The 53,094-nt window shown below is 33.6% G+C and overlaps 2 protein-coding genes and 1 pseudogene across 2 annotated transcripts; all 3 read left to right on the top strand.

Annotated features, from left to right (window-relative positions):
* The first annotated feature begins 704 nt into the window (after window positions 1-704).
* LOC148584078 (TMV resistance protein N-like) lies at window positions 705-36,889 on the top strand (annotated as a pseudogene).
* A 25-nt stretch (window positions 36,890-36,914) lies between these two features.
* On the top strand, window positions 36,915-39,837 carry LOC148584077 (receptor-like protein 54). The gene is made up of 4 exons (XM_088518732.1): window positions 36,915-37,016; window positions 37,629-37,687; window positions 37,857-39,055; window positions 39,119-39,837. Exons 1-4 carry the CDS (start codon window positions 36,915-36,917, stop codon window positions 39,835-39,837), a joined length of 2,079 nt encoding a protein of 692 aa, XP_088374858.1.
* A 3,013-nt stretch (window positions 39,838-42,850) lies between these two features.
* Window positions 42,851-45,162, top strand: LOC132187469 (receptor-like protein 6). The gene is given in 4 exon segments (XM_088519230.1): window positions 42,851-43,410; window positions 43,413-44,491; window positions 44,493-44,913; window positions 44,916-45,162. Coding segments are annotated over 4 exon segments (2,250 nt in total). The 5' UTR covers window positions 42,851-42,882; the 3' UTR covers window positions 45,138-45,162.
* Window positions 45,163-53,094: the final 7,932 nt, after the last annotated feature.

The raw sequence follows: 53,094 nt of genomic DNA, 5'->3' as shown, positions 1-53,094 counted from the left end.
GCTTTTCTATTACTGTAGCATTGTTTACCCTCAATTATTTTTTTTGTATTTTTAGTGTTTTCTTATGCCCAATTGCTATAAAAAGAGCCCATATTGAAAAATAAAAAATATTTGACCCCAAATTTACATTTACTTGTACTTAAAAAAAAAAATTCCTTAAATATAAAATCAGTTAACTTAAAAAAAAAAAATCAACCCAACACAAAAAAAAGTTCAACACAACTGTCACAACATATAAAAAAATATATATAAAAAAATTTCAACACAACAAATAAAAAGGTTCAAATAAAACATATGATATATATGATTATATGTCATATTATATATGATTATATGTATTATTTGTTATTATAAAATCATATGATTTAATGATCAATTCATCATGTGATATAATTATATCAATTATTCCATATATTTAATTGATCTATTTGTGATATCTTTATCTAATTTTCAAAAAAAAAAAACTGTGGAAAAGGGAATACAAAAAGCATACCAATAATCAAAGATAAAATTAGGCACACTTAACCATTGAACTTTTTATAGTCTAGTGAAAAGCACAAGGCTTTTTATTAGACCATACGAGGAACCAAGCTAATCAAACCTTAATTGTGGTGCTACATCATAAATTAAGATTTTTTTTTTTTTCATTTCTTTGCTGAATGAAGCTCAACACTGTACAATATTATTAAGCGTGTTGACTCTCCATGGCTATACTGGCCTATCTTTTCTACATGCACGAATCAATAGTTGTCAATGAAATTAGTAGAAGGATACTTAATGGATTGACTCGTAACTTCTCAAATTTTTCCAAGGGTTTTGTTGGAATAGAATCTCGTGTGGAGGAAATGATGACCTTACTTAGTATGAGATTGGATGATGTTCGCCTTTTAGGGATTTATGGAATGGGTGGAATTGGGAAGACAACTCTGTCAAAAGCCATTTATGAAAGAGTTTCTCATCAATTTGAAGCTAGTTGTTATAATGCTAATATCAGAGAAGAAACCAGAACTTATGGTTTACTTTATTTACAAAACAACTTATTTATGATATTCTCATGGAAAGAGAAATAAATATATGGAATGATTACGGGACAAGCAAAGTGATAACGAGCAGACTACAAAGTAAAAATGTTTTTATTGTTCTTGACGATGTGGATGGAGTAAAACAACTAGAAGCATTAGCAGGGAGCCATGATTGGTTTGGTCCAGGGAGTAAAATCATTATAACAAGCAGAGATTGTCATTTGCTAAATAGAGTTGTGAATAATTCATATGAGGTTAAGATGTTGAATAATGCTAATGCTTTACAACTCTTTAGTTGGAAAGCCTTCAAGAAACCCCATCCCGAAGAAAATTATGTGCAATTGTCTATGGATATTGTGAATTATGCTCAAGGCCTTCCTTTAGCTCTTGAAGTTTTTGGTTCCTTCTTATTTGGTAGAAGAATGGATGCATGAAAAAGTGCCAAAGATTTACTAAAAGAAAATCCTAACGCAGAAATTTTGGATATACTTGAAATAAGTTTTAATGGATTGGAGGAATTGCATAAACAATTGTTTTTAGATATTGCATGTTTTTTCAATGGAGCATACATACATGAGACCATACACAAACTATAAAGTTTTGGTTACCATCCGAACATCAATATTGAAGTTCTTGTGGACAAATCTCTTATCACCATCGCAGGGAATATTTTCAGGATGCATGATTTGTTACAAAAAATGGGTCAAGAAATAGTTTCTTGCAAGTCTACTAAGAAAATGTGAATCTGGTAAGCATTGCAAATTAGCGGTTGACTCATGCAACAAAGGGCCAAGACAATAAAAAAGACTACTAGTCCAGAATTACTCATTTTCTCTACGATTTCCAATGCTTTTGATTTCCTCCTACTTATTGTCCCTTTAAATAGGATAGGATCCCCTGCAATTTATTTCGAATTACAAAATTTTAGGAGCTTATAAGGTTGCAGTTTTGGAAACCAGTTATTTTTATTTATTTATTTTTTATTTCCAAAACAACAAAACCTATTTCTATCATGTAACTATGCATTTGCAATCAGTATTAAAAACAAAAAAGCTAAAAATGGAAATATGGAAACAACTCTAAGTTGTCTTCGAAAACAGCTTTGTCTTTTCAGAAAAATAGCGCTCAAACCACGCGTGGAACCTATTTCTAACTTAAGTGCACAGTGCCGCACAATACCCATGATCTGTGGTTCTCATCCTCACATAGCCATCTTCCTCAACCTTGTTTATCCGACACAACGTGCTCGCATTCACTCCCCACTTGTATGCTCAGACCAAAATCACTCGCCCAAGTACATCGCAATGCTATTACACTCCCTCTATTTGTCTTCATCTACCCTATGAACTCAATAATTTTCAAGTGATTCATAGAGTTCTTTCTTTTATTGTGCTAAAATATTAGGGCAAAGTTTACAAATATCCTTTAGTTCAAGCTTGAAATATTGAAATATGCAAAAGTTCCACGTAAACGTTTTAGCTGTTCGAAAAGCTTTTTGCCCCTATTTTTTCTTGTGTTTTAAATAATCGGAATGAATGTTCTGGGGGTAACATTGATTGTCATATATAATGTAACAAAGCTCCTTGAACTACGAACCTTTTTTAAAAGTCCCAATAAGTTTAAAGTGTTGTAAAATGGCACATCAAAGTACCAAAGTGTGCCGAAAGAGAACCTTTTTATTATATTCCAATAATACCATTATTCTCGTATGAACATAAATACAAAAATAAACTATAAAATTTTATAAAATAAAAAATAAAAAATAAAAACAACCAATGGGTTGGTTAAACAAAAAAATAGAAAAACTAATTTTTTTTGGATAAATAAAAAATTATTTACTGTATTTTGAATAAACTAGAAATCGCTCATGCGGTGTAAAAGATAGGCATAAATACTTAGCCTCCACCTCTGGGGGTAAATCGCAAACCACCACTTTCCTTTTTCTTTTTCTTTTTTTTCTTTTTTTTTTTTTAATTTTTTTTTTAATTTTTTAATTTTAGAAAGAAATAATTTTTAATTTGATGATTTATTATTTTAGTTACTGAGAATAAGGGTATTATAGGAATACAATAAAAAAACAATGGCTTTTCTGACACATTTTGGAAGTTTAATGTACCATTCTAAAACACTTTAAACCACATGGTGCTATTTCATAGATGGCTATTAGTTGAAGCGCTTTTTTTTCTTCCCATTTTTTTGTAAGAATTTATATGTCAAACAATTTGTCCGTTTTGGTCTCAATTTTAAAAATTAGTAAATAACATCAGAAAGAGTAAAAAAAAAAAAAAAAAAAAAAAAAACCAAAGAAAAAGGAAGATGACTAGTGCACAACTATTTTTGGGTACCTGTCAATATGATGTCTTTAAATCCAAAATCCTCTAGCGGAGACAAGGTATTGAGTTCACTCCTTGTCCTTTTCATTCCACCGCCATTTCAATTCAAAATTCCGTGTATTGGGCCACACCGGTTGAGAAGGAGTTTGAGCTTACACTTGAGGGAGAGTATTATAATATAATTTATATGATTAAAAGTCTACCATTTTCCATTTCCTATTGGCTCAAACATTGTGGATAATTGGTGATGTAAAAGAAACATAATACATACTTGGTGCAAATTTGATCCCCTTCCTTTTCTGAGATTCATGAGATGATTAAACCCTATATTGACCTGTTGCGCCCCACCAACAAATTCGTTCGCACTTAACAGTTTAACCATATTTTAACAGAGGCTTGCGAACGACTCATTTCCTAGTTTTGGAGGAAAGTATTAACCAAGACCTCGCATGACAAATTTTTGATCCAATAGATACCATACCCATGTAACCAAACAAAGTAGAAGGACTTTTAAGTTTTAAATTTGTACATGGCAGAGGCTGCTTCCTGGTGGGACATTTTCCATGTACAGGAAATGATGAGCAAGTAAAATGACCAATTAATTTTAGGGAAAAATACAAAATTGGTCATTATGATTTTCGTGTGGATCAAATTAGTCCTTTAATTTTCAAAAGTGATAAATTTGGCATTGTACTTTCAAATACTGTAAAATAAATCTTTCCATCGATTTTCCATGAGTACAAAATTGAGAAGGACTTGTTTCCACTTTTATTTTCCTTCTCATAGTAATATATATATACATATTCACCTGGCGATTGAAGTACTTGTAGTAGTGTAAAACTAATGACCTCTACTTCATAATGTGTGGTCCCCAACCGATTGAAGTAATGCAGAGGAAGAGAAATGACCAATTAATTTTAAGAGGGGGATTTAAAGTGACAAGTAAAATTTCTTGCACAGTATAGGTGAACTGTTTGAAGTTTTACTCGCACAATAATCCCTTCGAAACTACTTGAAGGTTGTGTATGAGACGGGATGAAGATTGCGATCGGTCGAGGTGAGACCTTGGATTGGAGTCAGTTCGATAATGATACAGTGGCATTCCTACTCCCAGTTATTTATTGGAGAATTCATTTATTTATTTTAAGAAAGAAAGAAAAAAAGAAAGACAATTTGAGATGGAGCTGTAAAGAGATAGAATAAATCACTTATCGGATAATTCATGATTTAAAAGGACATATTTTCAGCGAGTGGATTGGGACGAACGAAGAATAACAGAAAATAAACGAAGGCCAGCAGAAAATAAAGCTAGACGCATGTTGAAAAGCGACTCACTGACAAACAATGGATTTTTGGGTAGAGTCTCACCGCTAAAAGAAAGATGAGTCGCACCTCACAAAGAGAAGTTGCATCTTGAACAAAAGCATCACACCCACACACATAATTTCAAATTTTAAAATCTTTAGTCATCTATTAAAATAATTACACTTGCATCACCTTATATAACCAATTTATTGAATAATACAAACATAACACAGAAAGGACTGTACTACGTAGAAGCAAAAGATGAATAGAACATATAGAAATGGAAACAAAAGTAAGATAAGAAACAAAACACGATTACACTAGAAAATAAAATGACATAACATTAGTAAAGGCTCGAGGCTTCTTTAACGCAACGAATTCCCTAAGGAATGCTGACGTTTGGGAGCTTCTCAACGACCCATGTTGATAAGTGTGGGAATAAAAAAAATGGTTAATTGGTGATGTAGCTTGACTCAGCATCAGTGAGGCTTCAACTTCAAGTATGGTTCGGTTGCCACTTAAACATTAAATCGTAGTTTTGAGACCGAAAATTGTATGCGTAAATCCCATCCTCGTGAACCCTCCAGCGGCACTCTGAATTAGGATGGGGGCAATACTTTTTGAGAAAACCGTCATCGTACTTCAAGATAGTGAAGCTCTGATGTCCTCCTTCCCAAGTCAAGTTGCAGAAGTAGAGTGTGGTGCGAAAAAAGTTTCCTGAAAAAACCCAAGAGAACTCAGAATGGGCAGGGATCAAGTGGAGGCCAAGATCATTGTCTTTGGACTGACAACGAGCTCCTAGAAGTGCTCTTTGGAACTGGTTTTCAATTTGAATCTGGTATGCGTTGCAAATTAGCGGTTGATTCATGCAACAAAGGGCCAAGACAATGAAAATGACTACTAGTCCAGAATTACTCATTTTCTCTACGATTTCCAATGCTTTTGATTTCCTCCTACTTCTTGCCCCTTTAAATAGGATTAGGATCCCCAACATTTTATTTCGAATTACAGAATTTTAGGAGCTTATTCCGTTGTAGTTTTGGAAACAGGTTTTTTTTTTTTTTTTTTTTTTTTTTTTTGTTTCCAAAACAACAAAACCTATGTCTAGCACTTAACCATGCGTTTGCAACTAGTTCTAAAAACAAAAACGCTAGAAACTGAATTATGGAAACAACTCTAAGTTGTCTCTGAAAACAGCTTTGTCTTTTCAGAAAAATAGCGTCTAAAACACGTGTGGAACCTATTTCTAACTTAAGTGCACTGTGCCGCATAGTACCCATGATCTGTGGTTCTCATCCTCACATAGCCATCTTCCTCAACCTTCTTCTTCCGACACAACGTGCTTGCATTCACTACTCACTTGTATGCTCAAACCAAAATCACTCACCCAAGTGTATCGCAATGCGATTACACTCCCTCTATTTGTCTTCATCTACCCAATGAAGTCGATAATTTTCATGTGATTCATAGAGTTCTTTCTTTTATTGTGCTAAAATATTAGGGCAAAGTTTACAAATATCCTATAGTTCAAGCTTGAAATATTGACAGATGCAAAAGTTCTACGTAAACGTTTTAGCTATTCGAAAAACTCTTTGCCCCTATTTTTTCTGGTGCTTTAAATAATCGGAATGAATGTTCTGGAAGTAAATGTTTTGTCTTTTAAACATTGATTGTCATATATATTGTAAAGAAGCCCCTTGAACTACCAACCTTTTTTAAAGTCCCAATAAGTTTAAAGTGTTGTAAAATGGTACATCAAAGTACCAAAGTGTGCCGAAAGGGAAACTTTTTATTATATTCCGATAATACTCTTATTCTCGTAAGACCATAACTACAAAACTAAACTATACAATTTTATAAAATAAAAAATAAAAACAACCAATGGGTTGGTTAAATAGAAAAACTAAATTTTTTTGGATAAATAAAAAATTATTTACTGTATTTGGAACAAACTAGAATTCGCTCCTACGGTGTAAAAGCTAGGCATAAGTACTAGCCCTCCACCTCTGGGGGTAAATTGCTGACCACTGATTTTCTTTTTCTTTTTTCTTTATTGGTTTTTTTTTTTTTTTTTTTTAAGTAAGAAATAATTTTTAATTTTTTTATTTATTATTTTAGTTTTTGAAAATAAGGGTATGATAGGAATATAATAAAAAAAGTGGCTTTTCTGACACATTTTGGTAGTTTAATGTACCACTCTAAAACACTTTCAACGTCATGATGCTATTTCAAAGACGACTGTTGGTTGAAGGGCTTTTTTTTTCTTCCCATTTTTTTTGTAAGAATTTATATGCCAAACAATTCGTCCGTTTCGGTCTCAATTTTAGAAATTGGTGAATAAGATCAGAAAGTGTTAAAAAAAAAAAAAGAAAAAAAAAGAAAAAGAGAAAGGAGATGACTAGTGCACAACTATTTTTTGGCACTAGTCAATATGATGTCTTTAAATCCAACATCCTCTCGCGGAGACAAGGTATTGAGTTCGCTCCTAGCCTTTTTCATTCCACCGCCATTTCAATTCAAAATTCCGTGTATTGGGCTTCACCGGTTGAGAAGGAGTTTGAGCTTACACATGAGGGAGAGTATTATAATAAAATTTATATGATTAAAACTCTACCATTTTCTATTTCCTATCGGCTTAAACATTGTGGATAATTGGTGATGTAAAACTTGTCGGGCATTTAAAAAGATTGCAAGCAACTGCACTGAACCAATATCAATAGAATGGAAAACAAACATACATACAGGTAAAATAATATAAGATTCCAAAATTTAAGCTCTTCCACGGAGTAAAAGAAACATAATACATCCTTGGTGCAAATTTGATCCCCTTCCTTTTCTGAGATTCATGAGATAATTAAACCCTGTATTGACCTCTTGCGCCCTACCAATAAATTTGTTCACACTTAACAATTTAACCATGTTTTAACGGAGGCCTGCTAACGACTCATTTTCTAGTTTTGAAGGAGAGTATTAACCAAGACCTCACACAACAAATTTTTGATCCAATAGATACCATACCCATGTAAGCAAACAAAGTAGAAGGACTTTTAAGTTTTAAATTTGTACATGGCAGAGGCTGCTTCCTGGTGGGACGTTTTCCATATACAGGAAATGATGAGCAAGTAAAATGACCAATTAATTTTAGGGTAAAATACAAAATTGGTCATTATGATTTTCGTGTGTATCAAATTAGTCCTTTAATTTTCAAAAGTGATAAATTTGTCATTGCACTTTCTAATACTGTAAAATAAATCTTTCCATCGATTTTCCATGAGTACAAAATTGAGATGGACTTGTTTCCACTTTTATTTTCCTTCTCATAGTAATATATATACATATTCACTTGGCAATTGAAGTACTAGTAGTCATGTAAAACTAATGACCCCTACTTCACAAAGTGTGGTCCCCAACCGATTGAAGTAAATGCAAAGGAAGTGAAATGACCAATTAATTTTAAGAAGGGGATTTAAAGTGACAAGTAAAATTTCTTCCAGAGTATAGGTGAACAGTTTGAAGTTTCACTCGCTCAATTATCCTTCAAAACTACCTGAAGATTGTGTATGAGACGGGATGAAGATCGCGATCGGTTGAGGTGAGACCTTGAATTGGAGTCAGTTCGATAACGATAGAGTGGCATTCCTTCTACCAGTTATTTGTTGGAGAATTCATTTATTTATTTTATGAAAGAAAGAAAGACAATTTGAGATGGAGCTGTGAAGAGATAGAATAAATCACTTATCGGATAATTCAAGATTTAAAAGGACATATTTTCAGCTAGTGAATCGAGATGAACGAAGAATAATAGAAAAGAAATGAAGGCCAGTAGAAAATAAAGCTAGACCCATGTTGAAAAGCGACTCACTGACCAACAATGGATTTTTGGGTAGGGTCTCACCGCTAAATGAAAGATGAGTCGCACCTCACAAAGAGAAGCTGCATCTCGAACAAAAGCATCACACTCACACACATAATTTCAAATTTAAAAACCTTTAGTCATCTATTAAAATAATTACACTTGCATCACCTTATATAACAAATTTATTGAATAATAAAAACCTAACACGGAAAGGACTCTACTACATAGAAACAAAAGATGAATAGAACATATAGAAATGGAAACAGAAATAAGATAAGAAACAAAACACGATTACACTAGAAAATAAAATGACATAACATTAGTAAAGGCTCCAGGCTTCTTTAACGCAATGAATTCCCTAACGAATGCTGATGTTTGGGAGCTTCTCAACGTCCCATGTTGATTAGCTTGAGAATTAAAAAAATGGTTAATTGGTGATGTAGCTTGACTCAGCATCAGTGAGGCTTCAACTTCAAGTATGGTTCGGTTGCCACTTAAACATTAAATCGTAGTTTCGAGGTCCAAAATTGTATGCATAAATCCCATCCTCGTGAACCCTCCAGCGGCACTTTGAATTAGGATGGGGGCAATACTTTTTAAGAAAACCATCATCCTACTTGAAGATAGTGAAGCTCTGATGTCCTCCTTCCCAAGTCAAGTTGCAGAAGTAGAGTGTGGTGCGAAAAAAGTTTCCTGTAAAAACCCAAGAGAACTCAGAATGGGCAGGAATCAAGTGGAGGCCAAGATCATTGTCTCTTGACTGACAACGAGCTCCTAGAAGTGCTCTTTGGAACTGGTTTTCAATGTGAATCTGGTAAGCATCGCAAATTAGCAGTTGACTCAAGCAACAAAGGGCCAAGACAATGAAAAAGACTACTAGTCCAGAATTACTCATTTTCTCTATGATTTCCAATGCTTTTGATTTCCTCCTACTTCTTGCCCCTTTAAATAGGATTAGGATCCCTAACAATTTATTTCGAATTACGGAATCTTAGGAGCTTATTCCGTTGTAGTTTTGGAAACAGTTTTTTTTTTTTTTTTTTTTTTTTTTTTTTTTTTTTTTTTTTTTTTTTTTTCGGTTTCCAAAACAACAAAACCTATGTCTAGCACGTAACCACGTGTTTGCAATCAGTTTTAAAAACAAAAAAGCTAGAAACGGAATTATGGAAACAACTCTAAGTTGTCTTCGAAAACAGCTTTGTCTTTTAAGAAAAATAGCGTTCAAAACACGTGTGGAACCTATTTCTAACTTAAGTGCACTGTGCCGCACAGTACCCATGATCTGTGGTTCTCATCCTCACATAGCCATCTTCCTCAACCTTCTTCTTCCGACTCAACGTGCTCGCATTCACTCCTCACTTGTTTGCTGACACCAAAATCACTCACGCAAGTGCATCGCAATGCCATTACACTCCCTCTATCTGTCTTCATCTACCCTATGCAGTCGATAATTTTCATGTGATTCATTGAGTTCTTTCTTTTATTATGCTAAAATATTAGGGCAAAGTTTACAAATATCCTATAGTTCAAGCTTGAAATATTGACAAATGCAAAAGTTCTACGTAAACGTTTTAGCTGTTCGAAAAACTCTTTGCCCCTATTTTTTCTGGTGCTTTAAATAATTGGAATGAATGTTCTAGAAGTAAATGTTTTGTCTTTTAAACATTGATTGTTATATATAACATAAAGAAGCCCCTTGAACTACCAACCTTTTTTAAAAGTCCCAATAAGTTGAAAGTGTTGTAAAATCGTACATCAAAGTACCATAGTGTGCCGAAAGGGAACTTTTTTATTATATTTCGATAATACCCTTATTCTCGTAAGAACATAAATACTAAATTAAACAATACAATTTTATAAAATAAAAAATAAAAAATAAAAACAACCAATTGGTTGGATAAATAGAAAAATAGAAAAACTAAATTTTTTTGGATAAATAAAAGATTATTTACTGTATTTGGAATAAACTAGAAATCGCTCGTGCGGTGCAAAAGCTAGGCATAAGTACCACCCCTCCACCTCTAGGGGTAAATTGCTGACCACCGATTTTCTTTTTCGTTTTCTTTTTTTTTTGCCTTTTTTTTTTTTTTAGTAAGAAATAATTTTTAATATTTTTATTTATTATTTTAGCTTTTGAGAATAAGGGTATTATAGGAATATAATTAAAAAACAGTGGCTTTTCTAACACATTTTGGTAGTTTAATGTATCGTTATAAAACACTTTAAACGTCATGGTGCTATTTCAAAGACGGCTGTTGGTTGAAGGGCTTTTTTTTCTTCCCATTTTTTTTGTTTTTATACTAGATTTTATATGTCAAACAATTCATCCATTTTGGTCTCAATTTTAGAAATTAGAAAATAAGATAAGAAAGAGTAAAAAAAAAAAAAAAAAAAAGAAATCAAAGAAAAAGGAAGATGACTAGTGCACAACTATTTTTGTGTACTTGTCAATATGATGTCTTTAAGTCCAACATCCTCTCGCAGAGACAAGGTATTGAGTTCTCTCATTGTCTTTTTCATTCCACCGCCATTTCAATTCAAAATTCCGTGTATTGGGCCTCACCGGTTGAGAAGGAGTTTGAGCCTACACTTGAGGGAGAGTATTATAATATAATTTATATGATTAAAAGTCTACCATTTTCCATTTCTTATCAGCTTAAACATTGTGGATAATTGGTTATGTAACATTTGTTGGGCATTTAAAGAGAATACAAGCAAGTGCACTAAACCAATATCAATAGAATGGAAAACAAACAGATATATAGGTAAAATAATATAAGATTCCAGAATTTTAGCTCTTCCACGGAGTAAAAGAAACATAATACATCCTTGGTGTAAACTTGATCCCCTTCCTTTTCTGAGATTCAAGAGATGATTAAACCCTATATTAACCTCTTGCGCCCCACCTATAAATTTGTTCGCACTTAACAATTTAACCATGTTTTAACGGAGGCCTGCTAACGACTCATTTTCTAGTTTTGAAGGAGAGTATTAACCAAGACCTCGCATGACAAATTTTTGATCCAATAGATACCATACCCATATAACCAAACAAAGTAGAAGGACTTTTAAGTTTTAAATTTGTACATGGCAGAAGTTGCTTCTTGGTTGAATGTTTTGCATGTACAGGATATGATTAGCAAGTAAAATGACTAATTAATTTTAGGGTAAAATACAAAATCAGTCATTATGATTTTTGTGTGTGTTAAATTAGTCCTTTAACTTTCAAAAGTGATAAATTAGTTGTTGTACTTTCTAATACTGTAAAATCAATCTTTCCATCGATTTTCCATGACTACAAAATTGAGACAGACTTTTTTCCACTTTTATTTTCCTTCTCATAGTAATATATGTTAGCGTTTTGGTTGGCTTAATTCGGTTCCAAAATGCAAAGGCTATTGACAACGTGTCATGAACATGCTTGCAAAGTTTTAGCTCAATCGGACCACAAACACTCATCAATTGGAGTTGTTGCTCAAGGCCCGACAGGTGTTCCAGAATGCGATGTTCACTCTCTATAGGTCTTGTTTGCACTTGCCTTCCCCCTGTCCGAACAAGAGTTCCAGAAACTCAATTTTTGCTCCGCAAGGCCCTGTTCGGATAGCCCATTAACCTGTCCAAACACCCCGTAAGATTTACGCCCAAAAACATGATTTTAAGTGTGCCAGGTCTAGGGTTTTGTTAGAGGTATATATACATCTTTATAGAGAAAGTGATGTACAAAATTCCACCTCAGGTTTCGTGAATGGATGTGCTTAGAGAGAAAATCTCGGTGGCCTAATTATTTCTCTTAGAGGATTATTGTTAGTTTCATTGAGCTTCATTGAGAAGTCTATCGGAAGGATCTGGTATAGGAGAATCATGTTGAAAAAGATTGTGAGCAAGTAAATGAGTTTGAGGCTTGTCGTTCTTACAGAGTCAAGGTCTTGCAAATGGTTGTAAGTGTTCCTAGTGTCTGTAATCTCTGGATAATCTTTTGATAGTGATTTCCTGGGTTTGGTTGCCCCGGAGAGGATTTACTTTTAGAGCGTTTTCTAAAAGGCTTCCTCTTCATCATCAAAATCCTTGTATGTGATTGTTCATATTTTTGTTATTGTTTGCTTGGTTTTAAATATCCGTTAATTCCACATAAATTGTGATATTTAAACTTGTTAAGCGTTTTTCAACTGGTATCAGAGCGGGTTCACTCCATGAAGGATTAAACTCCTGAGTGTATATCATTGACTTCCTTTTGCCATGAATACCTCTAAGTTTAGATTCATTAATTCTGATGATGAGTTGATGTTCAAGAGTTGTATAATAATTTTAAAGTAATGTTCAAAGCCTATAACAAGGTTTCCAATAAACTTAAAGATGCTATGCATGATAAAGAGTCCTTGGTTAATGAATTGTCTGAATCACTTGTCTTAATTGACTCATTGAAATTTAAGAAAGAATCTTGGGCGAATGATTTGTCTAAATCGCATATCTTGATTGATTCTTTGAAATCTGAGATTTCTGTGCTTGTTGAAAAGTCTTTATCACTTGAGAATGAATTAAATGTTTCTAAGGAACTCTTACGAAATTTCTCTAGTGATAATTTGAAAAGTTTTCTTTGTATTGAAGAATTTATTTCTAACAAGCCTAGTATGACTGTTGATAATGCTGGTGCATCTACTTCACATGCTTCTAATGAGTCCTTGAATGGTGAGCCTATGAATGTTAAAGAAGCCAAGGCTAATTTTTCTAAGACTCCTTCAGTTAAACAAACTCAAGGTAAGTTTGTTCCTACATGCCACCATTGTGGGAAATTTGGTCCCATTAGACCAAACTGTTGGCAATTCAAAGCTGCTCCTAAGAAAGAAAATCATGCAGCTACTCCGATTCTCCATGTTAAGAAAGGTAAGAAAATTTATGTTGAGCATCATGCATCTTACCCTAAGCCTAAAGTCATGCATCCTCCTAGAACATTACCTTCTAAAAGGTTTGTGCCCACTTGTCATTATTGTGGAAAGGTTGGTCATATTCGACCAAAGTGTTTTGATTTGAAATCCCATAAGCATAAAAGTGAAAAGTCCTATTCTAGGAAAGAAAGTGAGGGTTTGGTCATAATGATGAGAGAAGTGCTATCTAGGCTAGATAAGTTTGAGCAAAGTCGTAAGTCTAGACCTAAGATTTCTCAAGTGTGGGTTAGGAAGGTTGATACCATTCAACCCTTGAGGGGGAGTGGTGGTGGTCTCAACTTATGTTAGGTGAGTCACCCATATGCCTAGGATTGATTTTCTAGCATATCTTTGCATATCATAGAGCATGCTGTTTTTCTTTTTGCATTGCATTTTTATTTTATTTGTTTTGCAATTGTTTTTTGTTTGTGTGCAATTTTTTTTTTTAAAAAAAAAAATCAAAAAGACAAAAATATATATTTTTTTGGTTATTTTGTTTCTTTTGTCTTATGCATCTAGATCGTCCATTAATTTCTCATGTTGCTTTCATGGATTTAATTCCTTGCGTCTTGGAATATTCTTAATATGCATGAGACGAAAATTTGATCAATAGACTTGTTTTTGTGGTTACCTAAAGCATGAGGTTATGTGGTACATTTTGCCTATGCTTACTCTCTTGTGCACATTTAAGCTTAATTTGAGATTATTGCTTAACTTTTAATGTGAGGTATGTTAGGTAACTATATGAGGTTTTTGACTAGTCCTATTTCTCTTCAAATTGACCATACACTAGTTGAACCTAGGGCTTGAAATTCCAGCATTTCTCTTTAGTGATAAGTATCAATTGTTTAAGGACACTTTTTTCAAAGTGAAAAAGAAAAATATAGTGAAACAAAAATCAAAAGATAATGCTCCATATGGAATTTATTTCACTGTGTCAAATTTATGCACAAAATACTTTTTAAGAGGAACGTATTGGATGAGAGTGGCTATGCCCTAGTATGATAAGGTTTGACTTTTGATTTGATTTTCTTGTCAAAACCTTCTTTGGTTAAACTTTCTTGTCATATTGAAAGTTATAAATTTTTCTCATTAGATGGCATACACACACAACACGCAAGCATGGGTTGAATGGAACATTTTACTTTGCTTAGGTTAAGCAATATTAGTTTATTGCCATTTCAAGTCTCATGTATATTTTGTATATTTGGAGCATGTTTGGGATATTCATTGCTGAAATACATGAGTTGTTGATGTGTGTATCATGTGTGTTCATTTGACTTTTGAAAGGAATTTTTTTAGTTTCTTGTTGATAAATGATTCATACATTAAGGGCGGGATTTTGTTGATGTTTCTTCATGATCTTGCATTACTTTATGCATGTTATGTTATCTGTGATCATGAGTTGTATTTATGTATTCTTGTTCTACATGTGCCTCAATGTATTTTGTGAAGTGTTTCAGGAAACATGAAGACCTTTTGTCATTCTGTGACAAAAAGGGGGAGTAAATATGGGGAGATGATAAGATGACTCGGCATATTGGTTTTGTCACCGAATTGCCAAAGGGGGAGTTTGTTAGTATTTTGTTGGCTTAATTCGGTTCTAAAATGCAAAAGCTACTGTCCATGGGCTCAAACACTGATATAGAATTCTCAGAATCAAATCTCCACCATTCAAAACGAGGATTCACGTGTCATGAACATGCCTGCAAAGTTTCAACTCAATCGGACCTCAAACGTTGATCGATCGGAGCTGTTGATCAAGGCCCAACAGAAGTTCAAGAATGCGATTTTCACTCTCAACAGGGGCTGTCCGGACATGCCTTCCCCCTGTCCGGACATGCCTTCCCCCTGTCCAAACAACAGTTTCAGAAACTCAATTTCTGCTATGCGAGGCCCTGTTCGGACACCCCATTAACCTGTCCAAATACCCCATAAGTTTTACACCCAAAAAGGTGATTTTATTTGTGCCAAGTTTTGTTAGGGGTATATATACATCTTTATAGAGAAAGAGTTGTACAAAATTCTACCCCAGGTTTCGTGAGAGGCTGTGCTTAGAGAGAAAATCTTTGTGAGCCTGATTATTCATCTTAGAGGATTATTGTTAGTTTCATTGAGCTTCATTAAGAAGTCTATCGGAAGGATCTAGTAAAGTAGAATCACATTGAAGAAGATTGTGAGTAAGGAGACGAGTTGGAGGCTTGTCGATCTTATAGAGCCAAGGTCTTGCAAACGATTGTAAGTGTTCCTAATGTCTGTAATCTCTAGATAATCTTTTGATAGTGATTTTCTGGGTTTGGCTGCCCTAGAGAGGTTTTATTTTTAAAGCGTTTTCTAAATGGTTTCCTCTTTGTCACCAAAATCTGTGTATGTGATTGTTCATATTTTGGGGATTGTTTTGTTAGTTTTAAATATCCGTTAATTCCGCATAAATTGTGATATTTAAACCTATTAAGCGTTTTTCAATATATATACATATTCACCTGGTGATTGAAGTACTAGTAGTAGTATAAAACTAATGACCTCTACTTCATAAGACGTGGTCCCCAATTGATTGAAGTAAATGTAGAGGAAGAGAAATGACCAATTAATTTTAAGAAGGGGACTTAAAGTGACAAGAAAAATTTCTTGCAGAGAATAGGTCAACAGTTTGAAGTTTCATTTGCACAATAATCCCTTCGAAACTACCTGAAGGTTGTGTGTGAGATGTGATGATGATCGCGATCGGTCAAGGTGAGACCTTGGATTGGAGTCAGTTTTATAATGATAGAATAAATCACTTATCGGATAATTCATAATTTAAAAGGATATATTTTCAGGGAGTGAAGCGGGACGAACGAAGAATAACTAAAAATAAATGAAGGCAGCAAAAAATAAAGCTAGACTCATGTTGAAAAGGGACTCACTGGCCAACAATGGATTTTTGGGTAGAGTCTCACTGCTAAAAGAAAGATGAGTCACACCTCAGAAAGAGAAGTTGCATCTTGAACAAAAGCATCACATTCAAAAACATAATTTCAAATTTAAAAATCTTTAGTCATCTATTAAAATAATTACACTTGCATCACCTTATATAACCAACTTATTGAATAGTAAAAACATAACACAAAACGAACTCTACTACAGAGAAATAAAAGATGAATACAACATATAGAAATAGAAACAGAAATAGGATAAGAAACAAAACACGATTACACTAGAAAGTAAAATGACAAAACATTACTAAAGGCTCGAGGACTCTTCAAGACAATTAATTCCCTAAGGAATGCTGACGTTTGGGAGCTTCTCAACGACCCCCATTGATAAGCTTGAGAATAAAAAAATGGTTAATTGGTGAAGTAGTTTGGCTCGACATTAGTGCGGCTTCAACTTCAAGTACGGTTCAATTGCCACTTAAACATTAAATCGTAGTTTTGAGACCCAAAATTGAATGTGTAAATCCCATTCTCGTGAACCCTCCAACGGCACTCTGAATTCGGATGGGGATTACATTTTTAAAAACCATTATCGTACTTGAGGATAGTGAAGGTTTGATGTCCACCTTCCCACGTCAAGTTGCAAAAGTAGAGTATGGTGCGAAGAAAGTTTCCTATAAAAACTGAAGAGAACTCGGAATGGGCAGGGATCAAGTGGAGGCCACGATCATTGTCTTTTGACTGTCAACGAGCTCCTAGAAGTGCTCTTTGGAACTGGTTTTCAATGTGAATCAAGTAAGCGTTGCAAATTAGCGGTTGACTCATGCAACAAAGAGCCAAGACAATAAAAAAAGACTACTACTCCAGAATTACTCATTTTCTCTACGATTTCCAATGCCTTTGATTTCCTCCTACTTCTTGTCCCTTTAAATAGGATTTGGTTCCCCAACAATTTCTTTCAAATTACTAAATTTTAGGAGCTTATTCGGTTGCAGTTTTGGAAACAGTTTTTTTTTTTTTGTTTCCAAAACAGTAAAACCTATTTCTACCATGTAACCGTGCATTTGGCAATCAGTTATAAAAAACAAAAAAACAAAAACTCTAAAAACAAAAATATGGAAACAACTCTAAGTTGTCTTTGAAAATAGGTTTGTCTTTTTAGAAAAATAGCGCTCAAAACATGAGCAGAACCTATTTCTAACTTAAGTGCATTGTGCCGCACATTACCCATGATCCGTCGTTCTCATCTTCACATAGCCGTTTTCCTCAACCTTCTTCATCCTACTCAACGTGCTCGCATTCACTCCCCACTTGTAAGCTCAGATCAAAATCACTAACCCAAGTGCATCGCAATGCCTCTATTTGTCTTCATCTACCCTATGATGTCGATGATTTTCGTATGATACATTGAGTTCTTTCTTTTATTGTGCTAAAATATTAGTGCAAAGTTCACAAATATCCTTTAGTTCAAGTTAGAAATATTGACAGGTGCAAAAGTTCCACCTAAACGTATTTGTTGTTCCAAAAACTCTTTGCCCCTAATTTACTAGCGCTTTAAATAATCGAAATCAATGTTCTAGATGTAAATGTTTTGTCTTTTAGACATTGATTGTCTTATATAAGGTAAAAAAGCTGCCTCAATTACCAACCGTTTTTTAAAAGTCACAATAAGTTTAAAGTGTTCTAAAACGGTACATCAAACAACCAAAGATCACTTTAAGCAAACTTTTTTATTATATTTCGATAATACCCTTATGCTCTTAGAAACTAAAATAGAAAACAAAACTTTACAACATTATAAATTAAAAAAACCAATGTGTTGCATAAATACAAAAACAGAAAAACAAAATTTTTTGGGATAAATAAAAAATTATGTACTGTATTTGGAATAAATTAGTAATTGCTCGTGCAATGTAAACGATGGGCATAAATATTACCCCTCCACCTCCGGGGGGGTAAATCGCAAACCACCACTTTCCTTTTTCTTTTTCTTTTTTCTTTTTTGTTTGGATTTTTTTTTAGAAATAAATCATTTTTAATTTATTGATTTATTATTTTATTATTTGAGCATAAGGGTATTATTGGAGTACAATTAAAAACAGTGGCTTTTCTGACAGACTTTGGTAGTTTAATATACCATTCTAAAACACTTTATGCGTCATGGTGCTATTTCAAAAATAGCTATTAGTAGGGCTTTTTTTTTTTTGTTTTTATACATGAATTTTTATGCCTAACAATTCGTCCATTTTTGTCTCAATTTTTGAAATTAGTAAATAAGATCAGAAAAAAAAAAAAAAAAAAAAAAAAAAAAAAAAAAAAAGGATGACTAGTGCAACTATTTTTGGGTACTTATCAATATGACGTCTTTAGGTCCAACCTCCTCTCGCGGAGACAAGGTATTGAGTTCGCTCATTGTCTTTTTCATTCCACCAGCATTTCAATTCAAAATTCCGTGTGTTGGGCCTCACTAGCTGAGAAGGAGTTTGTGCCTACTCTTGAGGAAGAGTATTATAATATAATTTATATGACAAAAAGTCTACCATTTTCCATTTCCTATCGGCATAAACATTGTGGATAATTGCAGATGTAACTTTAATTGGGCATTTAAAAATAATACAAGCAAGCACACAGAACCAATATCAATAGAATGGAAAACAAACTTACACACAGGTAAAATAATATAAGATTCCTGAATTTAAGCTTTTCCACGGAGTAAAATAAAAAACATAATACATCATTGGTGCAAATTTGATCCCCTTCCTTTCCAAAGATTCATGAGATGATTAAACCTTGTATTGACCTCTTCCGCCCCACCTATACAAATTTGTTCGCACTTAACAAATTAATCATGTTTTAACGAAGGCCTGCTAAGGACTCATTTTCTAGTTTTGAAGGAAAGTATTAACCAAGACCTCGAATGACAAATTTTTGATCCAACAAATACCATACCCATGTATTTTCATGCGTATCAAATTAGTCCTTTAATTTTCAAAAGTGATAAATTTGTCATTGTACTTTAAAACTATAAAATCAATCTTTCCATCGATTTTCCATGATTAAAAAATTGACACGGACTAGTTTCCACTTTTATTTTCCTTCCCATAGTAATATATTTACATATTCACCTGGCAATTGAAGTACTAGTAGTAGTGTAAAACTAATGACCTCTCCTTCATAAGGTGTGGTCCTCAACTGATTGAAGTAAATGCCGAGGACAAGAAACGACCAATTAATTTTAAGATGGGGATTTTAAGTGACAAGTATAATTTCTTGCAGAGTATAGGTCAACAGTTTGAAGTTTCACTCGCACAATAATCCCTTCGAAACTACCAGAGGGCTGTGTGTGAGACGAGATGACAACCGCGATCGGCAAAGGTGAGACCTTCGATCGGAGTCAATTCAATAATGATAGAGTGGTATTCCTTCTTCCAGTTATTTATTGGGGAATTCATTTATTTATTTTAAGAAAGAAAGAAAGAAAGACAATTTGAGATGGAGCAGTAAAGTGATAGAATAAATCACTTGTCAAATAATTCATGATTTAAAAGAACATATTTCCAGCGAGTGAATCGGGACGAATGAAGAATAACTGAAAATAAACGAAGCCCAGCAAAAGATAAAGCTAGACCCATGTTGAAAAGGGACTCACTGGCCAACAATGGATTTTTGGGTGGAGTCTCATGCTAAAAGAAAGATGAGTCGCACCTCACAAACAGAAGTTGCATCTCGAACAAAAGCATGACACTCAAACACATAATTTCAAATTTAAAAATCTTTAGTCATCTATTAAAATCATTACACTTGCATCACCTTATATTACCAACTTATTGAATAATAAAAACACAACACAAAAGAACTCTACTACGTAGAAACAAATGATATTGTAAGTGGATTATTCTGGATACAAACATAGAGAAGTAAATTTTTGATGCTGATTACTTTAAGTATTTGTAAAATATTTCCACCACACTAATTTAATTTTTCTTGGTTAATAGGGAACTGATGCAGTTAAAGGCATTGCCCTAAAATGACCTTTACAGAAACAAAAGCGACTAAATGTTGAAGCCTTCTCAAAGATGAAACAATTGCAAATGCTTTAGATTAGCCCTGATTACTTATATACATATGGTGATAAGGTACACTGGGATACAAAGTTGGAATGGCATGGAGATCTTTCGAATGTCATGCTAAGCAATGAGTTATGCGTTATGGAATGGTGGGGATATCCTTTAGATCATCCTTGCTGGCTAGTTTCCAATCAAACAAGCTTGTTGAGCTCACAAGGCCTAATAGCTGCATCAAACAATTGTGGGATGGAAGGAATGTAAGATTTTGGCTTCTACAAATGTATTTTCTTCTTCCTTTTAATCTTGTTCATTTTATCTAACTATTTATTGGTCTTCTATAACAAAGTTTTGACAAATTGAAACGCATTCGCCTGAGTCACTCTAAAAATTTAATCGAGACACCAGACTTGAGCGGAGTCCCAAATCTTGAGCAACTAGAGCTTCAATATTGTACAAGTTTGTGTAAAGTCCACCCGTCCATTAGATTTCTTAAACGGCTTAAATGTTTGTATCTACAAGGTTGCAAACGTCTTAAGAGACTTCCAGACGAGATGATCAGCTTGGAATCTCTTAAACGTCTTTATCTTACTGGTTGTTCAAGATTCAACAAAATTCCAGATAGTGTGGGTAATATGACATCTTTGCTGCATCTTCATTTGGAAGGGACTGCCATAAAAAAGGTTACCACTATCATTTAAGAGGTTGTCGTCTCTTGTAACTCTCAATATATCTAATTGCTCAAGACTTGTGAAAATCCCAGAGAACTTGTTGAGTGGTATGGAATGTCTAGGGCACCTTTACGTAGATGGAAGTGCTACAAGGAAACTTCCGATAGGCAGCGGACCAGATCCCATTATAAGTCGTTTGATACCAAATTCATTCTCAAGTTTAAGCTGTTTAAGAGAACTAGATTTGAGTTATCGCAATCTATCAGATGGGCAATTCCAAGTGATTTTAGTTACTTATCCTCACTTTGGTCTTTAAAGCTAAGTGGGAACAAATTTACAAGAATACCAGACAGTGTGGCTCAACTTTCTTGCCTTTATACACTTGAGTTGGATGATTGTAGTTGGCTTCAAGTATTGCCGAAGCTTCCATTGGAATTAGAAGAATTGAGTATAAGAAATTGTCCATCGCTGGAGTTGTTTTATAATAAGCAAATGGAGATGTGGAGGAGTTCAAATGAAAAATTAAGGAACAATATTGATTGCTCTGTTGTACAAGCTTATATTGATTATGAAGGAAAACCCTTCAAGATCATACATCTGCATCCACAAAGTCCTTTATGGAGTGAAGAAAGTGTGAGTCTCTTATATAGTGATCTCTTTTTTAACACATGCACTAAATTAAGTTATAATATTCTTTTGTAATATATAGCTTTAGCATCTTTCTCTTTTTTGTATTTATTTTACAGCATGAAGATTTTGTACAAGCTATAGCATGCGGCCCTGCGTTGGTGGGATTAGGAATCCTAGAGTGCTTCAACGATAAAAGCACTAATTCGTTTGGAACAATTCAATTGCATTCAGATTTGGTCTCAGATCACTCCTGGAAGGGGTATGCTCTTTTTATTGTTTATGAATTTCATGAGCCTCACAGTACTCATCCTAGAAAGAGAAGAAACAAGCAGGTGGATGAGCATGGGAATTCGAATTCTACAACATTTGATGGCAGTAATAGTAATTTTCCCATCTTTATTTGTCAATTTCAATATCAAGTCAATGGAATTGATGTTAAAAAACCCTTAGTCCTTTGTGCCCCTGGAGTCCCTTCTGTTGGACCAAACGGATTTTGGGTGTATATACCAGCTTGGTGGATTGACCATAGAAGAAGATGAATATTGGATATCCGTTGAGGCTTCAATTACAACAGGCAGCCTGAATGTTGAGGTAAAGGAGTGTGGGGCGCGTTTATTACGTGATGAGCATGATGCATCCGAGTTGTACCAACTTCTCAACACCATTTCTCCACCTGCTTTGGGTTTCAAAAGTTATGAGAATATTTTTTCTCTTTGGTACAAAGAACGTTGGTCATTTCTCAGAGTCGAGGTCCCTATTATTATTAAATCTAATGTTGTAGCATCTGGAGGATCAATTGGGTCGGTTAATTGTCACGACCTTTTGAAAAAAAAAAAAAGGCAAAAGGTATAAAATTCTCCTCATAGGAAACAGGTTAATGGGCATTAAGGGAAAACAAAAAACGTTGACGTTTCCATCCCAAAGGATTAGAGGCGAATTGACAAAGAAACGGAGAAGAAAAGCGCACGAATGACGAGCGAGCACAGAGGTACCTCAATCCGCAGCTCTACAACTTGGATACTATACAAGAGTTCTAGTGGTGCGTTTCTAATTTTACCCATTCTCTCTCTCTCTCTCTCTATTTGATTTTAGGCTTATTTTTTATATTTGGTGATTTTTTTTTTCTTGTTTTGGTGTTGATGGTGATATGGGTTTGTGTTGCTATTTTTCCTCTTTGTTCATTCGTTTCTTTCTGTTTCGTTGCTGACAAAGTTTCTAGGAATTCAAAGTATTTTAAGTTTTCCTAGATTTAAGACAACGATAATATTCTGATTTTTCGTTGTCTTTTTTTTTTTTTTTCCTCGCGTTTCTCTGTGTTAATTCATGCTTTGTTTATTTTCTTTATTATTGTCAAATTTCTCGAACCAGCTCAATAAACTTCCCTGGTTCCAACTTCCATGTCATTTACTTTCTTAGTTTTGTTTTACATAGAGTGAAATTCAGCATTAGTACCTGGTATTTGATATATAAAATGTCTTTATGATGGTTTTTAAATTTATAGGTTCTAGCCAAATTTTGGCTAAAAAGAGCATTTGGCTATTCTAATGCTGGTGCTCTTAAGTTTGTAATAGTTGGATCTAGGGCCCCCTTCCTTGAATTTAAAATTTTGTATTGAGCATTTGTTGTTGTCGGTAAAAAATGGGGCATTTGTGTTGTTGTGAATGTTATTAATCTCAAGTTCTTAAGAATTTTAGGTAAGGTTATATGATATAAAATAAATAGTCCTTCTCATGATATATATATATATATTACAGATACAAAATTAGAGAAGTTAATTTTTATAAGTTTATAAATAAAAATAAATTTATGTAATTAACTCAAATAATACAATCTTAACAATAATTAAATAACTAAGATTAACATGGATTTAAAGAAACAAAAACATAAACAAAAGAATGATTAAGTTAATTAAGCAACTCATTAACAATAAAAAAAAGTAATCACTCAAGTTTGACTCGTATTTCAAACAAAATTAAACAAATTAACTTTAAACATTTAATTCCCAACTCGATTACGGTCCTAATTCCTAAACGTGCAACATCTTTAACCCTTAAATATCATGACATACAATACAAAATTAATCCCAGAAGAAAACATCGAGATTTGAGCTCATTTGCACTCAAAGAGCGAAAGAGCTTCAGAGAATACGTGGTTGGGTGGCCAAACCCAGCCGTAGGTCACATTTTCCGGCCTTTACGGTGATAAAATTCCTAAAGGATTAACCTTCCACCTCTACGTTTTAATTTTGAATCCAAAAACGGGTTTTGAGGCAATAGGAACGGGTTTTGAGGCATTAGGAATGGGTTTTAGGGCATTAGAAACGAGTTTTGATGCTGGTCACGGCCGGCCAGACTCGTGAGTCTAGCGAGACCCACATCGTGGATCTGGCTAGGGTCTGGCTGGCTACAGGTTTTTTTTTTTTTTTTTTTTTTTTTTTTTTTTTTCATTTTCATTTTCATTTTCATTTGCTTTGGTTGTTCTTACTTTCATTTTTTGTATTTTTCTTAAATTGATGATGTGTCATATGGTAATTGAATGTTGTAAAAGAGCTGGTTTACACCAAATAGGGGCTCTCATTATATTATATCCTCTCTCTTTTTTTTCAATTTCTTAGATGGGGTGTTACCGTGTTAAGTTTTACACCTAAGAGAATAGGACTTTTTTTTAAAATATATATATATATATATATATATATATATATATATATGTAGAGAGATCATGAGAAAAGGTTAAAGGTAGATGGAAGAAGTAATGATATTTTTTTTCTTTGTATATTTTCTTCTCCTACTTTTCACAATTCTAGATCATTCCTTTTTAAAATGTTCACCCTGATATAGAACCAAATTGCTCACTAAATAATAATGATAATAATAATAAAGCAAAAGGCTTCATATATGGCGTCTTCACTCTTTAGACCAAGCAAATATCGATTTTTATAGAAAGAAAAAGTAATGTCAACTTCTTCAATATTCTAGTAGCTCTTCTATCATTTTTCTCTAAAAAGAATGTGTAAAGGCATTTATAGACAAAGAAAAGTAAGAACTCTTCTGAAAAAGGAAAGAGAAATAAATCATATGTGAAGAACATGCAATAAATAATTTTTGTCATTTTTCTTTAATTACTCCCATTGGGGATTATGTTTGGATGTCAAATGAAAAAAATAAAAAAATAAAAAATAAAAACAATAGAATTTTAAAAATAAAATAACTTTTAGGGGCGGATGAATCACCCCCCAACACTTGGGGGTGGTGGTCAAACCATCCCTAGGTATTTGGGGATGGCCAAACCACGCTCAAACAACAGTCGAGAGTGGCCAAGCCATTACCAAACAGTGGTCTACGGTGGCTTGGCGTCTGATTCTGGGGCGCCGACCTACCCCCAAACAACAATTGGGATTTTTTTTTTCTCTGTTTTTGGTTTTTTGAATTTAGAGATATTTTTCATTTTAATTTTTCCAAATAGATTCAATTTAATTCACCTTCCTAAACCTCTTTTTTCAATTTTGTTTTATATTCTCTAAAGTCTAAACCATCCATTAGATATTTTTAATGTTTCTCGTTAAAAACTTGTTAGTAAAAATCTGGTATGGTATGGGCCAAGGGCCTTTTTCCCATATATATATATATATATATATATATATATATATTAGTAATTCTAAAAATTCATCTTGTATCACTTTTGTGTCTCTAACAAAAATGATGCGACTTTTGAAATCGCTATTAATCAAAATCCAATAATGATCAATTACAAGCTCGATGGTGATTTTAAGAGTCACCTCATTCTTGGAGGGATACAAGAGGGACACAAAAGTGACTTGTAATATTACTCTCTTTTTAATTGTAAATGACATGCCACTTAATAATGGGTGCTAATCTAGCACATTAACGGATTCAGTCAATTTGTTTAACCGTAGGAAACTTTTTTTTTTTTTTTTTTTTTTAACCTTAAAGAGTGATATTTGATCACTTTTTAAAATTCAGGAAGTTATTTATCCAAACCTCAAACAATTAGCACCAAAAATACATTTATTAATACCAAAAATCTTTGCCAAGGTCAAGTACATAACTGTACTTGTTATGTACATTAGTAAGTCATAAATATGCTACAAACATTTATCTATTCTAGTTAATATGTACCAATTAATATTTTCCTGCAGAAAAAATTGAGAATATTATCATTTATTTAGAATACCCTATGCTTATGTATTATGAAAGATGGACCTATACGAGAGGTAAAGGACCTACGAGAGTTAGTTAATGGAGATTTTATTTTATAATATATCTAGCCCCTAAATAAATCTCCTAATTCCACTTATTTGTAGAAATCCATTATTAAAATCTAGATCTGTTAGAATCAAATCAACTTTAACCGTATTAAAACTTTAATTTGACATATATAGAAGCGTCCAATTAGATATAAATCTATAATGAACAATTAATCAATTATTAATCTATTTTTTCATTAAAGCAACACGATCAGGAACAATATATATATATATATAATTTCAAATTCGACTCGTGCTAGGATTCCCAATCTTCCATGACACTCCTTTCCTTTCAACGAAAGACATGCGAAATTTACTAGCTAGCCAGCCTAGCACTTAACGTATATCGGGTCTCCTAACCGACTTATCTCTCTACGAGGCCCTATATATATATAGCTAGCTTTTCAACAGCCAATCGACCTACCTTGTATTTGCTTCTCTTTCTTTCTTTCTTGTTTTTCTTCTTTAATTTCTCTGCAGTGGTCTTTTTTGAGAGGAAGAGAAAGCCAAAAAGGCCAACGATGATAACTCAGAGGGGTTTCTCTCCATGGCCAGCGACTTGATCTTCTCCATGCACGATCCTGATGAAGGTATGTACATGTCAAGGTTTTGTTCTTTTCATGCATTTATTTTATGGCTTTGCTTCAGATCGATTATTTGCGCATGCAAATTGATGCTTTTTTTTTTTTTTTTTCTTTCCTTTTTCTTTTTTCTTTTTTCTTTTTTTGTCATATATATATATATGATTCTCGACGTGTTACATATTATATCTGGAGCTTTATTTATTTATTTGTTTGTTTTTTAGCCTGTTTTTCATTGTTTTAGAATGATAACAAGCCGGCTAATTTACACATATATATTCGCATGCATGTGGAGAGCATATAAACAGGTATTTTTCTGAATTCTTGATTGTGAACTGTTTTGTGGATTTTGTAGTCAATTTATACACGTTTGCCTTTGCGGTTACATCATGGAAAATAGATACAAATTAGTTGCTGAATATTTTTGTTTCCTTGAAATATTTCTAGTCGCTTGAGTTTCCTTGGATAGAGGTAGTCGTTTGTGTTTCCTTGTTGGTGCATTTGTTTTTGTTCTTTTAGAGTAGGAGACAAACCACACTTTTGCTTAATAATTCTAGATCTATTAACCATTCTGTTAGGTTTTTGAACTAGCAATTATGTGGCAAATTAAATTTATTTTTCCTTGATCAATCACAAAACATATAAAACATATGTGGAACATAAATCTGCAGACTAAGTTTCTCATATTATCACTTGAGAGTCTATGTAAGAATTCCTTAGAATCTTTTAATTCATTCTCAAGAGATTTGTTCCTTTCAGTAAGCATAATATTTTTAGATTTAAACGAGTCAATTACAACATGTGATTCACACAGTATAGTAGTCAAAGACTTTTTTCATGCTCAACATCATTAAGCTTTTTAGAAAAAAATTTATTTATTTTTCTCAATTTAGAATACTCTTCTAGAGAGTGTTGTAAGCATCTTGAAGACTATCCTTTCCATCATAACTGGTAAGTATTCATAAAAAAAATGAGTCAAAGATCTTACTCAGGAATTTAATTTAAACATAGATATTTTGGTGACGAAGTGTCTTAGCATATGGAGGAAAAAAACTCTGTTTTCTCTGGAATATTGCGTCCAATCTCTTTCAAATTTATTTCTTATAAGTCCTCTTAAATAGACTTCAGGAAAATCTAATACAAGCTGAATTAGGAAGAAAACCTAATACTAATTGGAATATGAGTCATCTATATTTTTGTCCTTATATTGGAGGACAATTTTAGCATAGTAAACGTTCAAATATCGTATATATAAGAGATTTGTCTAATTTTGAGTTAGTTTTATAATGCTGCTGATTTTACCCCAATCTAATAATTGAGCCAAAAGTTATGATCGAAACACTGAGACATGTGCAGATTAAGGAATTGAATCAAATCCGATTTTAACTCCAATTAATGAAATTTTGATTGGTTCATTTAATTGATTGATTAAACTTAACCACATCATATAGGTGATTAAGCTTAACCACATCTTATAGTTCTTCTTTGGGTATCTCATTCGTAAGTACATAAGACGAGCGTATCGGTCGTCCTCACACAACACCTCGTTTGTACGCTCTTCAGACGCTACTACATATGAGCTTCTCGGGAAGTCCTTCCATGGGCTGATACGCTGAGATGAAGTAAAAGTGGTCATCATTGATAGAAAACCACATCTCATCTATCCCTCTAGGAAATCTCTTTGAAATCAATGAAGCAAAAACACCCTCCAAAGGGAGCATGGCCAAAGTGAGGTGCCTTTTACGTCATCTCAGTGTTTCGACCAGGACTTCTTGAGAAGCAAATCTGCAATAGTGTCTAAAGAGCGTACATACGATGTATTGTGTGAGGAAGACCGATACACTCATTTGCAAGCTCGTCTTATGTACGTACATAGGAGATATGCAAAGAAGACCTATAAGATGTAGTTAAGCTTAATCACTTATATAATGTGGTTAAGTTTAATCAATCGAGGAAATGAATGAATCAGAAGTTCTTTAATTGGAGTTAAAATCGGATTTGATTAAATTCCTTATTATGTACACGTCTCAGTGTTTCAACCATAACTTTCGGCTCCAGTATTGGATTGGGGTAAACTCAGCTGCATTAGAAAGCTAACTCCAAGTGTGACAAATCTCTCATAAATATTATTTTCTGAATTTGGATGTTTTCTATGCCAAAATTATCCTGAAATATATAGATGAAAATCTAGACGAATCCTATTTTGATTAGTACTAGGTATTCTTCCTATTTCAGCTTGTATTGCGTTTTCTTGAAGTCTATTTAAGGGGACTTCTAAGAATGAAATTTCAAGTGGATTGGACGCAATATTTCCAAAGAAAACATATTTTTTTCCTCCATGAGCTAAGAGAGAAAAGTCTTTTGGATCTTTGAAAGATGAACAAGTAAAACATAGTTATAGTACTGCATATGATTTGTTACTCATAAGGATAAACATAGTAATAAGATTCTATAACAAAAAATATTCATACAAATCATCAGACTATAAGCATTAACCATTAAATAAAACATCAATCTTTTATTGCGATTAATTAGCATATTTTACAATATCCAATCTATCCTTTGAAAATATCTATTTTCATGTTTTTACATTGTTTGTACTTTATGATTTTATGACATCTTCTTGGAATCTTAAATTCCACCTTCAAACTTCATGGTCCATGTTTGCTTTTCTTGGTTTTTTGGTTTCCAGGAACTTCTGCAAAATGAATTGCAGACATGAATTAGTACAATATCCACACACTAGGAATTTTGGTAGATTCTTACTAAAACATGTACCCTTTTAAAAGAAAGACCTTTACCTGAATGTTTGAATGCCACTTACTTAGGGCACTTTCTCAACTAGTGACCATCCTCCTTACACTAGTGTCAAATCCCTTTTGGCTTGCCCTTGGGTTTCTTCATGGTTTTATTGATACCCTTGGCAAAAGTATTGCCATCTGTCTTGGACTCACTCTTCTCTTTGCCTTTCGGCTTTAAGTAAGAAGAGCTACCAATCACCATATTCGACCATGGTTCGACGATGCTTTCGCTGCGTTACTATTTAGTTTAGACGAAGTGCAAACCTCTTTGCCAATGTATAACATAGTTCAAGATCTCATCAATCTTAGATTGACTATCCAATCTAGCACCAGGTAGACCAAGCTCTTTCATTTTGACTATCTCACTATCAACTAAAATTGAGTCAGTCATTTTGGACCTTCGGTATCAGAATCCTGTTTAGGAACATGATAGTTCTTCCCAAACTTCGCTTCCAGATATTCCAGCATAACTGAAGCGTACTCGAAGTTTTTCAACTTCTCATAAAACTCAGGTTTTAATACCACATCATTAACATGCTTCCACTGACCATATGCCACTACAACATCTTCAATGGAGTCCAGAGTAGGTTTTTCTAGCTATGCTTGCACATGATTGTGCCCGTCAATTTCAAAGACAAGTTATATTCTTGTCTCCAATATTCATATGATAACTCAATAATGACATATATAGGACTAACATAATATGTAGGCAATGTAGATCGTTATACATTTCCTACGTATTCTATTGTGTTGGTCCTATATCTGTGACAATTGCGTTATCATATGAAGATTAGAGACAAGAATATAACTATTCTATGACAATCGAGGGGCACAATCTAGTGCAAGCTGATGAGTGCCAAATATTGCATATTTGAGCCCCTTAATTTGCATATGTTAATTCCTTAGCATTGTTATTTATTTGATATTGTTTTGTTTTAGTGCTTTTAGGTTCCAAAGGAAAAATGAAATTAATTCAATTAATTTTGGGGCTTAAAGCACACTTTGAGAAGACCTAAAAGATGTGGTAAGCCAAACCAACAATAATAAAGGACCTATATGATGTGGTTAATCAAATCAAAGAAATGATTAAATCGAAATTTCTCTAATTGGAGTTAAAATCGGATTGGATTAAATTTTAGATTCTGCACACGCCTTATTATTTTAACCATAACTTTCAGTTCAAGCATCGGATTAAGGTGAAACTAGTGGTGTTGGAAAGATAACTCAAAATATTATAAATCATTGTGAATTAGGATTTTCCTAGTTCTGACTTTTGCAACGCCAAAATCGTAACGCAATATAAGAACCTAAATCTAGACGAATCTTATTCTGATTTGTAGTATGATTGCTTCCTAATTTGACTAGGAGAATAAAGTACAATTTTCTGGGGTACCTAGGGCTTCTCGGGTTTGTTTTACATCCTATAAATAGACTTCTAAGCATGGAAGAGAATGTGTGCTTAGTTTTAGACAAAGGACGTAAAAGAGGAGCCGTTTGGCCAAGAACTGGGAGCTTCTCTCCCATTCAGCCAGGCCAATCAAGCACTATCAATTCATGTTAGTTTACTTTTTTCCTTTGTATTTTATTGGTATGATTTTCTTTCATAATTATGTGTAGCTAATTTCTCAACTAACTTTGAGAATGAAGCCTTACAGATGAAGAGCAACTATATTGTCATGTAATTTAATCTTTTCCGATTTTATGAGTTATAATTTTTTAGAAGTTTTATTTCAATTCAATTAGTGGAATGATTATTGGATATCTCATGTGATTGATATAGTTTCATTCAATTGATTGCAAGAATATTCAAGAATCATCAAATGTATCCGTGGAAAAAATCACAAGAGATATCCGAGAATCATCCCTCTAATTAAATGAAACTAAAACTTTTTAAAAATTAAAACTCATAAAATCGGAAAATATTAAATTATATGACAATACAGTTGTTCTTCATCGGTGAGGCTTCATCCTCAATCTTAATTGATAAATTAGCTACACATAATTATGAAAATAAATCCTACAAACAAAATACAAAGGAAAAAAGTAAAATAACTCGAATTGATAGTGCTTGATTGGCCTGGCCGAATGGGAGAGAAGCTCCCAATTCTTGGCCAAACGGCTCCTCTTTTACGTTCTCTGTCTAAAACTAAGCACACCTTCTCTTCCAGGCTTATAAGTCTATTTATAGGATGTAAAACAAACTCTAGAAGCCCTAAGAACCTTAGAAAATTTTGATTTAATCATTTCGTTGATTTGATTAAATTTAACCACATCATATAGGTCATCTATTATGATTGGTTAGGCTTACCACATTTTTTAAGTCTACTCAAAGTGTGGTTTAAGCCCCAGAATTAATGGAATTAATTTCATTTTTCCTTTGGAACCTAAAAGCACTAAAACAAAATAATATAAAACAAATAATAATGTTAAGGAATTAACATACACAAATTAAGGGGCTCAAATATGCAATATTTGACACTTATCAGCTTGAACAAGATTGTGCCCCTCGATTGTCATGGACAAGTTATATTCTTGTCTCCAATCTTCATATGATAACGCAGTAATGACATATATAGAACCCACATAATACGTAGGCAATGTAGATCCATATACATTTCCTACATATTCTATTGTGTTGGTCCTAAATTTGTGACAACTACATTATCATATGAAGATTAGAGACAAGAATATTACTTGTCTACGACAATCGAGGGGCACAATCTTGTGCAAACTGATGAGTGCCAAATATTACATATTTGAGACCCATAATTTGTATATGTTAATTCCTTAGCATTGTTATTTGTTTGATATTGCTTTATTTTAGTACTTTTAGGTTCCAAAGGAGAAATGAAATTAATTCCAATAATTCTGGAGCTTGAAGCACACTTTGAGAAGATCTAATAGATATGGTAAGCCTTACCAATCATCACAGAGAACCTATATGATGTGGTTAAATTTAATCAAATCAAGAAAATGATTAAATCAAAATTTTTATAATTGGAGTTAAAATCGGATTGGATTAAATTTTAGATTCTGCACACGCCTTATTATTTTAACCATAACTTTCAGTTCATGTATTGGATTAAGGTGAAACTAGCGACGTTGGAAAGCTAACTCAAAATATTACAAATCATTGTGAAATAGGAATTTCCTAATTCTGAATTTTACAATGCCAAAATCATCCCGCAATATAAGAACCTAAATCTGAACGAATCATATTTTAATTTGTACTATGATTGCTTCCTAATTTGACTAGGAGAATAAAATACAATTTTCTGGGGTTCCTAGGGCTTCTAGGGTTTATTTTACATCCTATAAATAGACTTCTAAGTTAGGAAGAGAAGGTGTTCTTTGTTTTAGACAGAGGACGTAAAAGAGGAGCTGTTTGGCCAAGAACTGGGAGCTTCTCTCTAGGGGTGGGCAAATTAACCGTTACCGTTTAACCGGCTGTCTACCGGCTTCGACCGAACCGATATAAACCGTAGCCAATATGCCGATATCCTTATCGGTTAAAAAAAGTATACCGGAATTCAGTCCGGTCCGGTTAAGGGGTTCTTATTGGTTAACCGATTTAACCGATAAGAAACCGGTTTTTTTTTTTTTTTTTAGTCCTAGTCCCAAAACGGCGCCGTTTAGTCTTTTAGAGAGGTTTCCAAATTCCCACAAGTGACACAGGTTTCCGAATTTGTGTAATGGTGTTGCTCATGACTTATTTTCCTTTTGCTAAGTGACTTTAATTAGTTAATACTTTGTTTATTATTCATTAATGAATTTTATTTTAATTTGGGTTTGGGTAGGTTTGATGTTTTTTTTTTAAGTGATGGCATTTGATGAGATTTCTTTGCCTTTGGTAAAAGCATTTTTCATTAACAAGTTTTGCTAGTCTAATTTGCATTCATAATGTTAATTAGTCCATTTGCTTTGGAAAAATGTATTTTATAATATAAAAAAAAAAAAAAAAAAAGTTGAAGTGGATCAATATAAAAAAGCTTCAATTTTTAGCCCAAAAAACAAATATTTGGGTCCCAACAAAAAGTATTTGGTCCCTAAAACAACTCATTTTTAATAATTTATTTTAGCCCAACAAAAAGTATTTGGGCTCTCAAAAGTCAAAAAAACTCATTTTTGGTTTTTGGCCCAACAAAATAAATCAATATAAAGCTCTCGGTTAAATCGGTTAACCGGTTTAACTGGACCGTTTAACCGTGTACCGTTTTAACCGAAATTATCGGTTAAAATTCTTATTGGTTCGGTATCGGTTAATAAACCGTTTAACCGAAAATTATCGGTTAATAACCGATAAGGTCCTTAACTGGACCGTTTTGACCGATACCCAGGCCTACTTCTCTCCCATTCGGCCAGGCCAATCAAGCACTATCAATTCGAGTTAGTTTACTTTTTTCCTTTGTATTTTGTTTGTAGGATTTATTTTAATAATTATGTGTAGCTAATTTCTCAACTAAGGTTGAGGATGAAGCCTCACCGAGCAACTATATTGTCATGTAATTTAATATTTTTCGATTTTATGAGTTTTAATTTTTAAAAAGTTTTATTTCAATTCAATTAGTAGGATGATTCTTGCATATCTCTTGTGATTAAGATAGTTTCATTCAATTGATTGCAAGAATATTCAAGAATCATCAAATGTATCCGTGGAATAAATCACAAGAGATATCCAAAATTCATCTCACTCATTGAATTGAAGTAAAACTTTTTAAAAATTAAAACTCATAAAATCAAAAAATATTAAATTATATGACAATACAGTTGCTCTTCATCGGTGAGGCTTCATCTTCAATCTTAATTGAAAAATTAGCTACACATAATTATGAAAATAAATCCTACAAACAAAATACAAAGGAAAAAAGTAAACTAACTTAAATTGATAGTGCTTGTTTGGCCGTGCCGAATGGGAGAGAAGCTCCCAGTTCTTGACCAAACGGCTCCTCTTTTACATCCTAAGTCTAAAACTAAGCACGCCTTCTCTTACAGGCTTAGAAGTCTATTTATAGGATGTAAACAAACCCTAGAAGCCCTTGGAACCCTAGAAAACGGTACTTTATTCTCCTAGTAAAATTAGGAAGCAATCATAGTACAAATCAGAATAGGATTCGTCCAGATTTAGGTTCTTTTATTGCGGGACGATTTTGGCACTACAAAAGTTAGAATTAGGAAAATCCTATTTCAAAATGATTTGTAATATTTTGAGTTAGCTTTCCAACACCACTAGATTCACCTTAATCCAATGTTTGTACTGAAAGTTATGGTTAAAATAATAAGGTGTGTGCAGAATCTAACATTTTTTTTTTCCATCCAACTGTTAACATAAAATGGGCTAAGTATGAGTAATTCTAGAAGTTCATTTTTGTATCACTCTTGTGTCCCTTCAAGAATGATGTGGCTCTTAAAATCACTATTTGATCAAAATTTAATAATGATCAATCATAAGCCCAATTGTAATTTTAAGAGCCACATCATTCTTGAAGAGACTTAAGAGTGACACAAGATGGACTTGTGACATTACTCAAGTTTGATGGACTGTGATGGAGATATTGACAATTGCATTGCTTGCAAGATTGGCTTTGGCCCGTTGACCTGATTGCTTATGCCATTGATTGACACAGCTATGTCCGGACACGTCCAATTTCAACTTGAATTTCTGGGATTTTTTATTTTTCTTATTTATTTATCTTACGAGTGGCTTTTCTTATTGTTATTGTTAATAAGATGGTGCGGGCGAGGACGAAGGCAAGAAGCCCCTTCCTCCTATATCAACTTCTTTGCCACTTTTTATTCGCACCGGCATTGTGAAATGAATTCTTTTAATTTAATCTATGAAATCGATATATGATTTTAGTGCATGTTAAAAATGCATATGAAAATTACACACTACTAAAAATGTAGGTAAGAATCATATGTTTTAAGTGTTAGAGTATATAATAAGAATAAAAATCTTTTACGATAAATGATAAATTGTTTATTGTAAGTGAAGGAATTTGATTATGAATATAATTACATTAGAAATTATTTAAATTATTTTGTAAGCTTTATAAATAGAGCCTTATACACAATAAAATTAATGAATAAGAGCACAATGAACTGGAGTGGAAGTTTGAGATGATTCTTGTTTTCACAAACAACAACCCTCCATTGACTAAGTCTTGGACTAGTATTTTGTTTGAGATAACTTTTATTAAGCTTTATAAATAGAGCCTTATTTTGTCTTACTTAGAAAATTATTTAGTGGGTTATATTATTTTTAAGTGTTTCAAGTTAAACTGCCTGCTTCCTATTGGAAGGTGTAAAATACGCAATTTATACCACGGCTTAATAAAAGTTATTCTATAATAGTTCTTCTTTTCACACAAACAACAAACTTAGACTTGGACTAGTATTTTGTCTTACTTAAGAGACCAAAAAAGACCTAGATATAACAATTACTTTGTTAGGGAAATTAAGGTCATGAGGCTTCATGAGCGTTAGGTTTACGGTTTGGTTTGCTTGCTTTTCAAAAAGCTCTATATACGCGTTCTGGCATTTTGTCTAGAAGTCATGTTAATTAAGATAAAGCAAAACCAGCATCTCGAGATGAAGGTCTTTGGTCGGACTGGGAATTTTTTTTTATTGTTTTTCCGGTCCAAGTAGGGAAGCCATGGCCCATAAAGCTTAGCTTTTTCACATTTATAATGAAAGAGAAACCGGATTCGTGCTTGCCTTATGGTTTGGTTTGGCCTGACCAATTTGCGTGGATGTAGATAGAGTTGGAAAATAATGTTCCTACCAAAACCATTGCTGGCCTTCCCAGGGACTCAAATCCTTACCTCATTTTGACGCCAAATAGAATTAGAATTGTTTTGATAGAAGCAATAATTAAAAGCTGAACACTACAAAGGAAACTATAGAAAAGAGAAAGACTATAGTTGCTTCACAAAACACAAAGATATTAATCTAAAAATAATCCTCAAATATTATGTCCAATTCTTGCCATTTTTTGTACTGATTTTCTCTGTCAAGATATTTTAGTATTTGACAACTCAGTTGCTGATTTTCTTGCATCACATTCTGAATACCGGCTTTCACTATCACATGCCTAGACTCCTAATGTTGTACCAGTTAAACATGTAATTGTAGAAGTATCTTTTGTGTCCATTTAAACTTGAGGTAGCTTTTAAAATCACAAATTGATCAAAATTCAATAGTAATTTATCATAAGTCCAATGTCAATTTTAAAAGTCATCATTTTCGAAGGGACGACGCAAGAGAAACATCTAGCATTTCTCCAGTCAAAACTCAAACACATGCACCCATTGCCCAATTTAGCATCATATATATGTATATGTATATGTCTATGTATATGCATGTGTATAAGAGAAAGAGGAGTATGCTAAATGGCATGCATGTAAATGTTGTACCTAATTCCATCTCCAGGTCTACATGCAATGTTATCAATCCACAAGTTAGTGGCATCGAAGCCAATAGAAATGCAGTCATGATTGCCCGTCCGGATCTTGGAGTTGATCGATGATCATGACAACTGATGATAACCGCACATGAATGCCATTGGTGTTTGGGCTGTTGCCATCGGCGGTGATCTTGACGCCTTGCATTTTCACGTTCTGGCAGCCATTGACGACGTTGTGGAACATTTATCTGTTTAGGGAGCTAGGTTAATGATAATCCACTCAACAGGATTTGTTGTTGGAGTTGGAAAATTCCAGCGTCTGCTTGCATACACACAAGAAAAAGCTCCAATTAATTATTGTATTACAACCAAAAAAGAAGAGAAGAGCAATATTATATGTATTAACAAGGAATATGAATCACATGATCCAGGGCAATTAAATATGTTAATAAAATCCAGATTCCAAGCACCAGCAAAAGAAATCTGCACGCACTATTGACAATACCTTAATTAAGTTATCATGTCGGTTGCTTTTTGAGAAGTCACGTTAAGATAATGCTAATTAACCATTATTATGGTCTGTGGAAATTAAGGATGCTGCTACCGATCGAGTACTGCATAATGATTAATTAGCATTATCTTAACGTGACTTCTCAAAAAGCAACCGATAGTTTCCAACCAAAACGCGTCCACTGCTTTCTCAGAAGTCAAGCAAACTTGTTAAGGCTATTGGTGATTGGGTTAATTACTGCTCTCTCCCTCCCCTAATTAATAAATATCATATACTCGGAGATTAAGTATCATCATTGTTCGTTCCATTGAAGCAAAGCCTTTTGCTAACTCTGATTTTACACTTTGACAGTTTCCAAATCCCAGCGGTTTTCTGTTAGCCGACGGATCAGCTACGTACAGCCCCAAAATGTAATCTTACTCTCTTCAACCCATCACTAATTTCATTATATAACTCTTTCTTCAACTCATTATATATATATTGTACGTGTGGGTGTCTTTTGTTACAGCTTCCAATGAGAATTCCACTCTTTTCATGGCTTTTCTTTATGCCCACGATATGCTTACTAATTTCCTTCAGCTTCAGTATCTCTACGGTGTGCGGCCAATGCGATGATGATCAACAATCCCTGTTGCTCCAATTTAAGAATAACCTCGTATTTGACAATGCTTCATCCACAAAACTAGTGCACTGGAATCAAAGTGTCGATTGCTGTTCATGGGAAGGTGTAAGCTGCACAAGCGGCCAATTCTATGGTCTCAACCTGGCCAACGAATCCATCTCGGGTGAACTTCACAATTCATACAATGACTTTAGCATTCAAAATCTTTACAACCTGAGTTTGGCTCATAACAAGTTGAAAACATTTCCTGGCTTCTTGATAAATCAGGTTCTGTTAGTTTTTCTAGACCTTTCAGACAACCAGATTCATGGAGAGATACCCAATTGGATCTGGGAAAGGTTTTTTCTTCAATCCTTGAATCTTTCTTATAACTATTTGGAGACTCTAGATTTGTCTTTACTCTGCATTTCTAAAGTGAAACTCCTAGACCTTAGCTCCAACCAGCTCCAAGGGAAATTCTCAGTTTTCCCAAAACAAGCTCAATACTTGGATTTCTCTAGGAATAACTTCAGCTCTGTCATACCAGCTAGTATTGGCAACTTCCTTACTAACACTTATTTCTTCTCTCTTTCGAGTAATAAATTATATGGGAGTATTCCTAGATCAATATGCAATGCTACAAAGCTTATTGTTCTAGATTTATCTGATAATTTCTTGAGTGGCACAGTTCCTCAATGCATATTTACACTGAGTGAGGTTGATCAAGAGATGTCGAAGCCAAGTTTAGGGGTGCTAAATCTAAGCAAAAACAACCTCACCGGCACAATTTCTAATGTGTTTCCAAGTAATTGTGGCTTACAAACTTTAAGTCTCAATGGAAACCAACTAGAAGGAAAGCTACCGAAATCTCTTGCCAAATGCACATCTTTAGACGTTTTAAACCTTGGGAACAACCACATCGAGGATGTCTTCCCATGTTACTTGAAGAATATATCCATGTTGCACATCCTTATTCTGCGATCTAACAAATTTTACGGGCCGATTGATTGTCGAGGGCTTAATGCCTCCTGGCCGGAGCTTCAAATTGTAGACCTCGCTGCAAACAATTTCACTGGTAAGTTTCTATTAAAATACTTTTCGGATTGGAAGGCAATAATAGATGATAAAATTGAGGTCAAATATGTGATTAATCACTTCCACTTTGAGCAAAGACAAGGTGCCCCCAAAGATGCTAACTTTTTTCAACCCGAGGTTATTGACAATCTTATATCTGTGATAGACATTTATTATCAAGATGTGATAATTGTTACCATGAAAGGCCTAGAGGCAAAGCTAGTGAAGATCCTAACTATCTTCACAGCCCTTGACTTTTCATGTAACAATTTTGAGGGGCCTATACCAGGAGAAATCGGAGAACTCAAATTGCTACTTATCCTCAACTTGTCTCATAATGCTTTCACGGGCCAAATCCCACAATCTTTAGGAAATTTGACTTATCTTGAGTCACTAGACTTGTCAAGCAACAAGTTTAGTGGTGAGATTCCTGTCCAACTTGCAGATGGTCTAATTTTTCTGTCAGTTCTCAACTTTTCGTTCAATCAATTGGTGGGACAGATTCCACAGATCAAGCAATTTGCTACGTTCTCGGAAACTTCCTATGAAGGGAACAGAGGATTATGTGGCTTTCCTTTGAAAGAAAAATGCACACGTGAAAAGCCGGGATTGTCTCCTCCAACATCTGAAGAAACTCATTCGAATTATGGGAATGCAATTGACTGGAACTTCTTAAGTGTTGAATTTGGATTTGTTTTTGGTTTTGGAATTGTTATTGGGCCTCTTATGTTCTGGAAGAGGTGGAGGGTATGCTACTACAAACATGTTGATGACATTTTTTTCAAGATGTTCCCTCAGCTATATGTTAGAATAGAAAACTGCCAAAGACGAGCACACATGAATCAAGGTCGACGAGCACACAGAAATCAAGGACATAGGCATTAGTAATAGATACGAGGAGCTTTGCAATCAGGTTTGACTCTTTCTTTTTTGTTTCAATTTAAAGTTAAATGAAAAGAGAATATATATATATATATATTAGCTAGTGAAATACTTTTCTAATATTAGATTTGCAGGTGACTTATGAGACGCTCATGGGATTGTGGAGACCACTAATAACTCATGCTGTCACACTTGCTTTACTCGCTCATCCATCCAATGTGTAATTCAGTTTTTGTATTTCACCGAGTTGAATGCTTCTTCATAAAGATGATGTATTTCAGACACTTTGACATTTTCTTTTAAGAGTCCATTTGGGAATGCGTTTTTAAAAAATAATCTGTGTTTTTAAACTAAATCGCAATTTTTTTAGGTGACTTTATAAGAAGCTAGCCAAAGGATGTGGAAGCAAAGCTGACCCATGCTGTCACACCTGCCTTGATCACTATTATATGTTTGTATTCAACTTTTAGTATAAGATTTGTATTAAATAAAGCTATTTTTATATATAACTTGTTTTATTTTTGTTAGTCCTATTCGTTCATCTAAAGTTCCATTGGGACTATATACAATAGATATTTATATCCCTGTTTATTTGCTCCACTGCATTGTTTGGAGAAAGCATGGTCAAAATGACTAAACATAGAAAACTAGAACTGGAGCTCTTGATTGGTTCTTTCAAAGCTTCAATGCAAAAGACCACAAAGCCTTTGAATCGAAGTGATCAAACAATAAAACTTACCAAAAAAGAAAAAAGAAAAAAAGTGAAACACTAAAGGAAAGCATATAGTTATTTTGTCAGAACAACCTAATACTACAAGCTCGGACCCTAATTAGGAACGTCTAGAGGAACCAGTCTGGCTGTATTTAATTTTTTTAAGGGGGTAATTTTAATAATTTTTTTTATTTTTATTTTTATTTTATTTTATAAAAAAAGACTCTAAATATGCTAAAAGTTTTATTTTAACATTTTGTTTTTGGGAGGGACGTGTCCTTGAATAAAACCTTGCAGTTCAATATTTTTCTAAAAATCCGATTTTTTGAATTAGTTTTGTTGTTGTTCTTTTTCCTTTTTTCTCAAATATGCGGTGTTTGATCTTTTGATCTTTCGTATTGATCCCATATTGTATTCGAATAACAATTCAACCTCGACAGTACATTGTGGTTATCCTTTTTTATTTATTTATATTTATTTTTTATTTTTTAATGATTTTGAAAATATTTTTCTGTTTTCAAAACTATAAAAACACACTTTTTTCGAGACCATTAACAAATAATTCAAAAAAAAAAAAAATTATGACACTTTACATTTATATCACATATATAAAACAGTTTATTAATTTTTTAAAAAAAAATATTTCTCAAAACTATTATCAAACTAATCAATGGATAACCTTTTTCCACGTTGAGTAGGATTTTTTTTGGATAGAAATTTATGAGGTGCAATTCTTCTCGTTTTAATTTGCAAAGAGCCTTTTGGAAGACTTTTAATTTGCAAAGAGGTCATTCTTTTAGTATCTTCTGGTTCTGGTTTTGTATGGACTCATTGGAAGACTTATTAATGCTAAATTTTATGTATATTTTATACTTATTTTATTGATATCATTTTAAAAAAAAAAAAAAAAAAAGAGAAAACATTTTATACTCATTCATTGAGAAAATGGCGCGAACAAGAACTCTTACAAACAGAGCAAAAAGTTCTGAAACAAATCCTAGCCGAAGCTAAAGTTACAGTCATCAACCAATCAGGTCAAAAGGCACCAATATCCGCTAACCTATGACTATTTATTAGGTTTAAAATCAGATCTGCACCAAACAAACACAATCCAATGCATAGGTAGTGCTTATTTCTCGGCTTTGAGAGGAAAAAATTATATACTAAAACTCATCCTCCTCGACCCGACAGCCATGATAAGTCATGCATGTGTTTTAAATATTATTTATATCAATCACTTATAATTTTTTTTTATAAAAAATAAAAAATAAAATTCTCTTAAAACAAATCATGTCTAAAATAAGTATAAAAAGTAATATTAACTCAACCATTATTGTGCCCGAAAAAATGATACAACTACTTAGTTCTAAAAGTTCAAACCAAAACGTTTTGGTGGCATTTTGAGAAGGCCAACGAAAAAACAAGAGAAATTATATATACCCTTCTCTACCTATCTCGTAATTTATGGTCTCTTTTGTTTTTTTTTTTTCAAATAAAATAGGAATAAAAATATTTAGAAAAAAGCCAAAAAAAAAAGAAAAAAATGGCAGTTATAACAATGAAAAGTATTTTTAAGATTTGAGCATTCTATTCGTACCGGACTTTGAACGCATGTCTAGTAACTCTTGTTTTCACAAACAACTATATTCCTCCATTGACTTTACTTGGACTATTATTTTTACACTGTTAGGGAAAGAAAGCCTATTGGCCACAAGGCTTCGGCGTTGGGTTTACGGTTTGCTTGCTTTTCAAAAAGCTCTATATCATAGACACGTTAACCAATTGGTGATAAAGCAAAAAACCATTATTGTATTTGTGTCGACTACTTTTGAAAATTGTGTAAAAGGAAATGTAAATGGAAGAATGAAGTCGACTGGTGGGTACCCTTTGAAGATACATTATTTCCAATTTCCATCACTATTACCTTCTCATGCTATTACCTTTTTATACTGCTTTTTGACAAAGTCACGTTAAGATAAAGCAAACCAATTATTGTTGACTATTATTGACTGGGTTAATTTTTACTGCTCTCTCCCTCCCCTATATAAGAAATATGATATACTTGGAGATTTAAATTACCATCATTGTTCGTTCCAGTTGAAGCAAAGCCTTCGCTACCTTTTATTTTACACTTTCACAGTTTCGAAATCTCAGCGGTTTTCTGTTAGCCAACCGATATCAGCTGCAGCCCCAAAAAAATGTAATGTGCTCTTTGCTCTTACTCTCTTCAACCCATCACTAATTTCATTAACTCTTTCTTCAACTCATTATATATTGTGTCGGTGTCTTTTGTTACAGCTTCCAATGAGAATTCCACTCTTTTATGGCTTTTCTTGATGCTCATGACATGCTCACTTTCCATCGGCTTCTGTTTCTCTGCCATGTCCGGCCAATGCCTTGGCAATCAGCAATCCTTGCTGCTCCAATTGAAGAATAGCCTCGTATTTGACGGTGCTTCATCTACAAAACTGGTGCACTGGAATCAAAGTGTCGATTGCTGTTCATGGGAAGGTGTAACTTGTAATGAGGGGCGTGTTATCGGTCTCAACCTGACCAACGAATCCATCTCGGGTGGTCTTGACAATTCAAGCAGCCAATTTTCTGACTTGAGGTACAATTCATTGGACAGGAGTATTCCAATTTCTTTGTTTTCCCTTCCATCATTACAAGAACTAGGACTTCACAACAACCAATTTTCTGGTCCACTCAATGAATTGCTGAACGTTTCTTCTTGTCTATTGGAAACTCTTGATTTGAGCTACAACAACTTGGAAGGGCCAATACCCAGGTCTCTCTTTGAGATCCAAAGTCTTAGGAGTCTCTCACTCTCTTGGAACAACTTTAGCGGCTCCTTGCAGCTTAATGTGATTATGACTATGGGAAATCTTTCAGATCTCGATCTATCCCACAACAGCTGAGGATTGGCTACTTCTTGATAAATCAATCCACGTTATCAAATCTAAACCTTTCAGACAACCAGATTCACGGAGAGATACCCAGTTGGATTTGGAAACCTCCTCATCTTAACTCATTGAATCTTTCTTATAACGATTTGGAGACTCTAGATTTGTCTTTACTCAACATGTCTTCTTTGAGCTCTCTAGACCTTCACTCTAACCAGCTCCAAAGGCAGCTCTTAGTTTTCCCAGAACATGCTAAATACGCGGATTTATCGAAGAATAATTTCAGCTATGTGATACCAGCTAGTATTGGCAACTTCCTTACTAACACTTATTTCTTCTCTCTTTCGAGTAATAAGTGCAATGGGAGTATTCCTATATCAATATGCAGCGCTACAATTCTTGTTGTTCTAGATTTGTCTGATAATTTATTGAGCGGCACAATTCCTCAATGCTTATTTATGATGACTGAGCATCAAGGTTTGTTCACTCCAGATTTAGGGATGCTGAATTTATGCAGAAATAACCTCAGCGGCACAATTCCTAATGTGTTTCCAAGCAATTGTCGCTTACAAACTTTAAATCTCAATGGAAACCAACTAGAAGGAAAGCTACCAAAATCTCTAGCCCAATGCACATCTTTGTAAGTTTTAGACCTTGGGAACAACCACATTGAGGATTTCTTCCCATGTTACTTGAAGAAAATATCCATGTTACACTTCCTTGTTCTACGATCTAACAAATTTTACGGGCCCATTGATTGTCGAGGGCTTAATGGCTCATTGTCAGAGATTCAAATTGTATACCTCGTTGCAAACAATTTCACTGGTAAGCTTCCAATAAAATACTTTTCGGATTGGAAGGCAATAATAGATGATATAATTGAGGTCGAATATGTGCTCAATGACCTCCAATTTGGACATGTTTTGCCGATGAGTAGTCCTAACCCTCTTATTGGTGGTCAAGAAAGTGGGACAAACACTTATTATCAAGATGTGACAAACATTTATTATCAAGATGTGATAACTGTTACTGTGCCTAGAGGGAAAGATAGTGAAGATCCTAAATATCTTCACCTCCCTCGATTTCTCATGCAACAATTTTGACAGGTCTATACCTGGAGAAATAGGAGAACTCAAATCATTATATATTCTCAACTTGTCACATAATGCTTTCATGGGTCAAATCCCCCCGTCTCTTGGAAAATTGAGTAAATTGGAGTCATTTGACTTGTCAAGTAACAAGCTTACAGGTGAGATTCCATTCCAACTTGCAGATGGTCTTATTTTCCTATCAGTCCTTAACCTTTCGTTCAATCAATTGGTGGGAAAGATTCCACAGATCAAGCAATTTGCTACATTCTCGAAAACTTCCCATGAAGGGAACATAGGATTATGTGGCTTTCCTTTAAAAGACAACTGCACACGTGAAGAGCCAAGATCATCACCTCCAACATCTGAAAAACTCATTCGAATTCTAGAAATGCAATTGACTGGAACTTCTTAAGTGCTGAATTGGGATTTATTTTCGGCTTTGGGATTGTTATTGGACCTCTAATGTTTTGGAAGAGGTGGAGGATATGCTACTACACACATGCTGATGACATCTTTTTCAAGATGTTCCCTCAACTATATATTAGAATAGAAAATCGTCAAAGACGAGCACACAAGAATCAAGGACGGAAGCATTAGTGATAGATATGAGGAACAATGCAATCAGGTTATAATCTCAAGTTTTGAACCATATATAATATTTGTTCATCCCGGCCCATAAAAGCCAGAAATTCTTCTACACAAGCGGTGAGAAGTTTAGATTAATGTATTATAAATTCCAAATATATATACTACCTACTTGTGTTTTCTCAAAATAAGCATATATATATATATATATATATTATTTTTCTGTAAACACAACACAACCAACAATTTTATTAATTGGACCCCACATAAAACATATCCTAAAATGTGGACTAAAGAAAAGTTTCGCAATTTCTGAATCATATAAAAACTCTCCCTTGAGCCGACTAATTAAAATAAACCTTCTCTCCCAAATTAATGACTATATTAAATTTTGTTAATACTACGTTTTGAAATTGACTGTGACCATTTGTAAAATCAATATATAAAAGTGATGAACTATTCTATTTCTCAAAAAATGAAAATTAATAAGTTTTATTTGACTATATATATATATATATATATATATATAGAAAATAAGTCAAACAGTACTTAGACAAACGTACAGTTCATAACTTGGGAAATAAAAGAAAAACCATGGTTTACTTATAATTTTTTTTCCCTATCATTTGTCATTTAATTTTTAAGTACTTTTGTATCAAATATTCTTATATTCTCCAAGTTACTTTGAAAAGAATAAATAATTCCTCTAGGATGCTTAAGAGTACACCAAATATAAAAATTTTATATTTTGAAGAATCCTTTCAAATTTTTAATCATTTATTATCGTTGAGTTTAATCGCATTGGAAAAGTGTTAGAATACTCAATGAACTTTATATTTGCTTTTTTACAGTTTAACTAGCAGCTATGCAAAAATGTCAAATAATAAACTCTTTAAATATAATTTTTATTCTATCTTCATTCATTTTGTATTCTTAAAAGCACCTCACAAACCCATAAAAGAAGAGAGAGAAAGTGTGAGAAGAAATATAAAAACGTAAAAAAAAATAAAAATGGAGTAGAGAAAGAATTTTGTTCTCCAAATTTGCCAAACCTCTCCCCATATTTAAATATGGGGAGAGGTTTGACAAGCCCTAAAATAGAGAGAAAAATAAAGAGCATGATGAAGCTAAATTTTTGTAAACTTTAATCAAATTTTAATTAAAAGTAAATTTTAAGGAGATCATTGATGATGCTCTTATATCATAAGCAAACGTAAAGTTACAGATGAAGCAAATCCATTATTGTGGTTGTGGAAAGGACGCTACAACTACCAAGTCTATTGGGCCCTGATTGTTAAACAATTTTGATCCAATTCTATTCATCTTACTTTTTTATTTTCCTAACATTATTTGATTTTTTACATCACATTAATAACTTTTTATTACTATTCAAATAAAAAAATCACTACAAAATAAATTTTTTTTTTTTAATTTGTTCATACCAAACATTTTTACCTGTTAAAAAAAAAAAAAAAATCTTACTTTTCACGTTTTTTAAATAAACATTCTTACATTTTTTTTTACATCAATTAATTTTTGTTACTGTATTAACCCACTAAAACCTCAAAACCCATTAACAAACGCACCTTTGCTTTTTGAGAAGTCAAGAAAACCAAAAACCCAACGGTCAACCCTCATGTAAGCGTGACATTTACGACCCAGGGAGACTTTTACAGTCAAGGAAAACAACCATATTTATTATTGTGCTTAATTGTGGAAATTACGCAACTACTGTCAGAGTGACATTTACGTTGTAGGAAGGCTTTAAGAGTCAAGCAAAACAACCTTATTTATTATTGTGCTTAATTGTGAAAATTAAGCAACTACTGACTCAGCATGGACTAGAGAGTATGAACAACGTGAAAAATATTAAAATTCAATGCGAACATTCTGGCAATCTTTTTAATTTTAATTTTTAATCTGCTCCTCAGAAGGTAATATATTATATTTTATTGAAAAATATGCGTTTGAACAGGTTATTGGATTTCGCTTAATGGGCTTAGTTCTTAAGCACGAATGTGGTTCGAATGGCTTATGCCTTAAATCACAAATTATTTAATTAATATTTTAATACCCTCTAATTATTTAATGTTTTATTACTCAATATATTTTTTTTTTTTGACATATCCGCATAAGAAGGGGGAAGGGGGTTCGAACTAGTGACCTTCGCTTCATAAAGCGTAGTCCCAGCAACTTCTCTTGGAGACGTTTTATTGCTCAATAACCGCAACATCCTTTGTTGCTAAAGAGGAGGCATTGGTTGGTAAAGCCATAGAAGATTTCAGCCAAATCAAAAGTCACATTACTTTTGTTCGAATATATGGAAAATATATAATATTTTTCGTATATTTCATAATTATGCTGATATCAAATATTCTCTATTTATGAGTTGATTGTAATCAAATGCTGGGATTGTAAATTTTATTATTATACTTGTATTTAGACATTGCCCTGTAAATAGGGATCTTTGTATTGTAGACAAAAAAAAAAAAAAAAGTTAATGAGCGCAATGTAATCCTTAGAGGTATTCCGAGTGGTGGACGTCGGTGTCTAACACCGAATCACCCATAAAATTCTTTGTGTTAATGAGCACAATGATAATTTATAAAATTTAATTAAAAATAATTTTTAAAGATGCTCTTATAAAATAACCAAACGTAACGTTAAAATCAAGCAAATCCATTATTGTGGTCGTGGAAGGGACGCTGCTACTGAGTCTATATATGCTTTTTCAGAAGTCAAGAAAACCGTAAACCCAACGGTCAAGCCACGTGCCAGCGTGACATTTACGAAGTAGGAAGACTTTTAGAGTCAAGCAAATTAAACAACCATTATTATTGTGGAAGACTTTTACAGTCAAGCAAAGCCTGATCTTTCTGTTCCAGCTTAAAAGACGTATGGAAGACTTTTAGAATCAAGCAAAGCAACCATTATTATTGTGCTTGTGGAAATTACGCAACCACTCAGCACTGGAGTACCATGAAACGGATCCTCTCCATTGGAGAGCATCGATTAATTATTGCAATTAGGATATTAAAATTCAATGCTAACATTAATTCACCAAATTAAACAATCCGATTTAACATGTAGCATAAGCTGAGAACAAATCTACGAAAAATCACAACTATAGCAATGCAAACTACACGTCAACAATTTAGATTAAAAAAAAAATACACGTCAACTACAAAATGTGCTGTTTTTTTTTTTTTTTTTAATAGCGATTTTAAATTGCAGTTAATGAAAAAAAGATTTTGAAAACCATAGTTTAATGTTTGGTAAATTACATATGTCTTGGAATTGTGCATTTTTTAAAATGCACTTATTATTTGAAGTTTGAAATGGTTAAAAAAATTATTTTTTGAAATAACCATTTTTCTAAGCGCACTTCCAAACATGCTACTTTGGCTATGAAATCACAAGGCCAAACGCAATATCACAAGTAAAGTATTAGCCCACAAGAAATGATGGCTCTCCGGTCAATATTAAAAGATAAGAGTTAAATGAAATTAATTAAAAATATTAAAGAATATAACTAATAAAATAAATAAATGCTATAACAAATATAATTATCGTTTAAATTTTAAAATATATAAATGTAACATGTAAAGTAAATTATTTTTCATCTTTATGGTTAATTTATTCAACAATCTCCGGTGTCTAGATCTTGATAAATATATGGAAAATGCTATGTGTTTTTTTAATGTTCTCTTGGTGTTCTCCCAACTATGATGTGGCTTTTAAAATTGTCATTAAATTTAAAATTACTATTATTGACTTTTAATCTATTTATGATTTTAAATTTCACATCATAGTTGAGAGGACACTAAGAGAACACTAGAAGAACACACACACGTTCGTAAATGTTTACTTACCTCGTACGCTCGCTTGAATCTTCCGACATTGCTAAATACTGCTATAACGGAATATAACACGTCGTTATGCGCAGAACAAGAGGACCCTTACGAGTAGGATACTAGGTTTACCTAATATAAAGGGTTGCTATGGCCTAAGTTTCACAAATGGGGCTGAAGCGGATGTCTAACCTCCTGACCGTACGTCTGTGCCCAAGAGCGTACGTCCGGTCAGTGGGTAGGCATTTTGGCCAAAAGCTCCTAACGGGGTTTTAAGGTCTTTATAAATTCTATAGGCTATCATAACTCATTCTAGGCTATAAAATAGACACATGCAACGTAAGGAAAAACACATCGATCAAGCGACACAAGGAATATAGGAGATTTAAACTCTTTTGAAAACATTTCTTGATTTTGTAAGGAAATGAATGCAGGAGCTTAACACGGTGCCTTTGAAGCTCATAACATAGCAAGAACAACATTAAAAACATAGAAATGGGCAGGGGTTACCTTGGGAAAAAATGGCAAGAACACACGCTTTCCTCCTTTCTCTCTCAAAACTCACAAAGCACTCATATAGGGTGGTTACAAAGAGCCAGGGGGGTGGAAAATGAGCTCAAGGGACGAAAATGGGGTTGGTATTTATAGAGAAGAAAAGGTGAAGGCGCTCACCAACTATTCTGAAAAGTAGCGCACGTCCAGTATTATAGGGGCGTACGTCTGGTACTATTATGCATTGGGTAAAAGGGTTCAGCATATGCTCTGGGTATTATCTAGGGGTTAACCCAAAAGCAGCGTACGTCCGGTGTGGTCTCCTGGTGTACGTCTAGTACTAGAGACAAGAGTGTACGTCTGATGGTCCCCACGCGTACATCCTTTACTAAAGACAAGAGCGTATGTCTGGTGGTCCCCACACGTACGTCCTCTACTAAAGAGGAGAGCGTATGTCCGGTTCCCTGGGCGTACGTACAGTCAGAAATGGTAGGTTTGGGTTTTACTTCAAGGCTTTATGGTAAGTGAGGGCATTGGGTTATGCTGAGATGGCTTAGAGTTTTCTGTTTAAGGCTGATTTAGAAGGCTAGTTGTTGAGTAAGGGTTTAAAACTCTTTTTAAAACAATTTAAAAAGTCGGGGTATTACAGTGTTGGACTTGCATGAGCCAAGCTTGAGAATGAGACGAGAACAATGTCTCTAAAGTAATCCATAGGGAACGAGAGGTTAAAATACCTATCATATGCGGTAACAGCTCATCGGAGAGAGTGGAGATGAGGGCACTCATGAGGAGCTTGTCTTGGAGATGCCAAGTCTGAAAATCGGGATTGGGAACCATCATCCCAGATGTAGAATCAACTGTAAGCTTTGGTGGCTAGAGAGTTATGCCATAAACGAAACCAATAAGGTCATGGCCTTCAAGGATGGGAACAACAACAACTTTCCAAAGAGGATAGTTGTCACATGGGAGTTTGAGCGTGATGTGATGAAAGACATTGTGCAAGGGGTTATGACTAGCAGCAGACGTCATTGGGAGGGTGATGGAGTCGGTGGTGAAGGTGGATGAAGAAGCAGCAGCCATGAAAAGAGAAAGAAAAAGAAAAAAACAAAGGAACCGACGTTAGTCGTGTATTGGCTCTGATACCATATGAGATGTACATTTCTGCCATGCTGCTTACCCCAACCAGTACAGCAATGTTGTATATATATAATCAATTGAGATACAAAACAATTCTAACTTAAACTCTATAATAGTAATACACGTTAAACTCAAGATGAGAACTAGAGTCCTATTGTGAGTATTCTACTTGATGTTTATCTTCCTTGTATTTATCTTCAACTATATCTTCCTTGTCTTTATCTTCAACTATATCTCTAGTTTGAATTGGTCTAATACACACTAACAATGCGTATGATTCTTGGAGGGATGTGTTGTGTGGTTTGTCTTCTAGCTTGAGGCAACATAGGGATGTTTAATGAGTGTGAAACGTAAATGGTAACTCATGATTGAAAGAGACTGATTTTGTTATTCATGAATGTCAGAAGCTTTTGAATTGAGAAGTTAAGGTTTAATGCCGATCAAGTGGAGTCTTCTTGGATATGTATTCACACTCTTTGCCTTCCTAGAACACAACTTTGATATCTATTTGGGGAAATATGATTCACAGGATCAAGGGGATGTGGATTTCAATTAATGGAAGACATAGTTCGATAAAATATATGGTGAACAACTTAGGTATACTGATGTAATCAGAAGTTGTAAAATAGTCGAAACACATTGAGCACCAACACCCTACTGAGTTTTCCATAAATACCTGGGTTCCTTGTTTAATGTCACAATTAGGGTAGTGGTAGGCTCTAATTCGGTAAGACCCTTGAATGTTGAATTAGGACGCATGTACCTGCAAAAATATGTGGCATCTTATAAGCTCAGAATATGAAAGTCATGTGACAAACGTCACTTTGTGATGGGAAATAACTATGTAGCTAAGGAGAATGTTGAAATGCATTTTTTTTCCTTGAATATTCTTTTCTTTTTTTTTTTGTTACATTGTCCTAGTCAGACGAAAATAATACTTTAATCTTCCTGTCTTTAATGTTCAAAAATTGGTTTTCAGGTCACTGATGGCCCACAAAAACATAAGAAAGGCATATTTGGAACTAAAGGTGCTGATAAGGAGGTAATTATAATTCATCTAAAGTTCCTCCATTTGGGCTATGTCATTGTTTTGTGTGTTTCTTGGGACTTGCTAAATACTAGACTGATTATTATGTCTTGCTAGCAAAAATGGATAATTACAGTATCTTGAGATTGATAGCACCAATTATGATATGCACTTTGTCGATTCAATTTCCCTGTTAAAGTTATGACTACTGAAATTGGATTACTATTAAAATGTTAGTATGTTAATTCAACATTGCAATAAGTACCAAAAGTAGTCTGACTGCTACATATAGAACTTTGCTTTATGTGTGTGGAAAGTACACTTTTGATTTGGTTTTCTATTACAGATTCTTGCTAGCTTTACTAGCTTAGGTATGCTTTCCTTATTGAGTGGATAGGCAAACATTTTCATAGGCAACTGTTTTTTTTTTTTTGATAAGTAACATTTTCATAGGCAACTTATGCTTTCCATTTCTTTGCTATACTTATTTTATAAGAAATGCTGTATCTGCTTAGTTTCTGCGTTTGGATCACTGGTTATACAACTTGTAAGCCTTTTTTTAAAAAAAAAAAATTATCAGTTTGTCATTTGGAGTAATTTGCAATATGCTGCACTTTGAGAAGACTTCCTCTAGATCCCAGAAATCCGGCATTTCTGCATCGTGTTGTACAAAGGTAAGTTCTTCATTTTGGGCATTCTATTTTTGATGGCATAGAGTTGTTGCATGGGAGCATCCTTTTGATTAGTTTCATTGTGCTGATGACATGTAGCATATATGACAATCAAATGTTGGAAATTTTTTTTAATGTACACTGGTCAAGTTGTTTTCTTAATCTTCTTTTTGAACATATAGTTAAATTTCCTTCATCATTTTCCCTTAAATTTTAATCTTTTATAGGTGATTTGTTGTTATGTTTGTTATTGTCACATAATTTGTTTTTGTATCTTTTTGAATGTTTTCAATCGTCACAATGTGAAGTTAAATTATCTGTCTTGACTGTTTACTTGGTGTCTAAATTTAGTTGTACTAACTGGTTTAGCATAGATTGGCGAAGCCTAACTTTTCTTTGAAGTTAGTGAATTGTACAAGGTACTGAAGTTTTCGGAATACATCATAATATTGCAGATTGTTTTAATTTTTTAACTACCTATTAATCAACTTTATGATTATTTGACTAGAAATGGTATGTTTAACCATTCCTCCTTTGTTTCGTTTTCTGTTGTCAATAACAAGGGAATATCATGTGGTTACAGGGTTTCATTTGCTGATCCTGTTGCTGTGAGGCATGCATTGGAAATCTTCTGTGAGTTAGCTACAAGAGATCCTTAAGCAGTTGCAATGGCCTTAGGTTACATTATTTAACTCTTAAACTTTTCCACATTCCCATGGCATTTGCTATCATGAAAGCATATTTGTTTCCATGATGTAACATTGGAACTAAAGTTTTATTGTTGTAATGTA

This window comes from Corylus avellana, chromosome 8 (assembly GCF_965113065.1).
Source record: "Corylus avellana chromosome 8, dhCorAvel1.hap1.2, whole genome shotgun sequence".
Lineage (NCBI taxonomy): Eukaryota > Viridiplantae > Streptophyta > Magnoliopsida > Fagales > Betulaceae > Corylus > Corylus avellana.
The sequence above is the reverse complement of the archived record's forward strand: the minus strand, read 5'-3'. Positions and strand labels throughout refer to the sequence as shown.

What these genes read in the sequence shown, in the direction of transcription:
- LOC148584077 (XM_088518732.1), top strand. Translation starts at nt 36,915, where the DNA reads ATGAATGCCATTGGTGTTTGGGCTGTTGCCATCGGCGGTGATCTTGAC. An exon ending in ACGTTGTGGAACATTTATCT is followed by an intron (nt 37,017 to 37,628) that starts GTTTAGGGAGCT and finishes ACACTTTGACAG; the next exon opens with TTTCCAAATCCCAGCGGTTT. An exon ending in GCTACGTACAGCCCCAAAAT is followed by an intron (nt 37,688 to 37,856) that starts GTAATCTTACTC and finishes AATTTCCTTCAG; the next exon opens with CTTCAGTATCTCTACGGTGT.